This window comes from Gossypium hirsutum, chromosome A12 (genome assembly GCF_007990345.1).
Source record: "Gossypium hirsutum isolate 1008001.06 chromosome A12, Gossypium_hirsutum_v2.1, whole genome shotgun sequence".
Taxonomy (NCBI): domain Eukaryota; kingdom Viridiplantae; phylum Streptophyta; class Magnoliopsida; order Malvales; family Malvaceae; genus Gossypium; species Gossypium hirsutum.
In genome coordinates, this window is record NC_053435.1 from 82,000,949 (window position 1) to 82,073,037 (window position 72,089).

The 72,089-nt window shown below is 32.8% G+C and overlaps 3 protein-coding genes across 3 annotated transcripts; all 3 read right to left on the bottom strand.

Annotated features, from left to right (window-relative positions):
• Positions 1-22,114: 22,114 nt before the first annotated feature.
• Positions 22,115-23,417, bottom strand: LOC107948152 (cytochrome b5). Its single transcript, XM_016882620.2, has 4 exons — positions 23,269-23,417; positions 23,059-23,153; positions 22,648-22,714; positions 22,115-22,525 (listed from the first exon to the last, which is right to left on the bottom strand). Exons 2-4 carry the CDS (start codon positions 23,143-23,145, stop codon positions 22,263-22,265), a joined length of 417 nt encoding a protein of 138 aa, XP_016738109.1. The 5' UTR covers positions 23,146-23,153; positions 23,269-23,417; the 3' UTR covers positions 22,115-22,262.
• An 8,885-nt stretch (positions 23,418-32,302) lies between these two features.
• LOC107948150 (uncharacterized membrane protein At1g16860) lies at positions 32,303-34,699 on the bottom strand. The gene is made up of 4 exons (XM_016882619.2): positions 34,236-34,699; positions 33,897-34,052; positions 32,924-33,135; positions 32,303-32,842 (listed from the first exon to the last, which is right to left on the bottom strand). The coding sequence occupies exons 1-4, from the start codon at positions 34,554-34,556 to the stop codon at positions 32,674-32,676; spliced, it is 858 nt and encodes a 285-aa protein (XP_016738108.1). The 5' UTR covers positions 34,557-34,699; the 3' UTR covers positions 32,303-32,673.
• Positions 34,700-37,853: 3,154 nt separating this feature from the next.
• LOC107948149 (homeobox-leucine zipper protein ATHB-7) lies at positions 37,854-38,969 on the bottom strand. Its single transcript, XM_016882618.2, has 2 exons — positions 38,461-38,969; positions 37,854-38,380 (listed from the first exon to the last, which is right to left on the bottom strand). Exons 1-2 carry the CDS (start codon positions 38,788-38,790, stop codon positions 38,042-38,044), a joined length of 669 nt encoding a protein of 222 aa, XP_016738107.1. The 5' UTR covers positions 38,791-38,969; the 3' UTR covers positions 37,854-38,041.
• Positions 38,970-72,089: the final 33,120 nt, after the last annotated feature.

Consider the following 72,089-nt stretch of genomic DNA (forward strand, 5'->3'; position numbering starts at 1 on the left):
AACTCCACTAGCCACACTTGCTCCACCACCTACTCCATTAGCCACACTTGCTCCACCACCACTTGTACCTACAAATGAATACATAAACAATAAAAAATATTTGGTAAATGGCTATATAAGCCTTCTCACATTTTGTATTTAGGGGAGGAAGAAGTTTTGGGAGAGAAAGTTATTGTAAAGGATTTTTGAGAGGTTTTTTGAGAGTAATCAAGAAGAAGAGTTATTGTAAAGGCTAGTTTTTAGAGAGGCTAGTTTTTTTTTTGGAGATTAATCAAATATCAAAGCAAAAGAGGTTTCTTGGTCTATTCTCGTTTTAAGTTCTTTGTTTGCTTATTGTTTTCCTTTCAGTTTTATTTTCCTTTCAGTTTTATTTTGTTTCTTTTATACGAAAGTAAAAACAAAAGGAGGAAGTTTTCCCATTTTTACCGAAAAAGTTTTTTTTGAGATCCGGCTGCCGTGTACGGTGGCACCGACGGTAGCCGGCGGCGGTCCGGTGACCGGACGGTGGCCAGCCTTGTGGCCGGAAATCACCCACTCTCTCCCTCTCTTTTTTTTTGTTATTATTATATTTCTTAATATTATATTATATATATTCTTTTAATATTTTAGGTATATTCTAAATTTTATATTACGTATATATATTATACTATTTTATGTATATATCTTTAATACTTTATTATTTATATATATATATTTTTTTCTACATGTTATCTTATGTATATATTTTAATTATATTATGTATGTATTTTTTACACTATATTATGTACATATTTTTTTATATCTATTTTATACATATGTGTATATTATATATATCTTAACATTACTAGTTATATTTTCACTATTTTACGTATATACTTCAAACACTATATATAGTATATTTCTAACACTATTACTATTTATAAATATATATATATTTTACGTACATACTCTTAATATCTTTATTATGTATATATTCGTTGTTTTTATTTCACATTGGATACTATTATTACGTTTAATATATCGCATGCATTGTTATTGTTTTAATATTGTTGTCATATTTATTATTTGTTTCAATGTATTTCCAACTCGTTTATTTTTGTCTCCCGCCTATTTTATATCATTATGTTGTTCATTACCTTAAAGATTTTTATTCATGTTTTTACTAATTTCAATAAATAAGGCAATGTTTCGCATTTTGGAACATCGAAGAATTGTGCCCTAACTTACGGGGTTTCGGTTCTCTCGTTGGTTCTAAATAGCTAAATATCCTTTTGAGTTTTGAAATGCACGGATTTCCAATTTAAATTAAAAGACGACCTTGTGCTTGGGAATTCATGGTATTGTGTCCTAACTTACGAGATGTGATACTCCGATATCTCGAGATAAGGAAATCTTTAAACAAATCGATTTAAGCTAATTCAAGAATTTTAAAATCAGTATTAATAGAAAAGATCGTATTTCAAGTCCCTTCCCGATTTTTAATTTTCGATATTAAGACACTAACTAATCAATTTGGTACCAATTTTTTGGGCGTGTCGAGGGTGCTAATCCTTCCTCGTACGTAACCGACTCCCGAACTCATTCTCTCAAGTTTTGTAGACCAAAGGCCCTGTTTTAGTAAACTAAAATTGATTTATTAAAACAAAGGTGATCCGATCACACCTGATAAAAGATTGGTGGCGACTCCCGTTTTAATTTTCACTTTCAAACAAAGTCGATCCCTATTTTCAAAAGAATGGTTTCGATAGTTTGGCGACTCCACTGGGGAATTCGAGAGTCGAGCCTTAAATTGATTATTTTTTTGTCTTTTGTCAAAAATCGAAAATCGAAAATCGATTTTAAATTTACTGCATTGCATGTTGTCTGTTATTTTCGCGACTCTCTTCATAATATGCTTGCTTTAAGTGGTTTAATTCTTTGAGGTATCTTTGCATATCGCATCGCATTATTGGTCGATTTCACCCTCTTAAGTGGAAGTGAAAAACTACTCCTTCGTGAGGTTTTCACCTCCGTATAGGATAGTGGATCGCTTTCGGGATACATCCGTACCTGCGTCTTCGTGGGGTTTTCACCTCCGTATAGCCATAGGGAAATGTATTCCCCTGAATCGAACTCGGTCTATATGAACCTATAATGGGTGAGGATCGAGGAATCTGCTGGTTCAGGTACCTTTACTTTAGAACCAAACTACATGTAATGAGCCCTAGGAGCCTACCCTAGGTAGAACCACACCAAACCTTAGTGATTACCTGATTAGGTGCTTATTTACTCACTATTTGCTTTGAATTCTATTCTTTGTATATAATACTAACTTGTTGTATTTTGATCATTTTCGCATGACATTTCATCATAAAAGGCTGTTGATTTACGTTCGGTTACTAATTAGAAGAGTTTAGCATGGAAAAAGGATTTCTTGATAGAATGGAGGATAATGCGGCCGTCCGAGTGTGGTTTGAGAGAACGCAACAAGAGAAAGGAGATAGTTTGACCGAGGGATATGAATCGGAGTTGTGGGATTTCACTCGCATCAGTGTGACTCAGAACGACCTGCAAGAGTTAAGGGATATATGGAATAGTTGGAATGGCGAAGTCAAACAACTCTTTTACTGTAACTACGATGACCTACCCTATTTGCTCGATGTAAAGGTGGACAAGTACTTGTTCCGGGCCCTCGCTCAATTTTGGAACCCCGCTTACAGTTGCTTCACTTTCGAAGGAGTTGATTTAGTACCTACGGTGGAGGAATACATGGCGTTACTTAATTGCCCGAAGATTCAGGCCGATAGGGCCTATTCAAGACCTGTTAATGTCCTTCCCTTTTTGAAGAAATTGATGAATATCACGGGGATGAGCGAGCAATGGGTTGCGACCCGCATCAAGCAAAAAGGGGATAGTAAATGTATTCCTTAGATAAATTTGAGGGATTTTATTCTTGCGCACCCGGATTCGAAGAAAAGGGTTAATGTTTTTGCCTTAAGTCTCTACGGTTTGATCGTCTTTCCTAAAGCACTTGGACACATAGATGAAGCCGTCTCAAATTTATTCGATCGACTTGATAAAGGTACCACACCCGTCCCAGCAATCCTAGCAGAAACTTTCCGATCCTTGAATACATGCCGGAGAGCGGACGAGGGAAGATTTATTGGTTGCGCACAGCTTCTTTTGGCTTGGTTCTACAGTCATTTTTGGAAGGTGGAGAAGGTCTCCTATCAGATATTCTTTAAGGATTATTCCCTATTAAGAGAATTAGTGGCCACATCGAGGCGGGACGACATCCCCGAAGAGAGGTGGATAACTATTCTCCAAAATTTACAGACCGAAGACGTTGAATGGAGGGCTCCGTGGTTGATTCCTGATGAGATCTTATATAGGTGCGGTGATTTTGACTAGGTCCCTCTGGCTAGAATATGGGGAGCCATTGGATACGCTCCACTGATGGTGTTAAAGCAGTGTCGATCAAGGCAGTTTATACCGGTGACACAAGGGTTGGCACAATGTGAGTTCCCCTATAAAGACAACAATTATAAAAAGAGGGTTCGCGAGATATCAGATGCATGGAACCAAACTCGAAGAATGAAATGATTCACTGCAGGCCCGATGACGACCCCCGAGTATAAATGGTGGTGGGGTAGGAGAGTCAACGACAACATCCCTAGGCAGAATCAATGGAACACACAATCGATAGAGGAGCATTTACGGGTCATCCCATCCGAGTTAGAGATCATTAAGCAAGATTTTGAGAAAAGAAACTCGGAGTTGGGGAAGAAGATAGAATAGCTAGAAGAAGATAAAATGAAGTTGGGGTTAGACGTCGATATCCACAAGCTAGAGGCCGAGAAGTTAAGGAAAGGAAAGAACAAGGCCGATGAAGATTTAGATAGTTTGAAAACTGATTACAAGAAGCTTCGTATAACAATAAAAATTACCGGATTAGGTAAAATGTCGGAGCAATGGCGTCAAGAGATTAAAGAGGAAAAGACTAGAGCCGACCATTGGGAGAAAAGATTTCAAGATGCCCGAGTACGAGAGGACACTCTGAAGAAGAGTTTGTTAGAAACCTAAAATGAAAAGGAGAAGTTACGAGCTCGGGTGGTTGAATTGGAAAGATTACTTCAGCAACATCATAGCCATAATTCGATAATTAAGCTAAAGGCTAGTCTGAGCAGGATCAAAGAGTTGAAAGGGAAAATAGAAGAACTCGAGACCGCACTGCGAGATAGCAAAATTCGAGTGGAACTTCTTGAGACAAACAACGACCATTACAGAGAACAGCTTCACCACTCTCAAAACTAGATTAGAGATAGATACTATGTCATGGGCAAAGCTATAGCTCAGGTTCGGGAGATAGCTGATCACCATTACAGAGTCGGAATCAGAGCGAGGCCGAAGCTTAGCTTGGCTTTTTAGGAAAGTTAAGACTTTGGGCATTAGGGCGAAGTCGTATATGTAATCATCCGTTCTGTGTAAAGAAAATTTTCTTCTAGTGAAGTTCTTCTAATGAAATTAAATTGGAATCGACGCCTCTTTTTGTATCCATTCATCCATTCATTGCATATACATATCCCATAATCATTCGCTAAGGTTAGAATCATATAATTCACAGTTGCAACACTTCAAATCTGGAACCACGCCATTCGTATAAAACGCGTCGACAAGCTAGAGCAATGGAGGCTGAGTTTAATGAAAGAATCGAAAGGATGGAAAGAGTCCAAAAGGAATTACAAGAACAACTGGCTAAGTCACAGCAAGAAACAAGGGATTTGATAGTAAGATCTCGAGAGGAATCACTTGAACAAAAGGATCAAATGGCTAGAATGATGGAGATGATATCAGTTTTGGTCAAAGGAAAAGGACCCATGCAGAACGCCGACAGTATAGAACCTCAATCAAGAATTAATCATTACCAGGATCCACTCTATCCCCCAGGATTCACTCCACCACATGCCCACGTAGCACAAAGAGGGTATACTCAAGGGGAATCCACAGGCTTGGAACAACGACCTATGCCATTTGCTCATCTAGGGCAAGGAACATTTATGTCAAATCCCGGAGCAACCCCTGCCAATCCTGTAGTTCCAGATTTAGATGATCCAGTCGAAATAGCCAAGTTGAAAATAGATGATCACGAGGCTCAAGAGAAGTATAGAAATTTGAAAGAAAGACTCAAGGAAATAGAAGGCACTAAAGTCTTCTCGGTACTAGGTGCTAAAGAACTCAGTTTGGCACCTGACCTAATCCTGCCTCTGAAGTTCAAGGTGCCTGATTTCGAAAAGTAAGATGGGACAAGATGTCCAAAAGCACATCTTATCATGTTTTGCCAAAAAATGACCGGTTACGTGAACGAAGATAAGCTACTTGTACATTATTTTCAAGACAGTCTAGTAGGATCGGCTCTTCGGTGGTACAACCAGCTCAGTAAGGAAAGGATCCGATCTTGGAAAGACTTGGTGTCGGCATTCTGTGAGCAGTACAAGCATGTATCAAATATGGTGCCTGATCGGATGACTTTACAAATGATGGAGAAAAAGTCGTCAGAAACTTTTAGACAGTACGCGCAGAGATGGAGGGACGTCTCAGCCCAAGTGGAACCCCCACTAACGAAAACGAAGATAACTGTCCTTTTTATCAACACATTAAAGACGCCGTTTTATGACAAACTAGTGGGAAGCGCCACGAAGGACTTCGTGGATATTGTAATATCCAGTGAGCTTATAGAGAACGCCATCAAGAGCGGTAGAATGGAAGGTCAAGAAAGTTCAAGAAGGGTAGCACCCATGAAGAAGAAAGAACCAGAAGCTCACATGGTAGGAATGGGAAGTCGTTATGCCCCTAATCCATATCTAAACCAACCCCGACCTCGAAGTTATCCACCTCTAAATTTCTATTATCCCCCTCAAATCCCTTACTACCAAGCACCACCTCCTTCCTACCCCGTATACGCCACGAACAACCAAAGACCCGTCACCACATTCCTACAAAATACGGTACCCGCTCAAAGCCAGCCCAGAAACGAACCAAGACCAGCAAGGCCTAATCTAGAGACTGTAATTTACTCCTATCCCTGTGTTGTATGGGGAATTGTACCCAAAACTTCTGGAGAAACAGCTGATTTCTCCCCATTACATGGTACCCCTTAAGCCTCCATACCCAAAGTGGTACGATCCAAACGCTAGTTGTGCATACCACGCGGGGAACCAGGGGCATTCCACGGAGAATTGCCTAGCCTTTAAGAGGAGTGTTCAAGGACTCATTGACACGGGTATCCTACGGTTCGATAGTGCCAGTAACGCAACTGGGAACCCGTTCCCTAACCATGCTGAAGGGAATGTGAGCACAGTGGGGAAAGAGGACGAATGGAAAGTCAGAAGATGTGTTTCAGAAATAAGGACGCCTCTGCAGAAAATCTGGGAGGTACTGGTTAAGAAAGGATTACTTTGTCACCCCGATAGAATTCTCGGAGAAGAAGGTCAAAGTTTTTATAATTTTCATGGAATTGTATGACACAACATTCAGTCGTGTGAGGAATTTAAAAGGTTGCTTCAAGACCGGATGGATAATAAGGAGATTAAGGTCCTTAACAAGAGGAAAGAGACCAACGAAAGAGAAGTATGCACCTCTGACAACCAGTCATCAGGTCTCCCTTATAGCGCGGATCGACTGTTAATAATTTATTACGACGCGACGAAAGAGCCAGTAAAACCAAAAATGATAATCGAAGTACCGTCTCCTTTCCCGTACAAGGACGACAAAGCCGTACCATAGAAATATGACATCAATATCGTCACACCGGAAGATGAAAAGCTCAAAGCCATAACTAGAGATGTTGGAGAGGTAGGTCATTTTACCCGAAGTGAAAGATGTTATTCGAAAGAGGTCGAACCAGTGATGAAGAACAGTGACTGGAAGCAAAAAGGGAAAGCAGTGATGCATGAGGCCGAAGTCGAGCAAGAAATTCCACCCGTGCAAGAAACTAAAAAGCCTGTGGATGAGGAGGAAGCACAGGAGTTCTTGAAATTTATCAAACACAGTGAATACAATGTGATGGAACAATTGAATAAGCAACTAGCATGAATCTCGGTTTTATCTCTGCTGCTAAATTCGGAGCCACACCGGAACGCTTTGCTGAAGGTGTTGAATCAAGCTTACGTAGCAAACAATATATCCGTGGAGAAGCTGGACAGATGGGTGAACAACTTGAATGCGGATAATTTCATTGCTTTTAGTGATGATGAAATACCACCCAATGGTAGAGGCTCCGTGAAAGCACTACATGTTACGATGCGTTGCAAGGGCTACATAATACCGAATGTGCTTATCGATAATGGCTTGGCACTCAATGTCATGCCTTTGGCCACGCTTTCCAGAATTCTGATAGATCTGTCCTATTTAAGGCCCTGTCATTCCACAGTAAGGGCATTCGATGGGACAAGGCGTGAAGTTATGGGAAAGATTGATATCCCTTTAGAAGTGGGCCCTTACATTTACAATGTCGAGTTCCAAGTCATGGACATCACACCCTCGTATAACTGCCTTCTGGGAAGGCCCTGGATCCATTCTGTTGGAACAGTTTCATCCTCTCTCCATCAAAAAGTAAAATTCATCATGGATGGTTGTTTGGTCACTGTCAAGGGAAAAGAAGACATTATCGCATCTATCTCTGCTGATGCGTCATATCTTGAAGTAAGCAAAGACGTAGTGGAATGTTCCTTCTGATCCCTTGAATTTGTCAATGCCACTTTTGTCGCTGAGGGAAATAGAATTTCGGTGCCAAAACTGTCGAGAAATACCAGAATGGGTGTCAAGTTGACTATAGGAAGGGGAGCTCGAGCGAGAAGAGGTTTAGGGAGATATCTGCAAGGAATAGTCAGGGCTCTAAAGCCAGTACACCACAAGGCTCGATACGATTTAGGGTTCCATCCGGACATGCGTCAAAAAAGAAAGAAGTGGAAGAAAGATCAGGAAAGAAGGATCGCGAGAACATTAGGCCGAGAACCAGAATGGGAGCCCATGAAATTCCCTCATTTGTCAAGAACATTTACGTCTGCGGGAATGATATACCCAGGGCAGTATAGTGCACAAAGCACAATGTTAATGATCGAAGAGGGTTTTCAGAATATCAGTATAAATGTTATTAACAAAGGAGCTGACGCGAATAAAGACGTCTCAAAGATACGCCCTTGTCCCCCGGGTTTCATTAAACAATTGGACTGCCGAGGATCTTCTTGTAGTTTATAAGTCTTCAGAGTAATGCTCAAACGTTAACATTCTGTTATGTCCTTAGATATAATAGAATTCTTTTGTAAGAGCTTGCATTCACTCTTTATCATTTAAATGAATATTAATGAAGATGCATTTTGTCACGATTTTTCGCATTATCACTAATTCCATAATCATTTCATAGCCTATCTTTACATTTGCCTCATGCCATACCATAACATTCAGTTTGTTGGTTTCAATACTTCGATGCCCCTCTATAGTTTCCTTTTCTATTCAACTTTCAGGTGCTCATATATCAATTGCATGAACAAACCCGTTACGAGTCCTGAAATCGATTTTGAGAAGGCTATTTGTTTAGGAGAATTCAAAGCCGAAGAAAATGCTGAAGACTATGTCTCGTCTCCTGACTTGCTAAGAATAGTGGAACAAGAAGATAAACAGATTTTGCCTCATCAAGAATTTGTTGAAACAATAAACTTGGGAGCTGAAGAAAGGAAGCAATAAGTGAAGATTGGGACCTCTATTTCATGGGGCACTAGGCATAATTTGATTGCTTTGCTCCGTGAGTACAAAGATGTATTCGCATGGTCATATTAGGATATGCCAGGATTGGATGAAGATGTAGTGGTCCATAAGCTCCCATTGAAGCCAGAATGCAAACCCATTCAACAAAAGCTAAGACGGATGAGACCTGAGATGTTGTTGAAAATAAAAGAGGAAGTCAAGAAGCAATTTGATGCTGGCTTCCTACAAACCTCCAAATATCCAGAGTGGGTGGCCAACATAGTTTCGGTACCAAAGAAAGACGGAAAAGTACGAATGTGCGTGAATTATCGTGACCTGAATCGAGCAAGTCCCAAAGATAATTTTCCCTTACCACACATTGATACGTTGGTAGATAACACAGCAAAACATTCATTGTTCGCTTTCATGGATGGATTCTCGGGGTATAATCAGATCAAGATGGCCCTTGAGGATATGGAGAAAACTACCTTCGTAACAATGTGGGGAACATTTTGCTACAAGGTGATGCCATTTGGGTTAAAGAATGCTGGGGCAACATATCAGAGGGCTATGGTGACGTTATTCCATGACATGATGCATAATGAAATAGAGGTTTATGTCGACGATATGATTGCTAAATCCCGAGGGAAGAAGAGCATATAGTGAACCTGAAGAAGTTGTTCGACAGACTGAGAAAGTTCCAGCTAAAGCTCAATCCGGCCAAATGTACGTTTGGGGCTACCTCAGGAAAATTGCTTGGCTTCATTGTCAGCGAGAGAGGCATTAAAGTTGATCCAGATAAAATAAAAGCCATTCAAGAGTTACCACCTTCGCACACGCAAAAGAAGTCAGAGGATTTTTAGGGAGATTAAACTACATCGCCCGATTTATCGCTCAACTTACCAACCAATGCGACCCAATCTTTCGACTCCTTCGAAAACATAATCCTGGAGAATGGAATGAGGAGTGCCAAGTGGCTTTTAACAAGATAAAACAGTAATTGTCTAGTCCTCCAGTGCTAGTACCACCAATGCCGGAAAACCATTGATATTGTATTTGACTGTGTTCGAGAATTCAATGGGTTGCGTCCTAGGGCAACATGACTAGTCCGGAAAGAAAGAAAAGACGATCTACTACCTCAGCAAAAAGTTCACTGAATATGAGGCAAAGTATTTGTCCATAGAAAAATATGTTGCACTCTGGTTTGGGTAGCTCGAAGACTCAGGCAATATATGTTGTATCATACGACATGGCTAATTTCAAAGTTGGACCCAATAAAGTACATGATGGAATCACCTGCACTCTCAGGAAGAATGGCACAATGGCAGATCTTACTATTAGAATATGATATCGTCTATGTGAGCCAAAAGTCGATAAAAGGGAGCGCAATAGCTGACTTCTTAGCAACTCGAACAACGGAGGAATACGAGCCATTGAGATTTGATTTCCCAGATGAAGACTTGATGTGCATTACAAAAAAGAATATGAGTCATCAAAAGAAAAGTCATCGAAGATGAGCTTTGATGGTGCATCGAATGCATTGGGCATGGGATTGGAGCAGTCTTAGTATCACCAGAAGGAAACCATTACCCACTCACTGCCAGACTGAACTTTTGTACCAATAACATAGCAGAATATGAGGCTTGTATCATGGGACTTCGTGCAGCAATTGGACGAAACATCAAAACTTTGGAGGTATACGGAGACTTAGCCTTGGTGATATACCAAATCTGTGGAGATTGGAAGTGAGAGATTCGAAACTGGTCAAACACAGTGATCTAGTGGCAGAGCTGATTAAAGAATTCGAAGAAATAACTTTTAATTGCCTCCCACAGAAGAAAACCAATTGGCTGATGCCCTGGCCACTTTGGCTTCAATGTTCAAAGCAAACAGAGAAACAGAAATAATGCCTCTTCAAATGAGCATATATGAAGTCCCTGCACATTGTTTCAGCATTGAAAAAGAGCCAGATGAACGGCCATGGTTCCATGATATCTTAGAATATGTCAAGAACCAAAAGTATCCCGAACAAGCAAATGAGTATGACAAACAACAATCAGAAGAATTGCAGCGAGATTTGTTCTTGATGGGTACATCCTGTATAAAAGAGGAAAAGATCAAGTGCTCTTGAGATGCGTAGATGCTGTTGAAGCCAAAAAATACTTGAAGATGTCCACGAGGAATTTGTGGACACATGCCAATGGTTTCACTATGGCCAGGAAGATTATGAGACTCGGTTACTACTGGCTGACGATGGAAAGCGACTGTATTAGTTTTGCAAGAAAATGCCACAAATGTCAAATTTATGGCGATAAGATTCATGTAGCCCCTTGCCCCTTCATGTCATGATTCTCCGTGGCCCTTTTCTATGTGGGGCATGGATGTTATAGGCCAATTTCCCAAAAGCTTCTAATGACACCGGTTCATTTTTGTGGTTATTGATTACTTCACAAAATGGATAGAAGCTGCTTTGTTTGCCAATGTGACAAAGACTGCAGTTTGCAGATTTTTGAAAAAGGAAATCATTTGTCGATATGGTTTGCCTGAGAGAATCATTTCAGATAACGCCTTGAATCTAACAACAAAATGATAAGGAAGTGTGTGAGCAGTTTCAAATAAAGCATCATAACTCGTCACCCTATCGCCCGAAAATGAACGGAGCTGTTGAAGCAGCCAACAAGAATATTAAGAAGATTATTGGGAAAATGACTGAGACATATAAAGATTGGCACGAGAAGCTACCATTTGCTTTGTATGCATATGCACATCTGTACGGACATCTACGGGGGCAACTCCTTTCTCTCTGGTCTATGGAATAGAAGCTGTGCTACCTATCGAAGTTGAGATCCCCTCTTTACGAGTCTTAATGGATTCGAAACTAGAGAGGCAGAATGGGTTCGAGCCGATATGACCAGTTAAACCTCATCAAAGAAAAATGTTTAAAGGCAATTTGTCACGGACAGATGTACCAGAAGAGAATGATCGCAGCCCATGACAAGAAAATACGGCCAAGAGAATTCCACGAAGGAGAACTCGTGCTGAGAAAGATTCTTCAATATAGAAGGACTTACAGGAAAATGGGCACCAAATTGGGAAGACCATATGTCGTAAAGAAGGCATTCTCGGGCGGAGCTTTGATTCTCACTGAGATGGATGGGAAGAGTTACTGAATCCAGTGAATTCAATGCTGTGAGAAATATTATGTTAAAAAAGGAAAATCAAGATGAAAACCCGAAAAAGGGCATCTTAAAAAAAAAGAAAAAAGAAAAAGAGAGAGGGATCAAGGTGAAAACCGAAAAGGCGTCTTGATTAACACAAAAGATTAGGATGAAAACCCTAAAGGCGTTCTAATGAAGCAAGCACTGGCTTAAAAAGCAAGGCATTTTGAACGGTGGGTCAAACAGAGAGACTACATATTTGAAGCATTTTGAAAACTCGAAATCTCTTACGCAAGAAAGCATGCTCGAAAAGATTCTTGATTGAGGAACGTGGAAGAGTTCATACGTTGAATATCTAGAGCATTTGTATTTGTTGAAATGCGATCCCCTTTCTCTTTATGACACTTTTTTTACTATCATTGATTAACTTTCTTTGTTTGCTACATTTGAAATGAATAAATGTGAGTATCCTTTTGTCCCTACCTAACATTTTCATGCATCTCATTATGTGGTTCATTTACATGATAAATAGTGAAATGACATACTCTAAACAAAAGAAGTGCTAAGCATTACCCGGATAAGAATTTGATAAGTACAAGAGCCTCAAAGCAAGGACAAAGTTCAACCAGGGGCAAAAAGTGATATCTGAGAAACGCAGATTAGTCGTGAAGCTAGAGGATGGGTACAGGGCCTGAAGAGAAAGTCAAGAGTCAAAGCAATGAACGCAGATCATCAAAAATCATGACAGAAAGGACATAGACAAGCAAGCCCAAGGCACATAGCATGATCATGTAGGCATAAAGGCATTTAAGGCAAACATGTGCATTTCATGATAACATCATGCATGACATATACATGTATTTTAGCAGAACAAGAGATTTCGATGATAGCTGTACTGAATCAAAGGAAAGGACACCTGAGTTCCACCAGATGAAATCTTTTGGTATTTTGATGTTTTTATTTCTATCTTTCAAAAAAATCAACTCATATTGCGAGAGGTGAGTTGGGCCTCAAGTCACACGTTGAGGTATTTTCAATTTTCGTTTTTTCAATTTATGCTTTTCAAAAATCAACTCATATTGCGACAGGTGAGCTGAGCCTCGGGGCACGCCGAGGTATTTTTAATTTCTGTTTTTCAATTTCTGCTTTTAATTTCTGTTTTTCAAAAATCAACTCATATTGCGAGAGGTGAGTTGAGCCTCAGGGCACGCTGAGGTATTTTCAATTTCTGTTTTTCAATTTTTCCTTACAAATTCTGCTTTTCAAATCAACTCATATTGCGAGAGGTGAGTTGAGCCTCAGGACACGCTGAGGTATTTTGAATTTTCGTTTTTTTTAATTTATGTTTCTAAAAAAATCAACTCATATTGCGAGAAGTGAGTTGAGCCTCAGGACACGCTGAGGTAATTTCAATTTTTGTTTGTCAAAACTCAACTCATATTGCAAGAGGTGAGTTGAGACTCAAGGTATTTTCAATTTCTGTTTTCAAAAAAAATCAACTCATATTGCGATAGGTGAGTTGAGCCTCAGGACACGCTAGGTAATTTCAATTTTTGTTTGTCAAAAATCAACTCATATTGCGAGAGGTGAGTTAAGCCTCAAGACACGTTGAGGTATTTTCAATTTTTTTTTAAAAAAAAAAATCAGCTCATATTGCAAGAGGTGAGTTGAACCTCAAGACACGTTGAGGTATTTTCAATTTCTGTTTTTCAAAAAAAATCAACTCATATTGCGATAGGTGAGTTGAACCTCAAGACGCTGAGGTAATTTCAATTTTTGTTTGTCAAAAATCAACTCATATTGCGAGAGGTAAGTTGAACCTCAAGACACGTTGAGGTATTTTCAATTTCTGTCTTTCAAAAAAAATTAGCTCATATTGCGAGAGGTGAGTTGAACCTCAAGAAGCTGAGGTGTTTTCCATTTCTGTTCTTCAATTTCTGTGTTTCAAAAAATCAGCCCATATTGCGAGTGGTGAGTTGAGCCTTGACTCACACGCTGAGGTATTTTCAAATTCTGTTTTTCAAATTTTGTTTTTCCAAAAAATCAACTCATATAGCGAGAGGTGAGTTCAGCCTCAGGACACGCTGAGATATTTTCAATTTCTTTTTTTTTCAATTTATGTTTGTCAAAAAAATCAACTCATATTGCGAGAGGTGAGTTGAGCCTTAGGTCACACGCCGAGGTATTTTCAATTGATTTTTTTTTCAATTTATGCTTTGCAAAAATCAACTCATATTACGAGAGGTGAGTTGAGCCTCGGGTCACATACCAAGGTATTTTCAAAATCTGTTTTACAAATTTTGTTTTAAAAATCAACTCATATTGCGAGAAGTGAGCTGAGCCGTGGCTCACGTGCTGAGCTATTTTCAATTTCTGTTTTTAATGTCTAGTTTTAAAGAGTCAATTCATATTGCGAGAAATGAGTTAAGCTTAGGATCACATGCCGAGTAAAGAATAAAGATTGGAATTAATCGAAGACACAGATTTTATATCCCTGAAGTTACAGTGAAGCTAATTGAAGTTGCAGTGGAGCTGATCGATGATATTAAATCTTGCCTTTCTAAAAGTTGCAAAAGAGAAGACCACAAATTTTATCTGACTAAAGCGATGGAAGAGCATATTGAAGTTGTAGATCTTATCTTTTTGAAGTCACCTTGGAGTAAATCGAAGCTACAAGGCATATATCAGAAGATGCAGTGGATTTGATCAAGACAACAAGATACAGTGGTTTGGAAAGAGACTACCTAGATGAGAAGAGCACCAAAGAAGTCCATACTTAGTAAGACCGGGCAAAATTGGCCTTTCTTTGTGTCTTTGCTTTATTCCCGTTACACGATAATAAGCAAAGAGGGGCAGCTGTTGTAGGCCAATTTTAACCCATTTACATCAAAACCCAATTTAACCTTACCTAACCCACCAAAATTAAACCCAAAACCCAAAATCTTAACTACCCAAAGCCCAATTTATATTAAAACCCTAATGGCCCAAACCCTAAACCCAAATCAAAATAAAAAAACCCTAGCCCACAACCTAAACTTTTCTCAACTAAATCCTAGCCTTTGCCACCACCAACTCCACTAGCCACACTTGCTCCACCACCTACTCCACTAGCCACACTTGCTTCACCACCTACTCCATTAGCCACACTTGCTCCACCACCACTTTTACCTACAAATGAAGACATAAACAATAAAAAATATTTTGTAAATGGCTATACAAGCCTTCTCATATTTTGTATTTAAGGGAGGAAGAAGTTTTGGGGGAGAAAGTGATGGTAAAGGATTTTTGAGAGGTTTTTTTTAGAGTAATCAAGGAGAAGAGTTATTGTAAAGGCTAGTTTTTGGAGAGGCTAGTTTTTTTTTGGAGATTAATCAAATATCAAAGCAAAATAGGTTTCTTGGTCTATTCTCGTTTTAAGTTCTTTATTTGCTTATTGTTTTCCTTTCAGTTTTATTTTGTTTTATACGAAAGTAAAAATAAAAGGAGGAAGCTTTCCCATTTTTACCAAAAAAGTTTTTTTTAGGTCCGGCTGCCGTGTACGGTGGCACCGATGGTGGCCGGCGGCGGTCCGGTGACCAGACGGTGGCCGGCCTTGTGGCCGGAAATCACCCACTCTCTCCCTCTTTTTTTTTTGTTATTATTATATTTCTTAATATTATATTATATATATTCTTTTAATATATTAGGTATATTCTAAATTCTATATTACGTATATATATTATACTATTTTATGTATATATCTTTAATACTATATTATTTATATTTTTTTTCTACATGTTATCTTATGTATATATTTTAATTATATTATGTATGTATTTTTTACACTATATTATGTACATATTTTTTTATATCTATTTTATACATATGTATATATTATATATATCTTAACATTACTAGTTATATTTTCACTATTTTATGTATATACTTCAAACACTATATATAGTATATTTCTAACACTATTACTATTTATAAATATATATATTTTACGTACATACTCGTAATATCTTTATTATGTATATATTCGTTGTTTTTATTTCACATTGGATACTATTATTACATTTAATATATCGCATGCATTGTTATTGTTTTAATATTGTTGTCATATTTATTATTTGTTTCAATATATTTCCAACTCGTTTATTTTTGTCTCCCGCCTATTTTATATCATTCTGTTGTTCATTATTTTAAAGATTTTTATTCATGTTTTTACTAATTTCAATAAATAAGGCAATGTTTCGCATTTTGGAACATCGAAGAATTGTGCCCTAACTTACGGGGTTTCGATTCTCTTGTTGGTTCTAAATAGCTAAATATCCTTTTGAGTTTTGAAATGTACGGATTTCCAATTTAAATTAAAAGACGACCTTGTGCTCGGGAATTCATGGTATTGTATCCTAACTCACGGGATGTGATACTCCAATATCTCGAGATAAGGAAATCTTTAAACAAATCGATTTAAGCTAATTCAAGAATTTTAAAATCAGTATTAATAGAAAAGATCGTATTTCAAGTCCCTTCCCGATTTTTAATTTTCGACATTAAGACACTAACTAATCAATTCGGTACCAATTTTTTGGGCGTGTCGAGGGTGCTAATCCTTCTTCGCACATAACTGACTCTCGAACTCATTCTCTCAAGTTTCGTAGACCAAAGGCCCTGTTTTAGTAAACTAAAATTGATTTATTAAAACAAAGGTGATCCGATCACACCTGATAAAAGATTGGTGGCGACTCCCGTTTTAATTTTCACTTTCAAACAAAGTCGATCCCCATTTTTAAAAGAATGGCTTCAACATATATAAATAAATTTAATCATCAATTCTATGATTTTTACATTCAATGAAGCCTACTTCACATTTTAGGCAAAAGTACCATTTTGCCCCTAAACTTTTGATTAATTTCAATTTCGTCCTTAGGCTCGGAAATTGAAATTCATGCAATTTACTCCTTATTCCAAGCTTATTCAAAATTTCAATATAGCTTTTACAGCACATGTATTTCATAATTTTCAAAATTTTTCCAAGAATTTCACTGCTTTGTAATTTAGTCCCTACACTTGTTTTCACTAAAAATCACCTTGTAAAAGTGATTTATCTATCAATAATCTTTCATTTTCTATCAAAAACTTTCAATTTAAATCATATTCATCCATAGATAATTTTATAAACTTTGATTTTCTTTCAATTTAATCACCCAAATAAAGAAATTAAGCTTTCCCGATCTCAAAAATATAAAAAACACTAAAAACGGGACATAGAACTTACCAAATCAAGCTTGAGAAATTTCATTTCTCTCTCCTAGGGTTTCCATGTATTTTATGAAGAAGAAGATGATATAAAATGGATTTAATTCTATTTAGTCATTTATTATACTTTATTTAATTCAATTTTCAATTTAGTCCTTAACCTTTTTCAATTTTTCCATGGATGACTTATTAAAAATATCTACATGTTTTTCATCAATGGTCTAATTGTCATATAAGGACTTCTCATTTTTAATCCTATAGCTATCTAATCCTTATAACTACTAGAATTCAACCTTGACATTTTATTCAATTTAGTCCTTTTTGCAATTAGACACATAATTGATAAAATTTTTTGATAAAAATTTTCATGCAATATTCCTATCATAATACCTATCATTTTATGAAATTTAAATAATTTCATTTTTTGGACTCGGATTTGTGATCCCGAACTGAAATTGAGCAGTTACATTTTTTATTCACATCAAGAATGAAACTAAAGAAAAATTTATACTTTTTTATTGATTTATTTATTTTTAATTATTTTTTTGCTGTAGAGCTACCACTAGATTGAATATCAGTGTCACACCAACACAAGCTAACAATGTTAGTGGAGAGGTACCACCAACCAATGTAGTGTCACACCAACACAAACTAACAATGTTAGTAGAAAAGTACCACCGACCAATGTGACAGAATACAAATTTAGGTACCAACTAAGTATTTTTGTACAAGTTTAAAGGAAAAATTACATATTAACCCTGTAGAAGGCCCATTTCGCCCAGGCCTTTAGATCTATTTACAACAAAGGAATAAACTAAAAATAAAAACCAAAATATAAATTATAAACCAGAAATAAAAATTAAAATTGTTCACAGTCCATAAATACAAACCTAAATATAAATTGAAGCCCAAATTATAAAACCCACATCACAAATAAGACTAAGGCCTGATCCTAGCCCTAAATACAAATTCCTAACCCAATTGAAACCCGACCCAGTTACTGAGAACCTAAAACAGACCCAATTCCAGAGGCCCAAAGGCAGATTGGCCCAGGTAGCCTGGGCAGGTGATGTTTCTGGAAACTCAGGGTTCCCTCGTGCTGCAGTGCCCACGCCTGGCTTCCTCCGTACGACCATCTCCGCGATAGAACCTGCGAGAAGAAACAGCTAAGCAATACCAATAACAAAATACAAAATAGCCAGCAAATGTATAGCAAAATCGAATGCTTTTTTATATTTTTCTTCTATTATTTATTCTATAAATCGGCTATAAAAAGGGGCCGAATGTAATTTATAAAAGTCTCTAGACTTTTTCGAATACAAAGCAAACAAAGAAATTACTCAAAGTTAAAAGGTGATTTTCGATTGATTTTATTTTTGAAGTTCTTTTATTTTATTTTGGTGTGTAAAAGTAATAAGAAAGGGAAGAAATCGCTCGCCTGAATCCTCTCAATCGCGTCGTCGGAGGGCCTTCTCCGTCGCTGCAATCGGATTTGACAAAAGGACGGAGAGCCTTCTTCCTCTGTTTCTTTAGTTGCCGAAGGTCTAGCCTTCAAAAGGGCTTCAAAAGGAGGGCTGAAAAGCTCATTTTCCACAACAGCGGCCACTGGCCACGACGGCAGTTGAGGGTATGGATGGTGGCCCTTTCGGCTGGAAGAAAAGGGGAGGAGATGGGAGAGTTTTAAAGTTTTAGTTTTTTTTTTTTTTAGAAACAAGGGTTAAAATGATTTTAAAACAAAAATTTCGATTTAAGTAGTAAAGGGAAAAAGGCGCCGTTTAGAAGGGTATTCTCAGAGGCCAAAACGACACCGTTTTGAGCCTCTAACCCGTGACCCAACCCGATCGCCCTCAGGATCCGCTTGTTTTTGCAGTGAAGGGATATTTGCGCGCTTAGCCCCTCCGTTTCGCGCTGTCATTTGATTAAACCGTATTTATATTTTCTTTTTTTAATGTTTCTCCAAGATTTGTGCACTGTTTTAATTTAGTACGTATTTAAACGCTGCGTTCAAGAACTTGGTATAATTCGCTTTTAATCCCCTTTCATTGGCGCGCATTGTGTTTTAATCCCTAATTCTGTTTTAATGATTTATTTATAGATTACCCTTTTTATTTTATTTTTATTTCAATTGAGTTTTTTTTTTGAGATTATGTTTTTACTCTTTGTAATTATTTTATATTTTTTAAAATTTTATTATTCGTTTTTTAAATTATCTTAACATGGTTTTTTTTAAAGTATTTTATTGATTCTATATTGCTAATTTGTTATTTCTTTCATTTGTATATTTTTTAAAAAATTTGTTCTATTATATGATTTTTTTATGTTATTTTAAAATTTTCTTTTATAGATATATCTTTGTTTTAAAATTTTATTTGATATCTATTTTAAATAATTTTATACATTATTATATTATACATTATTTTTTTTGTGTGTATATATTGTTGTTTTTGTATTATTTTATGTAAATATTTTCTTTTAAATCTATTTATATTTATATATGTTTTCTTTTAAATTTATATATAATTTATCTTTTTAAAGTATATTTGTTTATTGCAAACATTTTTATATATTATTATTTCTATATATATATAAATATATTTATAATAAGTTTTTTCATTTCATGTGTATTATTTATGTAGATAGATTTGTATTATTTTATATAGTATGATTTTCTTCTTATCTAATATTTATCTCAAAAGTCTTCATGTATTACTATTTAATATATTATTTATTTTTATTTCTATTTCTTATTTTTTTATCTATTTTAAAATTTCGCACATATTACTTGCTTTTAAAAATTTTACATGTGGATTGTTGTTTGTTAATGATTTCAAATTTCCCTTCTTTCGTATTATTCATGTTTTATTTATTTTAAAACTTGTTCCATGTTATTGTTCCATGTTATTTATGTTAATTTGCTTGGTATTTCTTCTAAAATTGTCTTTTAATTCATTGACCTTCGAGTATTAATGTTAGTATTTGTATAGTGTATGATGTGCTGCCATTGTATGTACTTTAATTTGGCTCTTTTCGTATTTTTCATATGATTATTATTCATTTGCATAGTATTATTGCCATGTATTATTATTCCATGTTCGCAATTATGCTTTTATTTCTTGTCACCGCATCGTGATTACAATTTCAACTTTTGCCCAATATCGATTGTCTTTTATTTTTAAGTAAACCAAACAAATATATTTTGAGTTGGTCTTATAATCGCTTATTTGAAAAGCCTCTTGAAACAAGGCAATATTTCGTATTTAAAAATTCGAGAAATCGTGCCCTAACGTACTGGGTTTCAATTTTTCGTTGCCCAAATAACCAAATATCCTTTTAAAATTTCAATGCATGAATTTTGGAAATCATGAGATGGTCTTGGTATCGAGGGTTTGAAATATTATATCCTAACATGCTAAATATGATATTTTATTCCTTCGGAACAAGTGAATCTTAATATCCAATTTGGATTATCCAAACATGTTTTAATGGAGTTGTATTTTAAATCTTTTCAAATTTTTAACATTAGGACATTAATTAATCAATAAGGTACCAATTTTAGGCGCTACGGGGTGCTAATCCTTCCTCGTGAGTAACTAACTCCCGAATCCGTTTTCTTAAATTTCGTAAGCTAAAATCAATATTTTAATAAAATAAAAATATTTTATAGGTGCCGATCACACTTAAACAAAAAAGATTGGTGGCGACTCCATTTTCGTTTTTAAAGCCGATTCCCATTTTTTTCAAAATATAAAAAATAATTTCAACAAACCCTTTCAAAATTACTATCAAAATACACTTTATTAACTTACTGGTGCTTAGGGAGAAAATACTTTTAAGTTTGATAACATAAACTTTATTAAGGTTAGACCCGAGGGCAATGCTATGGGCCTAGGAGGACTCGACTCCCCCTAAAATAAAAAAAAAATTAATCTTTTAAAATTTTATAAAAATTTGTAAGCTAATATATGATAAAATTATACTTTTAACTCACAAAATTAATAAAATTTTGATTTAATTCTTTAAAATATTAAAAAGATATAAGCTATTAAAATGATAAATTTACATTTTAGCTTTTATAAAAACATACAAATTAACTTCAGTCCTCCAAAACAATTTCCTAACTTCATCCAATACCCAAAGAGTCTATTCTTGTATCTTGAGTACCAAATCCGAGATGATCCATCGGGCCAATATTGCAGATTTTAAGCAAACAGAAGCTCATAAAAGTGTGGCAAAATTGTAGCCCATGTCAAAGGTCATATATCATTGACTGCAAGATGAGCAGCCAAGCCAAGTTCAGCTTGAGTTAGTGAGCACGGTTCACCATGTTGAAACCCCCTAATCCGAGGCTTATACATCCAAAGCCTCATATGTCAATCCGAGTTTAAGATATTTGGGATGTAATGAAGAATACTATCCTCCAAGGTATACGGAGTTTCAGGAGCAGTAGATCAATATAGCAAGGCATTTTCAGTAACCCAAGAAGAGGTGCTATGTCAGGATGCCGGAGGCCTCCCGGGATACATAGTCTCATCAAATAACTACAGATACAAAAATGGGCAAGAGAAACTTAGCAGGAGGGTTACAGGCACAACATTCATCATTACCCTATCCTGCTAAACAAAAACCGAGATTCGCCCAACAATTTCAATCACCATTTTGCAAAGGCACAAGGAAAATGGGAGAGAAAACGATGATCTTACAGGTACTTCCGTAGACTCAACAAATATGCTTTAAGGGATGCCTAGATATTTGATAATCATAAGGCTGTGAAGCTATATAGACCTAAAAAGTTTAGACTCGATATGATTAAACAACAAACACCAACCCGATACAAATAAACAAACATGCAAAAATGTATATAATACGAATTATTAACGCGACTATGACACATGAAAATACACAAATACGATACAAACAAATGAATTGCCGAGTCTAAGGCTATGCAAATTGCAATGCAAGTATCTCAAACAATAGAAAATAGATCGAAAACGACATACTCAAACAATAGAAAATAGATCGAAAACGACATTCTAAGACATTATTAATAGCAATCAGTTATAGACTGTCACGAACATTACAACAACAACAACAACAACAACAGCAGCAGCAGCTTTAACGAGCATACATACGAACAAGCAGGTTCCATGATGGGAAAGTTATCTAAGTTTCGGTTTTTTCCTTCTTCCCCAAGAACTGTAAACCGAATGCGAAGCCTAAGATCAAGAGGGGTACCAGGAACTGTATAATCTTAAACAGAAAGCCAGGCTCGTCTTGTTGAGTTGCCGCGGTTGACGTCTGTGCTTTGTATGTCCTTCGTGCGGGAATGGTGGTGGCATCGACCTCACCAATATAGTACTTCTGCATCTGCTCTCTTGCATCATCACTGTGACCTACGTCTTCGAAATCATCGGTCGCATCTTTTCCTATATAATTAGGTATTGATATGTTACAACATATATATATATATATACAGATACGAATCCGGCTAGCTATATGAACATTAAGCTCGTAATTGTCGGACAAGAGCATTGAACAAACATCTTACCACTAGCAGCAAGCAAAACTTCATCTCCACCAGGATGGTCCTCCAAGAATTGGGTTACATTATACACCTTAAAGAACATGCAAGGGTAAGCTAATCATTAAATTAAATTGCTTCCATTATTATACTAATTACTTTAAAATCTCCAACCAGAGATTTTTGGGGGGGGGGGAGATCAATAATTTTCCCATAATTTCATCAAGATGCACCTCTTCTGCAGAAAAAAAAGATCTAATTTTGCTTACTTTTTATACCTATGAATTTCCATTTCTTCACAGTTCAATCCAAAAACAAATTAAAAAAACCTAGCTTTGCATATTCCACATAGTTCCAACTACTTAAATAAGTAAAAAAAACTACAAAAAGGGGGAAAACCCAAATCAGATTCATCCAAAAATGAAATGAAAACCAAACCTTTCCAGAGATCAAAAGCCAACAATCATTTCTGTCTTTGTGCTTCACCAGATCTTCATAAACAAATACCTTTTCTCCTGAACCCATTTCTTGAACTACAAAATGAAAAGAAAAAAAAAAGAGATAAATTCAACAGAAAAAGCACAGTGAAGTGCAGAAATTGACAAGTTTTATAAGAAAAGAGTAAAATAGAGAAGGATTTGTTCTAACATGATGAAAGGAAGTCAAAGGAATGGAAATCGAGGGGAAATGGTGAAGAACTGATGTCTAAGTTTGAATGGGGCAGTTAATATTATCTTTGCCTTAAAAATGTTGCCAATTTCTGACCAGTCAAGTGGACACGTGCTTCATACTCCGGTGTGATATACGTATTCTTCATATTCGACTTAGGAAGATTAATTCTTTTGAAGTTTGTAATTATTTTTTCGATGAGATGATATAATTTTTGTTTTTAATTTTGATAATTAAGTTTATTTTAATATTTTATTATATTAGCATTTGAATTTGACAATTAAATTTGTTTAGATTTTTAAATTTGGATTCTGTTAAAATATGATGTTATAATCGGTATTTTTAAAATATGGCTAGATTGATTGGACCAAAAACCAAACGATATACTAATCAGAGCAAAGGGTTGAACCGATTGAATCAGAAATTACTCGAAATTGGTAAAAACTGAAAACTGTAAAAAAAATCAATAGTTGAACGGTTTAATAGTTTTATGAACTTTTAATTATTTATATAATTATTGTTGATTTAGCAATTAAACTAATCAAATTGATTGAATTGAAATTTAATAATCTAATCGGTTCGACCATTGGTTCAATTATTAAAATATTGTATATGACACTCTAATATCGTACCATATCATCACTTGAAATTTTTTATATTTTTTAAGTTTATGGACCAAAATAGACCTAGCTACCAAATTCAATGGCTAAAAATAGTATTATCCCTTTTCAATAATATTATTTTTAAAATTTAAAACAATAAAATATAATTTTTCATTATATTCAACACTTATTGGTAAGTAACTCACACTTCTTTTTATGTTGTCTCCACACAAAAAAATGTTAAAGTATATTTTTTCCAATAAAAGTGAAAGGTGCAAAGATTGTAGAATAATTATATTTGATTTTAATGTTAATAGAAGATTTGCGCGTTTAAACATTAAAGTAATTGTGAAAAAGTATAATTATTAGGATAGTTATTATAATCTCTTGTAATTCTAATCTATTAAGCATGTTTGATTGATAGTGTACTAATATCTAAATTACGCCATGTTCAAGTCTTATTACATGTGCATTTTTATACATGATGGGTTTAAATTCAAATTTTATTATACGTGGATTTTCATTTAATTAATGTAAAAATGAAAAAAAAACGTAAATATTCTCATAATAAAATAATTTCTTTTATAAAAATTATGATTTTTAGTATTTTAGGATTAAATTAAAATTTAATTGATGATAATATCAATTCATTTAAAAATAATCAACTAATTGGTTTAGATGGAAAAAAGCATTTTTAATAAAGTGAATAGCTAAAAAACCTTTTATTACGTTAGTTTGGCTCACCCATTGTTTTTTTAGTAAAAAAAATAGATATAAAAATAAATTTAACCCTTAATTTTTATTTATTTTGTTACTTTGGCCCTTATGTTTTGGGATTATTTTGACCCTCAACCTTTAAAATTCAGTTAGGTTGTTTCTTTTTAAATGAAAAAACTGACTGAACTGTTAAAATTTTAATGACATTGATATGGCCACTAACGTGGTAGTCCATGTATAAATCATAAAAATTAAAAAAAATATTTAAAAAATCAACAAATTTTAAAAAAAGTTCATAAAAACTTTTAGAATATTTATTCATATTAGTGGTGAAGTATATGCAAAATGCCACTTGACCTACTGTGTCAATGTCATTAAAATTTTAATAGTTTAGTCAATTTTTTTCATAAAAAAGCAAGCAATTTAACTAAATTCTAAAGGTTATGCCAAAATGATCCCTGAAAAACAATAAGGATCAAAATAATAAAATGAGTAAACATTAGGGGTTAAATTAATTTTTATGAAAAAAGAAAAACATTAAGGGAATGCTTGTTTCATGTAAAATATTATTTGATTTGTTTATAGAAAATCAATTTGGTCAAAGTAAAATATTCATGCAGAAAAAGGTAAAGAGAAGGAAATGAAAAAGTAATAATATAGAGTAATTATAAGAAAGTGTAATTATTAAATAATTATATTATTTTTTATTATCAATTATTTTCTAAATATATTTTCAATTATTTAAACTCAAAAATAAAAATTGAAATATGTCATAAGTTTTTATACCTTTAACAAATTTAAAATTTAGATCCTAAATTTTTAACCTTAGGATTTTAGTCCTTTTATTTTCAGATTTTAAAATTCAAGTCCAGTTATTAATACTATTAAAATTATTTTTTAAAATTCATGTTAATTACAACATTATTTTTAAATTACATCAAAAAATTAATAAAAATATTAACAGTATTAATAATTGAATCTTAATTTTAAATCTAAAAAATATAAAAACTAAATTATATAATTAAATTCCAAATTTGTAAACACATAAAATATATTTTAACCCAAAAACAAATTGTGAAAGTAGAAGGTTTGGTCTGAGTTTCTCATCCACAATTTTTAATAGTCTAGAATGGAGGCTTTGGTCTAGAGGGGATGGCAGTGGTGGGTCATAAAATGTAAAATTTCACGTTTGGCCCTTTAAATTTTATAAAATTTAAATTTAATAGAAAATTAAATTTCATTTGAGCCTTATAAAAATAATAAAAAATTTATTTTAATCTTTTAAAAATCATAAAGATACCTTCTAGTAAAATTATAAAATTACATTTTAACTCTCATAAAATTTTACAACTTAAATCCGACCTCCAAAATAAAAAATTCTGAATTTGCTCCTGCTTTTATCCAAGCAAAAGGGTCAATTAAATGCTAATAAATAATAAAAAGGGCCAGCAATTTTCCCTGACAAGAAAATGATATCCAACCAGCTTTGCTTGCTGTTTGGACTTTGATACTAATAAATTACTATTATTTGAATTTTTAATGGAGTTAGTATTAAATATAATATTTTTTACAAAGAAAAATTATTATTTTTAGAGATTATTATTTTTATTTTTATATAAAATCTATAAATTCAGACAATTTAAAGTTAAAAGCATCATAATTTATACATCTTTAATTTTACCATTTTTGCCAAATTCTTATTTGACTAAACTATAATAATAGTCACTTTCGTTTGTCTATGTTATATTTTACTTACTTATATTTGAAATGTTATATTTTAGTCACTCACGTTAACGTGTTGTAACATCATTAAAATATTATTTCAAACAAAAATTTCAGGTTAAATTTTATAATTCGTCCCCATATTTTTCGTCTTGAGCAATTTAATTTTTTTCTTTTATGTTCTTTTAACTTTCTTTTTTTTTCCATTCTCTTCTGCTTCTCCCTTTGTTTTTCTCCATTCTTCATCTTTGTTTTCCACACAATTAATTCAAAGAAATGAGATTTCAAACATGAGGCATCTGCAAAGTTGTTTCGCTTCAATGATCTAATAATTAATTCAAAGAATTGAAATTTCAAACATGAGGCATTTGTATATTATGTCAAACAGTCAACTAAAGATTACTTGTTAATGTGTAGCATTTAACCATATGATGGATTTAAGGGCCTAGTTGCACGAAAATCATTTGAGGCAGCTCTTGAAACCGCCATTAGAATATGGAGAAGAGAGAAGGTGACGTAAAAGAAAAAAAAAGGAAAGTTAAAAAAATAAAAGAAAAAGATTAAATTGCTCAAAACAAAAAAAAATATAGAGACTAATTGTATAATTTAACCTAAAATTTTTGTTTGAATTGATTTAACGTGCCACGTCAGCTTACAGTTACATCATTAACAACAATTAATGGCTCAATGACTAAAATATTACAACACAACACGATAATATAAATGACTAAAATATAACCTGAGATAAACAGAAATAACTATTTTAATAGTTTACTCTAATAATAATTCTATTTATTTATTTTTAAATAAGTTATCACTTGCCATTTTACCTATTAGACCAAATAAATGCAAGTTAGGTAATATCTATATTTGGATTCTGAGTATTTTTTTTATATGATGTCTATTTTTATACATAATTTTCATATCTGTAAATAAGAAAAAAAAAAAGCATGTTCAAACTTTTTTTTTGTTACAATAACAATGGTGTTAATTGAATTAAATTGCAATTAGCTCGATTCTGAATATTTAGATTAAAAAAATTAACATTTTGTATGATAAAAATTAATTACTTTTCATATAATTCATATTCACAACTTAAGATTTCTTTTTAGTTTTGTTTTTTTTTTAAGATACTACGCTACTTTTTTATAAACATGCCAATTTTATTTTCATGATAAATGTGAAAAAGTTATTTTTCCAAGTTGATAAAAAATTTTCAAAAATTATTAAGACAAAATTAACTTCATTTAAAATTTATGTTGTGATTTTTTATAGGGTAAATTTAAAAAATTATCAAGACAAAATTAACTTCATTTAAAATTAACTTCATTCCTATTCTGGTTGTCCAAATTTTTTTGTTAATTTGGTTTCCCAAAATAGAAATTGATTAAATTGATCATCCTATTGTTAAATAGTGATAGAATACTGACACATGACACAGCATCTCAACATTAGCCACTGTAAAATTAGGGTAAACTACCCATCAATCACTCTAAATAGGAGTCATTCTTATTTTTGTCACCCCAAAACTTTTTTATACAAATACACCGTTAGACTTCCATTACCATCTAACAATCGAGCGATAAATTTGATCAATTTCTTTTTTGAGTGACCAAATTAACAAAAAAAAAATTTAAGATGACCAAAATAGAAATAACCCCTATTTAAAAAATATAGTTTACCCTTTTTTTAATAACTAAGAAATGATATATTATTTTGTAGTGTAATGTGTGTTTGGGTGGGGAATTTAGAGGAGAAATTTCACTTCTATCAAAGTTTTTAAAACTCGCAAAAATATATTTATTTAATTTTATAAAAATACAAAATTTCAAAATTTATAAAGAATTTCAAAAGAAGTTTTGAGTAACTGAAATTCTCTATTCAAATTCACCTATAAAATTCCGTTTACTATATATGGTTGGTTCCAGTATAAAGTAATGGCATGATGACTTATTTGACCCTCCAAATTTACAAAAATAAAAATAAAAAAATCATTTTAGTCGTTTATTTAATTTGCCGTCTCTTTTAGCGCTTAAACTTACGTTACTTGTCAAATCACCCTAAAATGAATAGAAAATTTAACATTTGTTAAATTTGCTAATGTGGCATACATGTGAATTTCCATGTAAATGTCATGTAAGCAATTAATTAATTATTTTAAAATTTCAAAATATCAAAAATTATAAAAAATTATTTTTTAAAATTAAAAATTATAAAAAAAATATTTTTTATTTTTTAAAAAATAATTAATTACTAATGTGGCATACACGTGGATGCCACGCCATGTCAACAAAGTTAACTAACATTAACTTTTCCATCCATTTTGAAGTGAATTGACAAACAATATAAGTTTAAGAGTTAAAAGGGAGAAAATTAAATGGAGGGCTAAAATTACTCTCTTTTTTTTTTGTAAAGTTAGAGGGCCATTTAAGTCGATATGCCTAAAATAAATAGCATAATGGCTTAATTATAATTTTAGCCTTTAAAATTTGCATCTTTTGTCAATTTGGCCATTATTATTTTTAGCTAAATTTAACAATCAATTTTTTTTAAAAAAAGTAATTTAATCATCAACCTTTCAAAAAGAGTCAAATTATTGTTTGTTTAACAAAAATACTGATTGAAACATTATTTTTTTAACATGACAGCTTGCATGGCAATCCAAGTGTATTTTATGCTAATTTTTTGAATTTTTATAAACTTTTTATAATAATTATTTTTTGAATTTTTTATAAATATTAAAATATAAAACAAATAATGTCATGCTAGCATGAAGCACACGTGAATTACTACGCAGGTCGCCACACTAACATCGTTAAAAAATTAATATTTTAGTTGACATTTTCATTAAATAAAGCGATTTTATTCTTTTTGAAAAGATAATAGTCACACTTAGCTAAAAAATGAACAAATTTGATAAAATATATAAACATTGAGGGCAACCTAACATAAACTTCAAATGTATATTTTAATTATAATATATATTTAAAAATATTTACATATTTTTACAAATTTATAGATTTAACCTGGGGCAAAACTAGAAAATTTTTTTAGGGGGGCAGAAATGAAATTTTAATTTTTAATAGTCTATATTTTTATAATTTTTAAATAATTAAATTAAATTTTTATAATTCTAGGGGACTAAAGTACAATTTTTCTTTACTAATTTAAAATTTTAAAATTTTCTAAATGACTAAAATAATAATTTTCCATTTTAAGGAAGCCAAGCCCTTGCCAGCCCCTAGATTCGCCTTTGGATTTAACAAATTAATGCGTTTTTATACTTTCTAAATATATATTACATCGAAACCTAACTGATTTATTTATCATGTCTACACAAATCCAAAAATTTGATAACAGCTAGGTTAGAGGAAGGTTCTAGACCAACCCCGTTTACCAAACTGGATCCAGGCTTGTTCTTCTTTTATTATTGGGCCGTTTGTATTTTTATTTCGGATTTCCTTAAATTTTATTATGTTTGTCTTTTGGGCCTGTTTTTTTATCTAATAAAGGATACAGAAATTTGATCTAAAAAAATATTGAGATCTAAGTTACTAAATACAAAATTAAGAAATTAAATCATTATATTATTAGTAAATTTATGATTTGGTCATTTAATTAAGGGTCTGTTTGATTGCCAGTAAAATATTTTCCGTAAAATGATTTCGGGAAAATATTTTACTTTTCTGTAAAATGATTTACTGGAAAATATTTTCTGGTGTTTGATTGAATCTGTGTAAAATATTTTCGGCTGTTTGGCAGATTTCCTGGAAATATTTTTTGAAAAAATTATTTTTACATATATTGATATATATTAATAAATTTTTATATTTTAAATTATTTTTACATATATTGCAATGATTTATTTATAATAATACTCAATTATTAAGCTACAATATTAATCGTTATAAATTGAAAAAAATTAATATCAAATAAATTATTTGTAATTGTGTTAAAAAACAAGTATTGAATAATTAAAAAAACAAGTTACTGAAAAATCGATAAACAGAAGCAATTTTCTACCGGAAATGAAGGAAGGAATGAATGAGGCGATAGAGAGGAGAGCACGGAAAATGTCTTACGGAAATTGAAAGGGTAAGACATTTTTCCTAAAATGTAACCCATTTTCCCTTGTTTTGGAGTTCATTTTCCAAATGGAAAATGTTTTCCGCCAATCAAACGCCTGGAAAAGTTGGAAATGATTTTCCGGAAAATCAATTCCTTCAATCAAACAGACCCTAAGGGTAAGCGTTTGGTTGAATTAAATCGAGTGAAAAAATTTCGAGTTAATCGAATTGGCGAGTCCTATTTTATCATCCTAACTCAAATTGAATTTTTTTCAAATGAGTCAAATGAAATGAAAATCTATTCAAGTCAAATCAAGTGAATTTATTTGAGTTAAATTATAAAAATTAAACATGTCAAATTAAAATATTGTTATAGTATAACTAATTCCATAATAGAGCACATAAATTTGAAACCATATATATTGGAAAACTTTTTCAAAGCAAAATAAAATAAAAAGATACTTTAATATGATAAGCTTGAATCATTAATTAACTTATTTAGGCCCATAAAATTATTATTTTAGAAATTTTTTAAAATTTTAACTCTTTATATATTCTTTAGATTTTTTTTTAAAAAAATCTTATCATTTTTTAAATTTTAGTACCATTGACGAGTAGATGAACATATTTTAGATCAAAGTTGATTTGAAAGTTAGTGTCGGATATTGGTGGAAGAAAGCTATTTGGATTTGGTTCGTAGATTTGTGACATTTAAACTTGTTTCTTGGAAAAAAAAAACTAAACTGTAAAAAAGAAAGAGAATGTAAGTTGTGCAAACAAAGAAGACCATATAGCAGCGATTTTAACATTCCAATAACATAAATGAAAACTTTTGAATAGTTTAATGACTATTTTGTAATTTATTAAATTTGAGTGGTTAAAATGTAAATTTGCTAAGAGTTTAAGACATCGAGTGTAATTTACCCAAGAAATTATGCAAATATAGCAGTTTTAGATTGACACCGGAATACACGTGATGCATAAGAACCGTTCGTAACCTGCAATTTAAATTAAACACATGATTGAGAACCAAACATTTCAATTTAATCCTCTTTCAATATTAGAAAATTAGAAGGAAAAAAAAAAAAACACAGCAACGATAATCATTACTCAATAGCCAATAGGAGGCAAACTTTTGTCAGCCTCTACTTTATATATTGACTGTTTTTTGTCTTCCTTTCGAATGTGGGACCTTTCTGTATAAAATCCCAATCAACCCCTCCATTTTAACGACAAAAAGAAGGCATCCCACAATTAAAAAAAATCAGGTTAAAGAAACATGGCTAACAAGCAACAATCATCGTTCACATTGGCCTTTGTTGCAGCAGCCTTGATTCTCCTTGCCGGTCAAGTCACGGCCAGACGTGAAATCATAGAAGTCAAAGGTCGCGGAGTAACGGACCCTATCCTCGAAGCCAAACTAATAGACATGCTTGAAGAAACAGAGCGTACAAAGGATAAGGTACCGGTACTTGGTAATAGCGAGATGGTTAAGTATTGTGATAATGCCTATGGAATGTCCATAGGAAACTTGAAAAAGGCATTGGGTATGCTTCAACGTGGTATTAAATCACCCCAAGGTTTCAAGGAACTCGAAGCCATCGTGTTGGTAGTGATGAAGGCTTATGAGGAATGTGATCATGTTTTTGCAGAGAATGCTAAGCCTTCACCTTTTGGTATTAGTAATACTAAATTGAAATCACTGGGCACTAAGTGTAAGCAATATGCTGAAGAGGATGCTAAACAGAACTAAGTATTATGTATGTGCATCTGTATGTGTATGAAGGTTGATGTTTCTTGGATGCTTGGATTGGGATGTAATATTTTTAACAACAAAAATTATATTTAGAGAGATTCAAGATCATTGAGCATGCTTGGGAATGTACTTTTGAGAACAATTGCTAATTTTTTAATAGGTAAATAATACTTTTTAATTTCATGATGGAAGAAAATAAATTGAAAATAACATAAACTCTCATTCAATCTAAACTCTAAACCCTAAACCAAATCAGGAAGTTTTTGATCTATCCAAAGGGTAATAATATTTAAGAACTTTTCACCATAACATAGTTTTACTTTTTATCTTACAATTGAAGGGGGTGAAAAGAACCAAAATTTTACTATAAAAAGGTAACATTCCTTGAATAAAATTTGCCGTTTTACCAGTTACCATCCAAATTCTTCTTCACTTAGATATATTTCTGTTAATATGTCAGACATTACTGTCTTGGGTGTCAAACGGAGTTCATTGAGGTCAATGGTAGGGTTATTATGTATTAAGAACACCCCGGGGCCAATATCAGACCATCAACATCGATAGGAAGAAGTAACTTTTGCCATAAGCATCCTGTAGAGAAGAGCTCAGGTGGTTGAACGATTGTTACAACATCATCATTTTTATGTAACATTCCGGTTACAGTTACGGTGTTGCCTTCCTGTATGTACCTGCAAGTTGTTAGTGTTTGAGTAAGCATAGGCAAAAGGCAGCCAGGAATTTGAGATTCATGTTTGTATATGCACGGTTACCCTTCTTCCAGACGTAGTAGACGGGCATCTGCACAAAGGTTTCTTTCTCGTAACCAATTGGTGAGGTGAGGAGATAGGACTCTACATTGTTTCGTAGTAGTGACGAGTTTGCTGTCGGTGATCAAGGGGATAACTTTACAACCCGAACCGGCTTTTACCATGGCTCTGATACCAGATTTGCGATCGGTTATATAGAAATCTGTAGAAAACCTCTGTCAAGCAAAACAAAGAAGCTCTACATAAACATTTCTATTTCTTACAGACGCCACATTTAAGAGAACACGGATATGTTTGAAAGAACAATCGAGACGATAAACATATTGAATGTGAAGAAGCAACCTGCTTTATACTAAGTATCGGATCAAGAACAGTAGAACAACATTCAGGAACAACAGATTATGTTCATCCAGTTTTCCCACCTAGTTATTCTTCGAGATATTTAGAGACAAGCTTGATAGAGAAACCATTACGGTCCAAATTATTAACCATCTGGCCTTTGATCCTTTAGACTACAGACTCCCTCTCATAGATAATTGCTATAGATTTGGACAACATACTTAAGGACCACATACAACATACTAGTTGATCTTAAAGCATGCCATAAGTCATTAAGTTGCAAAGTTCACGATTCAGACTGTAAACAGAAGAAATCAGCATGATATCAGGACAATCGGAGCAAGAAATCAGACTGTAGCATGGAACTCAAGTGCATTGCAATAAATTATTTCTCTTGGCTATGAAAAAACAAAACGAGAACAATGAAGTGTCATTAATGGGAATCAAAACTAAATGGATATAGTTACACAAGTAATCTAACAGAAGATATCATTGCCATTATAATCTAATGCCAAAATGGAACAATGGAGGTTGGCAAGAATTGTGTTAAGAGCATTGTCATTATAATCTATCACAATCTATCAATGCAACCAAATGGCATCAATTTAATTCAATAAGAACATACACATACACATACCTCACAATAAGCTAGGTTCCATTGAAAGCAAGATCTTTTAACATTAACAGGTTTGAGACCAAATTGTCCATACTCATAGAGAAGAGTAGATGCATATATGCATCTGCCAACCCTTTCATATGAAGTTTCTAAAGATAGATTTCCACATGATGCTACCTACAAAATGAGCAACAAAAAAGCAGATTAAATTTACCAAATAATGTCAACTTTACAACACGCAAACAAGAAATTTTCAGAAACCAAATGAAATCCCCAAGAAAAATCACAAAAACCCCACAAAATATACGAAATGCAGTTTAAAAAAAAAAAAGAGGAAGGAACTTTGAAGTGGAGATGTACCCCAGTGACCTTCACAAGCTGTCCTTCACGTGCAAGTCGAAGATCAGAATCAGGGAAAGAGTTAAGAAAGAACATGAAAGCAGATCTGTTATGGTGTCTCCAATTAATAGCATTCCAAGCTAAAAAAGAAGCAACTAAAGCAGAGAGTAAAAGGAAAGAGAGGAAGAAAGCAGCATTATGGACCACAACAAGGATGAAAATGGAGACAAAGAGACCAATGAAGAAAAGGGGTAAAAGAGTGTAAAAGGCTAAACTTGGTATAGGTTTGCAACTGAAACTAGTTTGGTGCTCTGTTAGGGATGCATTGGACAGGTCGTTCATCACTGAAAAAACAAAGAGAAGTGAGTGAACAGAGAAAAAAGAAGTTTGAAACTTTAAAATGGGAACTTGTTTTGTGAGAGAAAGGTTTTGCCTTTTGGATAATGAGAGATCCGGCCAAAAAAACTGTAGATCTTTTTCTTCATTGAGTCAAAGTTGGGCTATTGGTCTTTAGGACTCTTAAGAAAGATTAAGGTACACAGCCCATATGTAACAATGGAGTCCACCAATTTGGGAATAAGTACCATTGGAACCCTTTGTACTTTTTTCCTCTCCACTCAAATATGGGCAAATCAATCCCTATACATTAGATCAAAGAGTAAATTGATTATTTATTTAAAAATTCTATCCATTTTATTGTTAAAAGTTGGACCATGCATGTTAGAATGAGGTACATATGGCACGCTACGTGAAATTATTTAGTTATTTTATCAGTAATGCCAATTTTTAATAGTAGAATTTGATGAATTTTTTTACTAGAAAGGATCAATTTTCTCTTTAATCTAACATATAAGGATCAATTTTCTTTGTCAATGCTTATCACTTCATAAGATTAAAACAATAAAAGTACCATCGAGGTTATTGTACTAGTAGTTAGATTGTATTTTGCCCCATTTACTCTAAAAAAGAGCAAATTATTTTTTATTAGATCAAAGAGAAATTGATACTTTTTGATACAAAATTTTATTTATTTCTATTATTAAAAAATGGCGTGGCTAACATAATAGTTAGACAATTACAATGGTGTGCCACATGTATCTCATTCTAACATACAAAGAACAATTTTTAATAGTTAAAATGGATTGAATTTTTAACAAAATGACCAATTTGCTATTTGATCTAATGTACAAGGACTAATTTACCCAATTAAGTAAAGTGGGTAAGATGCAATTTGACTCCTAATACAATGACCTCTATGGTAATTTTACCGTTTAAAACTCAAAACTTTAGGTATCAATCTTCTTATGGTAAAAGTACAACAAAAACATTGTACTATATCTCGGATTACATTTTAGCCCCTCGACTGAAAAAAGGACAAATTAGTCATTGCACGTAAGATGAGTGAGCAAAACAACCCCTCTATTAAAATTTAGCCATCAACCTTACATATTTATTCAATTTTTGAAACTAATAAGGTTAAAGGGTCAAAAGGGCCTTATTAACAAATTTAAAAAAAATCAATTAAGCCCTTTTAAAATTTGAAAATTATTTTTAAAAAATCATATATTTTATTAAAAAATAACAATACTGACCTATTAAATTTAATGGTTATAAGATTTTTTTTAAAAATTAACCTCTATTCTTTTATTTGGTTGATATTATTAATTTTTTAATAAAAATTTTATAACTTATTTTTAATAAATTATGTTTACAATTTTTTTGATTTTTTAATAATTTTAAAAGGGCTTAATTAATTTTTTTTCTAATTTGTTACTAAAGCCTTCTTGACCCTTTATTCTTATTAGTTTTAAAATTTTCTAATTTATTTTCAATAAAAGAGTAGGGGTCAAATTGAATAAATGTGTAAATATCGAGAGTTAAATTTGTTATTATACCTCATATATAAATACTAAAACAAACATTTAATAGTGAAATTTTAATGGAGAGGCTATTTTGCTTGCTCATCTAACTTACAAAGACTAATTTACTATTTTTTTAGTAGAGGACTAAAATGCAATCTAGAGTATAGTGAAAGGAGTTTTATGATAGCTTCATCATCTTCTTATCACTCAATACAGGAATTATTAATGCCATAATTTTGTGAAGTTGTTTGCTTGTATTTAAGGTGTTAGGCTTACATTTAGGTAACATTAGGTATCCCACGGTGGTTTGGTTTCAATTTGATCCCTTTGTCTGGAATGTTGAAAGCTGAATGTTCTTTAGAATACTGGTTGGTTGTTTGTTAATGTAGTATAAGCCCTACATTTGTCTGGATAATTCCTAGAGAATCCTTGTAGGGATAAAATCTATAACCAAAATTACAAAATACTCTGACACAGTATCATGGGAGAAAAATAATATCTTGATTTTCATGTAATGAGACTTTTTCCCCTTTTGTTTTTGTCAATTCAACTTCATCCTTACCAAGCTCTTGCTTTCACATTAATTGTCGCATTTTGGCTGTGATATTATTGAAATAGGTAATCACGAATCTAAGATTAGTTTTTATAAACAGTGAAAACATACATGAAAGATTCTTGGGTAAACTCGCTTGTAGTCATCCAACTATTGGTAGTTTTTTTTTTTGTCACTCAGTTATGAAAAGTTATAAAATGGTCATTCAACTATTCAATTTTTTTTTCTTTTTTGGTCACTGACTGTTAAATGGTTGATGGAAAGATGATTTGATAGCTTTTAAAATTGACATAATAGCAACTTTAACCCTCAGTACATTGTGTAAATTTAGTTTTGGTTCTAAAAAAATAACCCTCAAAGCTTACACATTGTGTAATTTAATCCTTTTTTTTAATTTTGCTTTTCTTTGTGACCCTTTCACATAAATAAAAGAAAATACCCAAAAGTCGGAAATATACCAAAAATGAAAATACCCAAAAATCTAAGATATTCATTTTTATCTTTTCTCATTCTTTTAAAATTAACCCTCAATTTCATAAATAAAAGTAAAACCGAAAAAAAAGAGACCAAGTTACATCATGTGTAAATGTTTAAGGTTAATTTTTTAGAATCAAGACTAAGTTGATAAGATGTATAAACGTTAAAGTTAAAGTTGCTATTATGCCAATTTTAAAAGCTACCAAGTTATCTTTTTTATTAGTAATTTAATAGTTGATGATAAAAAAAAGAAGAAGAAAAATTCGAATAATTGAATTGCTAAAAAAGAAAAATTAAAAATAACTAAAGTTACCATTTTATAAGTTTATATAGTTAGACCACCGAAACAAAAATTTATTGGTAATTGGGTGAGTATTGTTTGCCCAAATTTTTCTTAAATTTTATCCCTTTATTTCTAAAATCCAATATTAATATAATTGTATTTATATTGCTGTTTATATAAGTTATATGTTTATGCCAACAAAATCTTTAATTTAGCATTGATATTATTGATAGTACAAGAAAATATAAATTTAAGTGTGTCATCCTCTTATTTAAATGTTGGAAGGAATTATGAGTAGTTTTAAGCATTGTATTAATATATATGTTTATGCCCTGGAATAGTTTCCTAAAGAAACAGGGGAAGCTTTATCTGCTATAAAGAACTGCATTTGAGGATTAACATAAAGCTAAGCTACATTGTCATAGCTGCCATTAATTTCAGTGTAAAAGAAAGTTCAACAGCAATGACCAAAGTGATAATGAATTCATATATCTATAGTTTTCATCTAAAATTCAAGTGATAACATAATCAAATTGTACCCCTCTCTCCTATCTCCCCTACAAGCTACTTTGCCCTCATCACCCTATTGGGCTGCTTACACAAAAGAAAAAATTATTTACATCCATTTTTCCTCCATACTTTATGATTTGTTTCACGACCAAAAATCCCACCACTGATACCCATTACTAGACTGATCAAAAAGACCATCAGTCTCAAAACTATGCCAATCTTCACCACCTGGTCCTAGTTCCACCATGGTTATAAAACTAGTAGGCTCTTGTTCTAGTTCAAAATAGCTTGTCATTATAGTACTATCATCATCTGATAATACCCCAAGTCCATGCTCTGATCTTTCCATTGAAAAACTGTGCTGCTCCTCTGAATCGGACTTGATAGCTTCTCCCTCCATTGTTATAACTTGTTGGTCTCCACAACATTGACCATTATTTTCCTCTTTTGGCTTCTTTACCAAATCCTTCAGCTTCTGCAACTGTTAATAAAGGGTATTCATGTTAGTGCATATAAAAAGGTTTAATATTTGATGTACTGATTGTGTATAAAAAGTAGTACCTGAAAGGCTAAAGCTTGTTTTTCTTTCTTTAAGCTCTCGTACTTGGAAGCTAAATTATCATAATTGGATTGTAACATGGTGTAGTCACGTTCGAGTTGCTTCGATTTCCGTCTTGCTCGTTTGTTCTGGAACCATATAGCTACTTGCCTTGGTTGTAACCCCAAGTCTTTAGCTACCTGCAACTTCTTCCTTGGCTCGAGCCTCGACTCTGATTCGAACATCGATTCTAAAGACCGGATTTGTTCGTCGCTGAACCTTCTCTTGTTCTTGTTGTTCTTCTTCTTCTTGGTCGTAGTAATTTCAGGCATGCCGGAAAATGGATCTTCCATGATCCTTTGTGTATATTCTCCTACAAGGATTTGATCTTCTTTATGTGGTTGAATATGATATCATCGCATTTTTAGAACCCCATAAACCAAAGCATTTCTATATCTTGGTCTTGGGGTTTGAGATTGGATTTCTTGTCCTTGCTAGCTACCCTTGTTTATATATGTGTATGTATGTATGTATGTATGTATATGCATATATGGGATTTTAAGTGATGAGGTATAGTGCTTTTCCTTTTTTGCCTTTTCTTACAAATTATTACCAATATTCCTTTTGTTTTTTTCTTTGCTTAATCTATGGGTAAGTGAAAGTCTTGAGGTGTGTGAACATTTAAGTTGGAAAATAAGGCTCAAAAAATACTTTATAATTTCTTTGTTTATTCTCTTAAATAATTTTACATTTTTTTATAAACCAATAATGTTTTTTCCACTCCACAAATGAGTTAAAAGAAACTACCATAAGTCTCATTTTTTAATTTTTAATTACTATTTAAGGACAAATGATGGTTTTTAATTATTATTTATGTACGACATTAGCACAGATAATGTTTGTCTAAACCCTTTTTTGTATGAAATATGAGGTTTGAATTTTATTTAAATTCGTTCATATTTACAAAAATCTAATCTAAACTTATTTTAAGGTTGTCTATATTATTATTTTTATCATTTTTAATTTAATATTTAATAATTTATTACTCATGTCCTATTTGGAGTTAATTTTTTTAATTTTAATTTTTATTAATTAATTAAATTATATAATAAGTATATTAAAATTAATAAGTTCGAAGTTTTTAAAATATATATTTTAAAATTTATCAATAATAAATTTAAAATAATAACAAGTCAAAGTAAAAAAAATTGACCACTAAATATTAAAATGGGACAAGTTTATTGAGACTAAGGGAATATGTTTTTACTTTTAGTAAAATGTTGAGTTGAACATAAATAATTTAATATATATTTTTAATGTTTACAATATTGTATTATATATTATTATATATTTAATTTTTATGTGATATAAATGATAATATATAGAAAATAAATTAAATAATTAGAAATTAGGCTAAATCGAATTAAGTTACTGTTTTGAATGTTGTAGGTTAAATTTGACCCATATTTTAAATATATTTAATTTTTTTGTTCAATTCCACTTTTATAAATTTAATATTTTTATTCAAATCTTATTAAATTTTAAACAGAATTTTAAACTTATACGAATAACAAATTTATAATAAAAAAATAAATTCATAAAAATGTATTGTATAATAGAATTTGATAAAAAATAAAGTTAAATAAATATTTAACTTTATCATTTTTTATATAAATTTTTGATAAATATATTTATTATTTTTATATTAAAGTTTACATAATTTATACTAAATTAATCACTATTTTCTTAAACAAATAAAATATAATTAATGAAAATTCGATTCGTAATATTCTTTAGCAATAAAACCAGTTGCCTTGGGACAAATATCTTCCACACATGGGTCATAGACCAATAGTGACTTAACACGCGGAAGTCCATCAGTCAAAAAACTTGGGTATCACCTTACGTGGTGTTTAAGGTTGAGGTGACGTGTCTAAAATCTTGTGGTTCAAAAAGATTGGCTTATAATAAATCGGACACGTGTCCAACTTTTGGTCCAATATCGTATCTTATTGAAAGTCTGCTTGTGGGGACAATGTACAGGTGTCTGTCTCACTTGGCTTTTTCCTATGTCACTGTCTGCAGGCCACGTGGTGTGCAAAAACAATTTTTTTTTTCAAATTTTAACATTATTTGGGTCTTAATCTTATGATTTGTAATGTCAAGATTCAATAAGAAATGGATGTACCAACAACAAGGTGGAAGAATATAGGGTTTTTATTTATTTATTTATTTAAAAAATCAATGTTGAATTTGAATAAATTTTTAGTTGACATCATTAATTGAGAATCTATGACACATTGATATTGAAAGTTATCCATAAACGTAAGATAGAGATCATATATGTTCTATGTTTATGTAATTTTAGTGTATGATTTGAGTTCTTGAAAAGGAAAAAAAAATGCCTTTAAAGGTGTTAAAAGAAAACCTCATAGAAAGATTAGGTTAAGGGTAGAACTGTATATGGGTTAAGTTATCTCGTCTGATCTAAAGATTTATCGAAAAGTAAGAGGGTTTATGTAAAAATATTGACTCAAAAAAACGGATTTTGACAAAAAATAAGGCTCATTTAGAAAATAGGCCAGGCTAAAGATAAGGTTTCTTTGACCTGGGCCTTGCCCGAATATGCAAAAAAAAAACCTATTCTTTTTTTTTACTATTTTCTTGTTATTTTCTCACTATTTTACTACCATTTCACTATTATGTTACTACTATTTTTGTTGTTGTTGTTTGAATATTGTATAACTCTTGTTTTATTGTTAATTTTGATACTATTTTAGAGACATTTACTTGTTAAGTTGCACTTATCTTAGTTTTATTTAAGTATATATATATCTAATTTATTTTTAATATGTTGGTAAACATTTATTTTAATATTTTTAGTATTTTAAAAAAATTATATAAAAATTTAATATGGACCAAGCTTGGACAAAATTTTAGGCCTATTTTTTGGGCCAACCCCGACCTAGCAAATGGGCATAAAATTTTGGTTGGGCTTGGCTCGAACTTAGCCAGGCCCAAGGACACCTCTAGTTAAGGGTGGTTACGGGGAATTTAGAAATTTTTTTAGAGGCTAGAATTTAATTATAATTTTTTTATAGATTAAAATATAAGTTTATCATATATTAATTTATAATTTCATCATTTTTGAAAGGACTAAACATAATTTTTTTCTTTTTTAGGGGATTAAAGTGTAATTTTATTATATATTAATTTATAATTTTTTATTATAAGAGAATTGAATTGAAAAATTTTTATTTGGGGCAAAGTATAATTTTATTATATATTAATTTATAAGTTTTTTTATTTATAAAAAATGACTGGATTAAAAAAAAAATTGGGAGGGCCTCGGCCCTTGTCTACCCCCTCGTATTCGCTTCTGAGGGTGAAAAAAAAAATTAGAATGTGTCGGATTTTGATCGGTCTCGATTAGGGATTGTTTTTGTAAAGAAAGGGTTTGAGGGTCAGTTATTATTATTATCTAGTAGAAGTTGAGTGCAGGAAAAAATCTGCTTTCCCTATTCTTGATATGTTATTAAAATGACTCTAATTTTCTAACTATCTTTATATATATTTTTTTCAATATGATTTTTATTTTATTTTATAAGAATTTATAACATATATTTTAGTTTATATTTTTTATATACTTGGTTTACTTTTTAAAAATTAATACACTATAAAATATTATTTATAATTTTAAGTAAATCAAGTATCGTTGAAAAAAATTATTTTCAGAGATTGGACTCAAGAGCAAAAACACTAAATAGATTCAGAGTTTATATAAATAAAAATCAAATCAAGATCGGTACAAGTAGAAAACCATCACTCTCTATTATCATCCCTAGATTAGGTAAAAATGTAATATTGAATAGTTTTAAAACGAATTATTTATGTTAGAATGTACACAACCTACTAATGTATGTTATGTATCACCTTTTGTTTGAAACTTGGTGATATAATTAGTCAAATGTTTGGGCAACTTCGTTCTAATGACATAATTATATTTTCCCATCTATAGTTTTTTATATGTTAACACAAGTTGACCTTTGAAATTGAAAGATATGTCTTAAGTATGCTTCTAAAATTTAGTGTCTTTGCTAGGGTTTGTAGGTTGTGTTGTGGTCTTGGATTGTTTGTGGGGTTGGTGTGATCAACAAGCCCTCTAAATCCATTGGATTTAGGTATATGATTAAGGGGAAGTTACAACTTTGTTTTTATATTTATTTTGCTTGAAACTTAGTCTAAAACTCTCTTTAGATTATTTTTCTAAAAGAGATAGAATAGAATAGAATTATAAGTAATTAAAATGTAAAATTTTATTGGTTTACTTTGATAAATTTAAGTGGGTTAAGATTATAGTGTGGGTGCCACTAAAAGATTAGAATTAAAACTAAAGTAGAAGAAAGTTGAAGGTTTTAATATACAAATTATCGTATTTAGAAGTTAAAAGTATGTCTTATTCATATAAAATACATGATCTTAATTGATATCTTAATCTTATGGGATTTTGAGCTTGTGGGTATTCTAGCTAGCAAGATGATTTTTCTTGATAAAAAAATGGCTTATAAAATTACAAGCGAGTAAAATAAATTCGTCTAAGTATAGGTATAACAGTTTTAAAACTCTCTCTCAAGTTGTTGAATCAATGGACAATTGCATGGCTGGGATTGGGTGTTTGAGGCCCTGCATTCCTCGTTCATTGTTATATGCTTTGCGTAGGTCATCACGCTTAACATTCTTTATTGAAAGCATAAACCCTTTGATCACCTTATATTAATAAAGTATTGTACGACTAGATAATATAAATTAAGATGCTAAAAAGAGAATGGGTGATATAGTGATGAAACAGTACTTATTGATAGTGACCTCAAGTTTTATTTGTATTAGGCGAGACCATCATTGCATGAACAGTATAGCATTTTGTTCCGTTTGGGCAAGAATAAGGCAATGAACCAATGTGTGGCCTTAGAGTGGCCAACTTAAGCTTTATATCAACATAGAAGAGGATGTTAAACGTGTTCATATCTTCTAGAGATTTAGCCGACTAAGTTTTCAAGTTTGACATGTTTTAGTTGCGACAGTATGTAACGATGAAAAAAAAAATGCTTTGTACCTAAGTAATAAATTACTTTTAACTCAAGCTACATAAATATTATTGTTAATATAAAAAGACATGAATTCAAATGTGTTGATATACATTATCTTTTTATTTATGAATTGGGAGAGGTTATGGGTAATTCTAGATATTATGTCAAAAAGATCAAATACAATTAAAACCCATAATGAAATTGTTCACAAAATTCTTTTAAGAAAATTGCTAAAAAAATATTTTATTTGTTGTTGTCTATGTTAAATGTGATTTTGTAAAAAAAAAAAAGGTAAAAGAGTAACATAAGATCAAAGATTGTTTACTTAGTTTAGATTAATAATCTTATTGTTTACTTAGTTTAGATTAATAATCTTACCTTTGGGAGAAAATGAATTCACTAAACAATCTTATTTTTATAGAGTCTTGTTCAAAGAATGGATCAACTAAACAATTTTCCAATGTAACCACATATTGAAGTCTTATTTAAGTCCTATCCAATAGTGTTAAACAAATACATCACTAAAAACTTGGTGATAGAGAATTTCAACATTTAAACAATAGGTATTATTCCTGTATTAGTTTGTGTTTTCTTTTTGGTACTTTTTGTAACAATCCAATTCTCGAAGAATGATTGAAGTGTTACACAGATAGAAAACAGACGTATGCATAATTCGGTTGCAGTTCAACTATGATACATATTTATTTAACCAGGCGGAGCCTCAGAAAACTTATTCAAAACACAAATTTATTTAACAATATACACCATATAATAAAAGTAAGTAGAGTTAAAATCTTTTAATTGGAACTCTTCTTTAAATTACAATACTAGCAGTAACGATTACTTATAAACAGTTTGGCATATACGAGTACGAATCATTTCACAAATCAGAACTTAACAAACTTTAACAAATCTCTCAAAGGGTAACACTCTTAATAAGCAGTAACTGAATAATAAAACTATTTATTATAGATTCATTTTTAGATTAGAGTTACACGCCATCCCTAAAACATTTGTACATTACAAAAAAAAATAGACGAAGCTTACAGTAGAGAATGCTTCTTCTGGCTTAGTCCCTTCAACAAGCTTATAACGAAGACTAATTGGAAGGAAAGAAAGAAAACACGTAAGTTCAAAAGAACTTAGTGAGTTCCAGGATGGAAAACTCAGTACTTAAATAAGATCAAATACATTGCAAGTTCATAACACAGACTAATACATTAGACTTCATACGCCGAGACATACGGGCGTACACTCTTATCTCGATTACAAACACTTAACCTTGGCATATAACCTTCTAAGCGTACTCACATATTTGGCTCATACCATCTTTCATAACAGTGGGTGTACACTTATATCCTTTCCTCTACATAGCACTGTAACTTCAATAGATCTGATGCTTATTCATTAACACAGTCTTTTCTCATAAGTACTTTTTGTATCACAACCTCTCTTCATGCGAACTCAAACTTGCTTTCAAGACTTACTAGGGCGGATTCGGTAGACCAAATATCATCTTTTGATGAATTGACTACGATCTTGATGCATCAACATGAATTATAACATACTTTCTTAATCATTAATCTTTCCTTTCATCTGAATCGATATATGTATTACACAAACATACACAATATTATATTAGTTTATTCCCTTCAATACATAACATATCATATTTCACATTCAAAGACATTTTAACTTACTCTTTCAAAACTTTCCTTGGGTTGAACCTTGGATTTTACATATCAGAACAAATTTTTTATATCATATCATTTCGAAAACCTTCGTGTTCCTGTGAGTAAAGGGCTCTTTGTCATAGTTAACAATTAGCATATCCTACCGTAGTCAACACCCATAACGTTAGGTTGGTTAGCAACTAGCATGCCTTACCAAACTTAACACTCACACCAACTAGCTAGTAACTAACATACCTTACGAGTAGCCACCAAACTGGTTATCAACCAACATGTCCTACCAATAGCCTATCATATAACCTCATCTGGTTTGCATCTAGCATGCTTTAACAATGGTCACACAAATCAGCCATTTTGGTTTGCAATTAACATGCCCTGTATCACCCCTAACCCTAATCCGTCGTTGGAATAGGGTTACAGAGCATTACCAAAATTTATAGATTAAATAACAGATATTTGACATCATACAGTATTCATATCAGAAATCAAACATAAAGTCCCTTATATGAATCCTCGAGGTCCAAAACATGCATTTGAAACAAGTCAGGACTAAATCGGGTACTCAGAGAATTTTTCAAGAAATCTCAAAAATTTTCCTAGGTGTAGAGGTCACACACTCCTATGGTCAGGCCGTGTGAAGGGACACGCCCATGTCTTAGGTTGTGTAACTCTCTGACTTGGGTTACACGGCCAAGCCACACGCCCATATGCTAGGTCATGTATAGGTGCAAGGGTCACATGGCCAAGTCACACGCCCGTGTGCTAGGCCGTGTAATCAATTTTGGGCATTCTGTTTTGACATTTTAAAGATGCAGGGACACATGGCCAGGCCACACGCCTATGTGCTAGGCCGTGTGTCACACACGGCTAAGACACACGCCCGTGTGGACAAAAATAGGCTATTTTCCAAGCCACATTTCTCACCTATCTTGTCTTTCACCTACACCAATACTTAAAGATATTCACAAACCATATCAAAGCATTCAAAAAAAGTCCAAATCATGTCTTAAACATGACATAATATCACATAAAACCAATGTACCTTTAGGTACCTCAGATGACAATTTATTATCATGTTAATCTATCATTGATACTTATCTAGTTACCAAATGCATATATGCATGATCACGTTCATTCTTCAAACATGATAGGTCCACTTATAAACATATCAAAATGTGTTAAACACAAGCTATTCCAATGGCTAGTTTCATTCAAAACATTTGCATGCCATTATTGGCTAAATAACCTATACATGCCATTATAACCATAATTAATTTTCCATATATATATACCGAAATAGGCTGATGGATAGTGTGAGTGATCTCCTCAAGCTTCCAATCTAACAAGCCTCTAAATTACTATAGAATAGAGGAAAATAAAATAGAGAAAGCAAGAAATGCTTAGTAAGTTCATGTAACATGGTAATTAACTTACCACTTATTTAAATTCAATATAAACATACAAGGCACATTCAATCAACTTGATCACGAGCCCTAACACATATTCTCATCACCCTTGTTAGTCATATATTTCATATAAATATCAAGAAACATGTATGGGCTTAACAATAATTAGATTTCCATGTACATATACTTTCCACATCATGTATTCATATAACATGTACAAATCATACCCTTGTATTTCAAGTACATTTTCATAATAATTCATCTCGAGTTTAGATTATTTCATGTAGGAACTTTGCCCATTAAATCATTTGAAATGTTAGTGTCACATGGGTAATACACTCAAGGTGTACAAATCTATAATCATGGATGAACATATTCATCAAACAAATTCCATGTTCATTTATTATCATCTCGTATTTCCATATAACATGTATCATCATTTTCATGTATTTCAGGCAGATACATGTATTAAATCATTTCATGTTCATATTATCTCATGTCAGGATTTTGCCCGTTGAATTATTGAAAATATCGAGGGATACACAGGTAGTACACTCGAAGTGTACAAATCAAAAATCTGTCAATTCATATTTAAGAGTGCTCTTTAAAGCACATAATTGGGAAATCCTCTCTCAAGCCATATAATAGAAAGTTCAAGCGAGCCATATCAGGAAGCTCACAAAGAGCTGCGTTTGTGTCTGCAATATATGCAGGATCACAACCGATCATATAACAGGACGCTCATAAAGAGTTGCAGTAGTCCGCAACACATGCAAGATCACTACCGATTAGGGTGCTTGCAAGAATCATGTAATAGGAATCTCAAGAGGGCTTATAATGGGACACTCATAAGAGGTATGGTGTGTTCACAACATATGCAAAACTACAACCAATTTGGGAACCCTGTATCTATCGAATTTCATCTATTTAAACGGGACTTAACATTTATCGGACATTGTCGGATATGTGACTGATTTTCATACATGTCAATTACACAATTCATATACACAACATTCAATTCAAACATATAAATATACAATTTAGTTACACGAACTTACCTTGACAAATGTTCGTGTACGTAAAATCTATTAATCCGATACTTTATCTTTTCCTCGTTCTAACTTCGAATTTGGTCTATCCAAATCTATATAAGTGAATTTAACATTAATTCATGTTCATTTCAATTCAAGTCACATCTTAGGCAAAATTACCATTTTCCCCTAAACTTTTAATTAATGACGATTTCGCCCCTAGGCTCGAAAAATGAAATTCATGCAATTTAATCCTTATTCCAAGCCTAGCCAATTTTTACATATAAAATTCACAGCCCATGTTTTCATAAAATTCATAATTTTTCCATGAATTTTACATCTTTTCAATTTAGTCCCTAAATCATAATTTCAAAAATTCCCTTTACAAAAGTTGTTTATCTATCAACAACCTTTCATTTTCTATCATAAAACTTCATAATTCATCTATGTTCATCCATGGAAAAACCCTTGTACCTTGATAAATTTTCAAATTAATCCCCAAAATAGCTAGATTAAGCTATTACGATATCAGAAATATAAAAATCATTAAAAACGAGCAAGAATACTTACCTAATCAAGCAGAATAAGTTGGCTTGAGCTTAGGTTTCCATGGCTAGGGTTTCCATGCTTTTAATTTGGGAAAGATGATATAAATGATGATATTTTTATTTTTTTTATCATTTATCATCTTTTATTATTTTCACTTTCCAATTTCATCCTTTATTTTATTTTATTTTCTATGGATGAATCATCATCCTTAACCACTAAGCATTTTTAATGGTCTATTTGTCATATAAGGACCTCAAATTTTAAATTCCATAGCTATTTAATCCATTTTAGCTATTAGAACTAAACTTTTTGCACTTTGTGCAATTTGGTCCCTTATCAAATTAATCATGTAACCGGTAAAATTTCTTTACAAAATTTTTATACGACATTATTATCGTACTGTAGATCATAAAATAATATTAAAATAAATTTTCCTTCCGGAATTGAATTTGTGGTCCCGAAACCACTGTTCTGATTTTACCCAAAAAGGGTTGTTACATGCCCTATAAGTGATTCATCTTATCTGGATACCGAGTTCATATTCCCAAGGAAGTCATTCTATTTCATGCCATGATCATGCATACATAAGAACACACAAACAATTATACATAACAAATTTCCAAAGCTTGAAGTTCATGTTTTCACTTGTACTCTATCTACGACATCCATACTTTAATGTTATACACAAAAATAACACAACACATAGAAGAATCACAAGGGCTGGATACTCACTCATGACATCAAATCGATCAATTTTTGCTTTTTCTCCAACAACGAACTTTTAACAAGATTCAAAGTACAACAAAGGAAAGGAAAAGTGAAGGAAAAACCCCCGCTACAAAGGTTTTCACCGATATTAATATCTCACAACTTCCTCAGTCATACTTAACACATGGCTAACTTGCAAAGCTAACTCAATTCTATCTTGACCAACATAATCATTAAAGGTTATAATACATAAAAAATAATCATAACATTTTAGTATATTTCTAACTAGACCTCAGTTAAAACAAAATTAAACCTAAACAGAATTCACACGTGCACAAATGAATAACATTCAGATCCAAAATCCTATAATCCTTGACGATGTACATAAACAAAATGTCTTAACGTACAGAATTTAAAATTTTTATTATTAGATTACTAAGTTTTATGTTAAACTATAAATATGCATTATGCAATCAACTATACAAAATGATATAGAAATTACAAAGAAACGAGTATGCTAGTATGAATGATAAATGGTTGAATTTGAGCTTGTTTGGTTGATTAAATTTGTGCATATTGAGATATCTAAGGAATGACTTAAGGCATCGTTTGGAACACATCCAGAGCCAAAAAGTTGACTTGTATTTATTCACCCTTAGTACCTATTTTGAGCCTGCAAATACTTCTTGATGAATATTATTGCAAAACTTGAACCTAAAATATTAATTTGTATTTACCGTCTTTCTTTGGTCCTGCATTGCACGACTATAGGTGTCTAGCAATACGTATTGAGGGGTAAGTAGATTCATCATGAAAAATTTTTAAAAATAGAGTGAAATAAGAAATATTAGTGTGATATGGGAACTATAGGTTAGCCTAAAGTGCAGAACAAAATAAAATTTCAAAAATAAAATCAATACGGATAGAAAAGTACTTAAAAAGCAAAAACATTTGTGAGTGAGCTGTACTGAAAAAGAATGTGAGAAAGGCATGAGAATAATGAAGGTGAGTTGTAGTTACTATGTTATGCTATGATTTCCTATGTGGAGAAATAATGAATGTGAGAAAATGAGAAATAAGGCGGTGAGTGGGTAAGGGTTACTAAGGAGGAAGAATAGTGATCAATATGATGTGCCAAACTATTTTCGTGTTTGTAACGATTTTGATACTTACTGTTTTTAAATTCCATACTATCCTAAGCCTCAGAACATTGCAAGCCGAAATGTCCTATGTGTTGGAACACCGGTGCCTCCAAAGCGCAGCGAAAAATTAAAAAAAAATTCCGGCGATCCAAACCAAGGATCCATATGTAAGGAACGAATCGGGGTGATAAAAAGGTTTCAAAATTACCGAAACTTCAATCTGAGTAGACAGCAACGCCTAGGCAACAGGAATGCTGAAGCACTATCGAACCAAGCCGCAACCTTTTCCGATGTCGGCCTCTACGTGGTCCACCCGATTGACAATGAACGGTAGAAATCCCAGAAAACTATTTTCAGAGAGTATTTTGCTAAACGGCTGCTAGACCATTTTGTATATTTTCGGGCTAGTTTTTATATATCCTTTTTAGGGTTTTTACCCTTGCTATATATAACTCCCTCTTAATTGGTATATATTTATAACGAATTTTAATTCATTAAAATTAATCCGAACATAATAATTATCATTCAAATAAATATAATAATGTTTAACCGAAAAAATTATAATTACATTAATTATAATAAAGATTTCGGTAAACTATATTTATTTAAACTTATATACAAACTAAATTCATATATCAATAAAATTATGTTCTGATTATGTGTACAACATCCTTGTACATATAGTATGTTCAACAATTTGATTGCCCAATTAAATTAATTCTATAATTAATTTAATTCATGTGACAACCAAGCAATATACCAACTATGTTTTACCTCGTTCATTTCAACCATAGGGTGTGACCCTATAGGTTCTTGTAACGTTAGTAGTAATATTAGAACAATTCTAATGTTACAAACAATGAGTGGCATCTAGCAATGCATCAATGCTACCTAAGTTACAAAAAGTCATGATTCGACATAACCTTTTGTGATTAACCTTTCATGCATTAATCCTTAAGTCCTATATCTTTAGAATGGACACAAGTCATGGAATAGTCACACTTGCATAGTCCATCCCATGTTTCTTGATACCTTGAGTAGACTATGATACACAAATAAGTATGACATCTCATATCAACTTATTTGAGCATGGCCATGCATTTCTAGCCTCACTCAATCAAGTGGCCTGAGATATTACTCCCATTTTGTAGGAGGGACTTATCCTATATTGATCAACTATATCCCTCAACATAGATTGTGGTATATCCAACATTAGTCTTTATAGAACAACCAGTTACGGTGTTTGTTTGACTGTATCAAAATATACAACTCACGATGTTAGGATAAAGATGATCTCAAGTATGAGGATCATATACATATTAATCACTATGAGTAATGTTGTGACAATTATGTAATAATCCAAGAAACATACTCATAGCGGGTCAGTCCAATATGTTGTTCTCTAACACACATATTCATGCATTGATTCTGACACTCCATATCAATGATAACTCTTTATCATCAATCAACTACATGTTAGTCTTAATGCATTATTATTGTCCTAGCCAACAATAATACTTGACTAAGGATCTTTTAAGAATAATCATATTATTCTCAGGACATTATTATAAAAAAGTTTATTTATGCATATAGAAAAGAAACTGAAATAATAATGGCAACGCCTTATATTAATAAAAATGATAAACCAAGTATGTTATTACAACCATCTCGTGATTGATCTTTGGGCATACCTTACACTATGTGACCTAGGTATTTTTATGCATAAATGGACATTATACTAAACAATCGCATAAGCTACTATTTGTATTCTATTAGGATAATCAAACTATTTGTATGATTTGTTGATGGATTCCTACATGTGAGACCCTTAATGCTTGTATATTTTGTAATGCACTGACCTTAGATGTCTAAGGTCAAAAGTGGTAAATCAATTATTGATTATGTCAAAATTATTCGTAAAGATGAAATGCATAGTCATGTGCTCCAAAGTCAATTCTTGTATCCTATTTGTTCAAGGGTCATCTTTTCTATTTCTTATTTTTGTTTGTATTGCTTGAGGAAAAATAATGACTTAAGTGTGGGGGAGTTTGATCTGTCAAATTTTGGTGTAGCAGATTAAACTAATGTTCGCACTTTAGAGCTTGAAAACAAGCATTATAATTGGGTTTTAGTAAGTTTAATTAAATTCAATAAAATGTGCAAATTGAGTATTTTATTGACCTTAGGGACCGAATGAGGCCTAAGAGTGAGCTAATGAAGTTTGCAAGTGTGCAGAAGACTATTAGAAAGCATGTTAAATCGATACTGGTCACTATGTTGCAACACAGAGGGCTCGGTGTCATAACATAGGGAGCAGAAGGGAGAAATTCTGAGACTGCCTTCGATGTTGCGACATACCTTTGAAGACATCCCTAGAAGAGTATACTGACTTCTATGTCGCGACATAGGTCCTGATGCGTCATGAGATAGACTCTAGATGGGAATTAATATGAGTCATGGGGCATTTTGGTTTGCGCAATCGAACTTAAAGCTCGAGAATGTCAGACTTAGGGTTAAGGACGACGACCACATTAAATCTATAAATAGGCTAATTTGTCACATATTAGAGATCAAGTACTTAACTTAAAATCTCTCTTTTAATTCCAATTTAGCTTTTCTCTTTCCTTAGGTTTTAGATTTATTTTCAATTTGTTCTTTGTTCTATTTCAGGAGAACTGATGTGAAGATACAATCAACTCTTGTGGATTCGCTTTTATTTATGATACACATCGGACTTTTTTCTTAAAATCTATACTTTCGATTCATTTACCATGTTTACACTTTATATTGATTCTATACTGTTTATGAAAACCATGAGGAACTAATCATTTTATGTGGGATTAACGAGTGAAGGTATGATCCATTGACTATTTTGCAAGGTTATTCAACGGATCAACTAATTAGGAAAGGAAGAACCTAAACCCTAGGCTTGACAATCCTAGGAACTCATCAAGGTAGGTATTAACCCAAAATTGGTATGCCCTATCCGTGAACACCTTCACTCTAAGTCGGTCTGGACTGCGAGGTTCAAAGATAAGTAGTCATTGTTGACTCGTTATTCTAGTAGACGTATCAGAAGATCTTGCTAGGATATCGGCTAGTTGATTGATGAGGAACTTGAAGCGACAATTAATAAGGACTGCCGAAGCGAGCTAATCACCCATAACCATATTTGATCAATTTTACTTCTCAATTTCTCAATATTTATTTACTTATCATATTATTTGTCTTATTATAAAAACCCCAAAAATTCCTTTTAGTTATATGTTCGTAATATAACTTATTTTGAGTACTAATTAAATCTTGTGGTGTTTAGGTTATAATTGACCTAATGCTAGCCTCTTTTGGGCTCTATCCTTGGAGTACTCATCTACTTCTTTGTAACTATTGTAATAGGCCTAAATTGCCTGGGCCCAAAACCAATAAAACCAAATAAAAATACCAAAATTAAACAGTCCATGTCCAATTACATTAAAACCCAAAATAAAAAAAACCCTAAGCCCAATTTACAAGCCCACAACATTAAGTTTTTTCCAGAAAGAAAACCCAACCCTAGCCATTGTGCCGCGCCTCCCATATGCGCCGTTGCCTCCACGTGCCAAGTCCGCGCATTCGCCGCTCGAGGTGACGTCTCATGCACCAAAATGGTAGGTTTCCTCTCCGTTGACCTCCCCCAATTCCTGCAAGCGCAACAAAAAAGAGGACAAAATAGAGCAGAGACAGTAGAAAGAACAAAAAGCAAACAGTAGCAAAACTCTTGTAATCGGCTATAAAGCCACGAAAAAAATAGATTGTATTATGGATATCAGAGTAATCAAAAAGAGAAAACCTAAAAGGTGATTTGCTTTATATTTTTCTACATCTATTTTTTTAAAAAAATAATAAAAACAAAAACATAATATAGAATAAGAGTTAGTTTTTACCTTTTTGCTGCACCTCCACTGCGCGTGGTCGCCGCTGATTCGAAATATCACCGAATCCTTTGGGATTCAATAGAGCTACGCCGAAAAAGGAGAAAAAAGGTTTCGTTTCTTTATTCCTCCACCGGGCTTGGCCGAGCTTTCAGTGGTTTTGGTCCCAAATTAATGTTCAAAGGGCGACGGGCTTCAAAAAGCGGGCTTTTGGTATTTTCTGGCCACCGAGGACAGCGGAGTCCGTTGCCGGCGACCGGTGGCCACTGTGGAATCCACCCCCTTGGCCGGAATCTGGAGAATGAGAGAGAGTTGAGAGATTTCTTTTGCTTTTTTTTTAGAAGGATGTTAAAATGAAAAAAAAATCTGAAAAAATTTAATTTAAATAGTGGTACAAAACAGTGCCAGTTTGGCTTAGTGCCCACTGACACTAAACGATATTGTTTTGGTGTGAAACGGACCGACCTGACCCGCTCCAGTTAAGGTCAGCGTGTTTTTGACCAGATGGTCTATTTGCTTTATGGGTCATTCCATATTTTTTAATTTTTTTAATCCCTTTTTTTTCTTATTTTAAATTTATACCCTAGAATTTTATTTTAGTTTTCATCCGGTCCTCTTGGAACGGTGCGTTTCGGAGGGCGGGGAATATTTCCCCATTTGGTCCCTCCATGTTATTCGCGGTTTTCAACGTGTTCCCCTGATTTATTTTATTCTGATCTGTGCCCGTAAATTCCATTTAAGTTTCAATCTAGTCCCTTTTATGTTTATTCATCTATTTTATTATAATTTAGACTCTAAATTTTATTTCAATTTCAATTTTATCCTTTATTCGCTTAATTTCAAGTTTTTATTTTTTTTATATGCATATTGTTCTGTTTTATTTTATTTATTTATTTTTGCATTCATTCATTTATCTAGTTTTTTACTATTCTTGTATTTAGAATTTATATGATTATTTATTCCTTTATTTACACATTTTATTATTATTACTATTAGTGCTATTATTATTATATTTATTGTTATATTTTTATCTCGTCTTTGCTATTTTATTTTTCACGTAAAAAAATCTAAACTTAACATTATGTATATCTATTTTTTTACTTATTTATTATTTTATACGCTTTGTATACATATTAAAGTTTGTAAGGTTAATATTTTCTTTATAAATGTTTGTCGATTTGTATATTTTCTTACTACTAATATTTACTTATTTATCCTCTTGTTTATCATGTGTTTCCTCTTCTTATATATATGGTTTCATTGTTGCATTCATTTTTAAACATATTTATGTTATGTTTGTTTGTTTTTATATCATGCATTTTCGTTTTATTACTTTACTTATTTATTGAGACTTGTTTACTAATATTGTATTCATCTTTGTAATTATATCATTGTCGTTATAATATTTTATCACATATTGTATATCATTTTAAATATACATTAATTTTCAACCAAATTCATAAAAAAAAGAAAAATTTTCAAAAAATAGGCAATATTCCATATTTGGAAGATTCGAAAAAATCGTACCCTAACTTACGAGGTTTCAGTTTTCTCGTTGAACTCGAATAACTGAATATTCTTTTAAAATTAAAACACATAAGATGTCAGGTAAAAATAAAGGCTAGCTTATTCTCAAAGGATCAAGATGTTGTGTCCTAACTCACAGGATGTGACACTTTGTTATTTTGAGACGAGAGGGTATTTAACGTTTGTTTCATTCAAGCTAATTTTAATTAAAATTAATACAAAGAGGGATCATATATTAAACTCTTTTCAAGTTTTCAACTTTCGGCACTAAGACATTAATTAATCAACCAGGTACCAATTTTGGGCGTTATGAGGGTGCTAATCCTTCCTCGTGCGTAACCGACTCTCGAACCTGTTTCTCGAATTTTGTAGACCAAAAACCTTCGTTTAATAAATCAAACCATTTATTAAAAGAATCAATTTATGAGGTGACCCAGTACACCTCATAAAAAAAAAGGACTGGTGGCGACTCCCATTTTCTTTTTTAAATAAAAAGTTGATTTTTAAAAAAATGATTTTGACAGCTTGGTGACCCCACTAAGGACTAAAATAAGGGAGTCAAGCCACGAGTTGATTATTTGTTGTCTTTTTGTCAAAAATTGATGATTTGGTTTAAATTTACGATCCTTTCATTGCATTTCTTTTTTATGGCTAAATCATTTTATTATATTTGCTTTATTGGTCCGAGTCTTAGGATGTTTTTAGATATTGCATTGCATAACCGGTCGGTTATACCCTTTTAAGTGGGAGTGAGAAACTATTCCTTCGTGAGGTCTTCACCTCTGTATAGGATAGTGGATCGCTTTTGGGATACATCTGTACCTATGTCTTCGTGAGATTTTCATCTCAGTATAACATAGGGAAATGTATTCCTTTGAACTGAACTCAGTCTGTATGAGCCTCTAATGGGTGAGGACCAAGGAATCTGCCGGTTCGGTACCCTTACTTTAGAGTCGAACCTCATATAGTGAGCCATAAGAGCCTACCCTAGGTAGAACTGCACCAAACCCCTAGTGGTCACCCGAATAGGTGCTTTATTTATTATTTCTTACTTATTTTAGCTTTGTATGAAGTATACTGACCTGTTTCATTTTGTTTTGACTGTGATTGCATTGCATATTCTTCATAAAAAATGGTGTTGATTCATATTCAGTTACTAGATAGAGAGCTTGCCATGGAGAATGGATTTCTTGATAAAGTGGGAAAAAATACGGCTGTCCGAATATGGTCCAAGAAGACGCAGCTAGAGAAAGGTGATAGTCTGACGGAAGGGTACGTATCAAAATTGTGGGGATAAAACGGTAAGTATCAGAATTGTGGGACTTCACTCGTATCAGCGTGACCCAGAACAATCTCTAAGAATTGAGCAAGATATAGGTGGTGGGGTAAAAGAGTCAATAATAACAGCCCTGGGCTAAGTCAAGAAGGCACTCGGCCATTGGAAGAACACCTGCAAGTGATTCCATCTGAGCTAGAGACCATCAAGCAAGATTTTGAAAAAGAAAAGAAGATAGAACAAGTGGAGGAGGAAAAGATGCAACTAGGATTAGATGTTGATGTCTAAAAGATTAGAAGTTGAGAAATTGATAAAAGGAAAGAATAAGGCTAAGGAAGACTTGAATAGTCTAAAGATGGATTATAAGAAGTTGTACTTGTCGATAAGGACTGTCGGGCTAGGAAAAACATCATAACAATAGTGGCAAGAGATTAAAGAAGAAAAGAGTAGAGCCGACCAATGAGAAAATAAATTTCAAGATGCTCGAGTTTGAAAAAAGGCTCTAGAAAAAGACCTTTGGAAAGCCAAAGTGAAAAGGTTAGATTAAAAGCTAGGGTAGCAAAACTAGAAAAGTCACTTCATCAGTATCGTAGTCGTAACTCCACAATTGAGCTAAAAGCGAGCCTAAACAAGATTGAAGAGATGAAAAGAAAAATAGAAAAGCTCGAGACCGCTCCATAAAATTGCGAGCTCCGAGTTAAACTCCTTAAAGCAAAAAATAAGCATTGGAAAGAGCAACTCCACTATTTTCAATGTCAGGTCAGGGATAGGGACCATATCATGGGTGAAGCTGTGGCTCAAATACGAGAGGTGGCTAATCATTTGCAAACCCTAGCAGTTCAAGCTGACGTAAGTGAATCGGAATTGGATCAGGGTCAAGAGTTAGCTTGGCTTCTTAGAAAGGTTAAGGATTTGAGCATTAGGGTAAAGCCGTATATGTAATCTGTTTTATGTAAAGAAATTTGTTTTCTAGTAAAGTTGTTCTAACAGAATTGAATCAGAGTCAATGCCCTTTTTTTTTACATTCATGCATCTGCATTACATTGCATCATATGTATTAAATTTCACAAAAGACCCTAATTAAATGAAATTATTTCAGTTAATCTGAAAACCAACAAGAGCTAATCAACTAAACATCGTTACAGTACTCGCACCAAAACCAAAGTAATGGACCAAAGATTGGAAAGGCTAGAACAGATTCAAAAAGAGATGAAGACCAATTGTAAGCGCAACTACTAGAACAGTTAGCGAAAGTACAACAGGAGATGAGGGATCAGATACTGAAATCCCAAAGAAACATGATAAGCCAATTGGAGCAGTTGCTAGCTGGAGAATATGAAAATGGGAAGAGCACTGTGGTCAACTCAGGAGATGATAATGAGGAACTTATTACCCCTAGGGTTTTACCACGATAAATGCTCAGGCACAACCAGAGGTGTACCAACGATGGGTACTCGTTACAATCAGATCCTAATAGTATCAAACTGGTACCTCGACGTCGATGAACTACCAAACAGGCTTAGGTTCTAATCCGGGGGATAACCCAACCAATCCCGTTGTTCCTAATCTAGATGATATGCAGAAATAGAAAAAACAATGGTAGAACTGCCAAAGCAACTTGAGAATCGATGCAGATGGCTAGAAGAAAAATTCAGAGCAATGGAAACCACTGATTATCATTACGGAATTGATGTCAAGGTCCTAAGTTTGGTCCCAGATTTAGTGCTCCCTTCCAAGTTCAAAACTCCAGAGTTTGAAAAGTACAACGAGACTAGTTATCCTAAAGCTCACATCACTATGTTCTATCTAAGGATGATAGGATACATTAATAATGACCAACTGCTAATCCACTGCTTTCAAGAAAGTCTGAACGGGTCAGCAGTTAAATGGTATAACCAGCTGAGTCGTGCCAAAATTAATTTATGGAAGGTCTTAGCATAAGCCTTTATGAAGTAATATAGTTATGTGACGGACATGACACCCGACAGAATCACGTTATAGAACATGGAGAAGAAGTGAAATTAGAGCTTAAGGAAATATGCCTAAAGGTGGAGAGAGGTGGCAGTGCAAGTCCAGCCACCCTTTCTGGAGAAAGAAACCATAATGCTATTCGTCAACACTTTAAAAGCCCTGTTCATCAACCATATGTTGGGAAGCACTACTAAGAGCTTCTCGGATATAGTAATGTCTGGTGAAATGATCGAAAACGCAGTGAGAAGTGGTAAGATAAATGCGAGGGAAATCTCTAAAAGATTAGCCCCGAGGAAGAAGGAAAATAAGGTGAATAATATAAGCATATAGAATAAGGGCTATTCAAAACCAATCACGGTAGGCCCATCAAGGACAGCAACTGCTAGCCATCAGGGCCCCCAAGGCAAGAATCCAACCCAAGGTCAAATACAGAAAGGCTCCAGTTCACTCCTATCCTGATGACATATAGGGAGCTGTATTAGAATTTGTTTGATGCACATGTGGTATCCCTTTTCTACCTGAAACCTATGTCACCATTATTCCCCAAATGGTACGACGCAAATGCTCAATGCGAGTACTAGGCGGGAATCAAAGGACACTCAATTAAAAACTGCACCGCATTTAAAAAGTTGATTGAAAGGTTAATTAAGATGAGAATTGTAAAGTTCGATGACCTATTAGAGCCTAATGTGGCAGGAAATTTATTACCCAGTCGTTCTAATAAAGGGGTAAATGCGATAATTGAGAGTGGAGGTAAAAGAATCAAAATTGATGTGGTAGATGTTAAAACCCCACTGAGATGGGTCTGGAAAAAGTTGGTAGAAGGAGGATTAATTAAACAAGATTCAGAGGAGAGATCCAAAGGGATGAGGAACTACTGTAAGTTCCATGCCAAGGAGTGTCATGAAATCCAAAGGTGCATTAAGTTCAGGACCCTAGTACAAAATCTGATGGATAATAAGGAGCTAGAATTCTTTGAATATGCGAAGGGCTCAGAAGAAGGAGATATATGCGCCTCAGAAGAAGGGTCAACAGGGAAGGTCTATAAAGTCAACCACCCAGTGGTTATCATCTAACGACCAAAAGAAGTGTTGGGAAATCTAAACATCAACGCTTTATCCAAAGAAGGAATTGGGGGAGAAAATTTATCAGGCATCTACCTCTATGTACCTAGAAGTGTTCTGAACAATTGAACTGCGAAAGAGATTCTTTTAGTTTTTAGAGCTAATTCAGAGTAATGTTCAAAACATGCTTATTGCTCTAAGCCTAAGAGAAATAAGAATTCTTTTGTGAAATAGGCTTATGTCCAACATTTTTATTTCAATAAAAATGCATCTTTGCGTATCATCTTGAGCAAATTTCCATTTCATTCATAATCATACCATACAGATAATCATTCTTAGATTCTTTTTTTCTTTATATCTTCCTTCATCCCTATAACAGGTCTCCAGATATCAATGATATGAGCGGCGTTGCTACTGACACAGATTCTTCTTTTGAGCAAGATATATGTATGAAGGATAATCAAGATTTTAAATATGATCGAGACTATAACCTATCTCCTGATTTGTTGTGGATAGTAGAACAAGATGAGAAACAAATCCTACCTTAGAAAGAGTTAGTAGAAATTGTGAGCTTAAGAGGGGAAAAAGAGGTGAAGATCGGGGCTTGTATTGTCGCTGAGACAAAGCGAGACCTCATTAAGTTGCTCCAAGAATTTAAGGATGTCTTCGCATGGTCATATCAAGACATGCCCGGGTTAAGTACTGATATCGTGATACACCAGCTCCCATAAAGGAATATTGCAAGCCAGTTCAGTAGAAGCTCTGAAGGATGAGGCCTGACGTCTTACTGAAATAAAAGAAGAGGTCAAGAAGTAATTCGATGTTGGTTTCTTACAAGTTGTTAAATATTTAGAATAGGTAGCTAATATCATCCCCGTCCCCAAAAAAGATGGAAAAGTACGATTGTATGTAGACTACAAGGATTTGAACAAAGCTAGCCCGAAATATAATTTTTCATTGCCTCATATCAACACTTTAGTGGACAACAAGACAGGTTACTCGCTGCTCTCTTTTATGGATAGTTTTTCGGGATACAACCAAATAAAGATGCATCTTGAAGACGTGGAAAAGACCACATTTATAACCATGTGGGGAAGATTTTGCTATAAGGTAATGCCATTTGGACTAAAACATGTGGGAGCAACGTATCAAAGAGCTATTGGACTTTGTTTCATGATATGATGCATAAAGAAATCGAAGTTTATGTTGATGATATGATCGCAAAGTCCTGAACAAAGATGTACAAGTCTTGAGGAAATTGTTCTTGAGATTGAGAAAATTCCAACTGAAGTTCAATCCAGCAAATTGTACTTTCGGGGCTAGGTCGGGAAAATTTCTAGGATTTGTAGTTAGTGAAAAAGGGATCGAGATTGACCCAGGCAAAGTAAAGGCTATACAAGAGTTGTCTCTACCACACACTTAAAAAGAAGTTTTAGGTTTCCTAGGAAGACTAAATTACATCGCTCGATTTATTTCACAACTAACTGAGAAATACAACCCTATATTTCGTCTCCTTAAGAAACACAATCCAAGCGTTTCGGATGAGGAGTGCCAGAAGACTTTCGATAAAACATTGCCTGTCCAATGCCCCAGTGCTGATGCCTCCCAACCCAGATAGGCCACTGGTACTATATTTGGCAGTATTCGGGAATTCCATGGGATGCGTGCTTGGTCAACATGATGAGCCAGGAAGAAAAGAGTGAGCGATATACTATCTTAGTAAAAAATTCATTGAATGTGAGACAAGATATTCGCCAATTGAGAAGTTATGTTGTATATTGATTTGGACAACCCAAAGACTGAGACAGTACATTTTGTACCACACAACTTGGCTTATCTCAAAACTAGATCCTCTAAAGTACATGATGGAATCGACTGCTTGAAATGAAAGAATAGCCCTATGGAAAAGTCTACTTTCTAAATTTGGTATAGTCTATGTGAATCAGAAGGTAATAAAAGGGAGTGTAATAGTAGACTTTCTAGCTAGTAGAGCTCTAGAAGGTTACAAGCTTTGAACTTGGATTTCCAGAATCAAGATCTAATATACGTTGCAACCACTAAAGAAGATTCTCAAGAAAGTCATCATTAGAAGCTAAACTTCGACGGAGCCTCAAACGCTGTGGGTAACAAAATTGGGGCAATCCTGATATCCCCAAAAAGAGATCATTATCCATTCACTAGTAAATTGGATTTTGACTGCACGAATAATATGACAGAATACGAAGCATGCATCATGGTTATCCGTGCTGCCATAGAACATAAGATCAAAGTGCTAGAGGTATATGGGGATTCCGCACTAGTGATCTATCAATTTAAGGGAGAATGAGAGACTAGAGATCCCAAGTTGATAAATTATCGAAGGCTGGTTCTTAAGTTAATTGAGGAGTTTGATGACATCAACTTCTATTACCTCCTACGAGGTGAAAATCAGATGGCTGATACCTTGGCTACTTTGGCTTCTATGATCAAAATGAATAAACAAGAGGATGTAAAACATATCCAGATAAGTATTTATAAGGTTCCGACTCATTATTACAATATCGAAGAAGAAGAAGAAAAGGATAATCACCCTTGGTACCACGATCTGCTACGATACGTGAAGAATCGTGAATACCCTGACCAAGTAACTGAGAATGATAAAAGGATGTTAAGAAGACTGACCAGTGACTATATCTTAGATGGGGAGATTTTATATAAAAGAAGAAAGTATCATGTGCTACTAAGATGTGTAGACACTGTCGAGGCCAAAAAAATCTTGGAAGAAGTCCATAAGGGTGTCTGCGGAAAACATGCCAGTGGTTTCACAATGGCCAAGCAAATTATGAGATTCGGGTATTCTTGGTCCACCATGGAAGGAGATTGCATCAGTTATGCCAAGAAATGCCATAAGTGTCAAATTTATGGGGATAAAATTCATGTACCTCCCTCACCTCTTCATGTTATGAATTCTCCATGGCCATTCTCTATGTGGGGCATAGAAGTCATTGGGCCAATATCACCAAAAGCTTCTAATGGGCATCAATTAATTTTTGTGACGATTGATTACTTTACTAAGTGGGTAGAGGCCACTACTTACGCTAATATCACGAAATTGACAGTTAGCAAATTCTTCAAGAAAGAAATCATATGTCGGTATGGGATGCCAGAAAGTATCATATCAGACAATGCATTGAACTTGAACAACAGTACGATAGTGGATGTCTATAGTCAGTTAAAGTTCAAATACCAGAACTCATCACCATATCACCTAAAAATGAATGGTGCAGTGGAGGCAGCCAATAAGAACATTAAGAAGATCGTGGGGAAAATGATTGAGACTTATAAAGATTACATGAGAAGTTACCATTTGCCCTCTATGCTCAGGACCTCAACCTGGGCAATGACTTTCTCTCTAGTTTATGGAATGGAGGTGATTTTACCCATTGAAGTCGAGATTCTTTCTTTTCGAGTTTTGGCAGAATTGAAATTGGATGATGTAGAATAGATTCAATCCCAATATGATCAGCTAAACTTGATTGAAGAGAAAAGGTTGAAAGCCATCTGTCATGGTTAGATATACCAAAAGCGAATGATGCGAGCTTACAACAAAAAGGTTCGTCCCAGATAATTCCATAAGGGGGACCTAGTATTGAAAAAGATCCTGCCCATACAAAAGGATTTCAGAGGAAAGTGGATGTCAAACTGGGAAGGACCTTACGTGGTAAAGAAGGCTTTTTTTGAAGGAGTGCTGATTTTGACTAAGATGAATGGTAAGAACTTGCCTAATCCTGTGAATTCAGACTCATATAAGAAGTACTTCACCTGAAAAAAAAAAAGAAAGGCCAAGGTGAAAACCCGCAAAGGGCGCCTTGAGACAAAAGAGGTTTTAAGTTGAAAACCTAGAAAAAGGGCATATCAAATTTTGATTGAAGATAGAACATATGATGGTCGAGTTTCCTTAGAAGGAAGAGCATTACATCTTGGGGAATCAACAAAGTATTTTGGATCTCCGAAACACATATAAAGTTCAAAAGAGCCCTCGAGAAGTTAGTGCGAAGAAGCTCATGCTATGATATCTGGGGCACCTATTTTCATCCTTTTCATCTTGTATTGCAGCAATGTTTGCTATCTTTGATTAATTTACCCATTTCAAGCTTTGCTCTCAATAAATTTCATTTTGTCCATTGTGATAATCTTTTTCAAGCATTTTTCATTGAAATAACGATTAATAGACTAATAATATTCAAGTAAAAGGAGTTCTGAATATTGCTCTGAAGGGTTTTCTAAATAGTACAAGGATCTAAAAATATGACCACTATTCAGAACTAATAAACTTACGGGTTGGAAATATTTGAGAAAAAATAGTCTAAATTGTGACTATTTCTTTGGATTCTATTAAAGATACCAGTTGAACAAGAAGGCATGGTAACACATCGTGATAGAACCTTGATAAACAGTAAGTAATGACAACCTAAGTATTAAAAAGGGGATCATTTTCAAAAAATAACATTTTATATTCATACAAATATCATCCATACACATCTAGTTAAGAGCATTTGATTCATCCTGATCATGACATCCTAATCACTAGGCATAAATAGGACCAGAAAATGGATTCTACAAGTCATGTTCCCCAGAGAACGGTGTAAAAGATCAGTGAAACCATAAATCCTATACCCCTAAAGTTGTAGTGGGATGGATTATAGCCATCTTGGCGAATCTTATCTCCCTGAAGTTGTAGTGAAGCAGATCAAAGACACAAATCTTATCTCCATAAAGTTGTAGTGGAGCAGATTGAAGATAGCGAATCTTATTTTCCTGAAGTTGCAGTGGAATAGATTAAAGCTACAAATTACATATCTTATCTCCCTGAAGTTGCAGTGGAGTAGATTTAAAATAAAAAATCTTGTCTCTCTGAAGTTGCAGTAGAGCAGATTAAAGTTATGAACCTTATCTCCCTAGTGTTGTAGTGGAGCAGGTTGAAGTTACAAGTTTTATCTCCCTGAAGTTGCAGTGGAGCAAACTGAAGATAGCAAATCTTATCTCTCTAAAGTTGCAGTGGAACAGATTAAAGCTACAAATTACATATCTTATCTCCCCAAAGTTACAGCGGAGTAGATTTAAAATAGCAAATCTTGTCTCTCTGAAGATGCAGTAGAGCAGATTTGTAACGACCCGAATTATACTGTTACCAGAAAAGTGTATTTTCGGATCTCCGTTTCTGGAAAAAAATGGATTCGTAAATATTTATAAGTTATTTGAGTGGTTAATTAGATTTTAATTAAGTGAATTAGCTTAAATTAAGGATAATTGGATAAAAAGATTAAATTGAATATAGTGTGAAAGTTTAATTATAGAATAAAGAAAATTGAAGTGACTGAATAAGTAAATAAGCCAAAGTGAGTGCCAAGTGTGTGGCAAAAATAAAATACATGTGTACTAAATATTATACATACATTTGTAATATATGTATGTATTTGCTTATTATTTAAGTAAATATTAATGTATTTATTGATATTATTTGATAAATAAATACAAGTAAGACAAATGTATGGTGTATATGGTGACATGTGTGATACTAATATACATACATTTGTAAAATACATGTATATTTACTTATTATATAAGTATATTATTAAATTATATATTAATATTAAGTAAAAGATATTTATATAATAAATAAATTAGAGAAAGAAAAGTGTGATATTATAAATGGATACAAAGGTTAAAAGAATATTTGTTATTAAATAGATTTTTATAATAGATATTTATTAAGTTATTATATTATATATATAATGGTTTAATGAAATAAAGAAAGTAAAGAATAGAAATATAAACAAAATAGGCAAAACGAAAAGTAGGGAAAGAAAGAAAGAAAGGGAAAATTGAAGCTTCGAAGTTTGAGGTTTAAATATGTATGTCAATTTAGCCCTTTTCATTTAACTTTAATGTTTTAGAAGCTTTGTAATAAGGTTTTGATGAAATTAAGTTGATCTTTTGAAAGTTATTAGATTTTTAGATATTGTTGAATAAATTGAAGAATTAAGGGTTAAATTGATAGAAATTCAAGTTAGGAGTGAAATAAGGATTGAATTGTAAAATAATTCATAAGTTTTAAATAGTAGGGACTAAATTGAAAGAATTTCAAAATTATGATTTTATGCTGAAATTAGAGTATTGAAATTAGTCTAAAGTGGAAATTGAATGAAAATATTGAGTTAAATGTGAAGAATAAAAGTTAGTTTCAGTTTACGGACTAAATTGGAATTTAGGTAAAAGATGGATAGAAATTGAAATATTCAATATGAAAATTGAATGGTAATATATTGATAATATTTAATTGATTTCCATAGCTAGTGTTGTGCTGGAAAATCTCGACTAGGCCAGGAAAAGACAAAGTCAATTAGGGATAGCTCGGAAATTATGGTTTGTATTTCTATAATCTGAAACTTATTTATTAGTTGTTGTATTTATTACTTCATGTGTAAGGTATGTGAAATGAGATGAGTATGTAATATGAAAATGTTGAATTGAATATGTGATTATTGGAAATGAATTGAAATATATATTGTATATAATTGAATTGATTTATAAATGAATTAAAAGTAACATTGAATTAAGAAGGTGAACCGAAAACCCTATTAATTGTAACGGACTAGTTGGATATAGTTGGCATGCCATAGGATTAGAAGTGTTCAGGGATATTCCGACTGTGTGTCGATGAGACACTTTATGTGTCGACTACTGTGACTGTTCCGGATTCGTTCCGAAGAGGTACTCCGTACTTGACTATTATTGTTACTGTTCCGAATTTGTTCCGAGGAGGTACTATGTGTACCGCTACTGTTACTGTTATTGTTACCCTTACGGTGTAGTCCGGCTTCGGCCGATGAAACACTGTATAGTATCCACGGTGTGTGGGTTGGATCCGTGTATCCATCCAGGTCCGAGTCATGTTAATAAGGGCAAATAAAGGTACTGAAGAATTGACTGCTACCGAATACTTGACTGTTACTGAATAAATGATTGACTGATACTGAATAAAAATGATTAAATGATTGTTATTGAAAAATACTGATTGTTATCGAAAATGGATTGCTACTGAACGAATAATCGTTACTGGATAACTAATTGTTATCGAATGACTAAATGTTACTAAAAGAAACTGATAAATTAATCGATACTGAATTATGTTTACTGATATTGAATAGCAAACAGAAATATATGTATGATATATGAATGGAGAATATTATTGTTGTGAATTAAATGGAAAAGCAAATTAAGTTATTAGATGATGAAGGTTGAATGAGTTGTAAAGAAATTATCTATGAAATGAATAAATGAATATTTATGATTATTATAGGACAATAAGTGTATGTTATGTTTGAAATGTTCGGATAATAGAAATACCACTGAGTTCATACTCAGCATACGGTTTGTTTCCGTACGCAGGTTAAGTTAAAGCTAGAATGTTGAATCAGCATCCCAGACCGATCCCAAACTCAATAAGGTAACACATGTTAATTGTTGATAATGGAATGTACCTAGGTCATTAAGTTAATGTTTGTAAATGGTAATAAAAGATATAAAGATGTTGAATTGTGTATGAAACATGTAAGTTTTGGTGACTAAACCTAAGAAAATTAATTAGGTTAGTATAATAATGTTAAATTGATATAAATTGTGGTACCACTGTGGGTACATTGGTTGTATGTTTTATTGCTAAAATTGGACGGGTATTAAGTATGTTTAATCGTGTTAAATGTCGATAAAATCATTAGCTTGAAGTTCAAGTTTTGCAGGGATGGTAAACTTGTAACAAAAGGCTCATTTTGAGTCCACACGGCCAGGTCACACGGGCATGTTGTTAGGCCGTGTGTTACTTGCACCTAAAATTGTGAGTCAGTGTCAAACATGAGCTAGACACACGAGCGTGTGATATGTCCATGTTAAAAAGTCATACGGGTTAAGGGCACGGGCGTGTCCTAAGCCACACTGGCGTGTGGTAATATTCAAAGGAAGAAACTTTAAAATTTCACGAAAAATTTTCTAAGCTTCCGATCGAGCCCCAGTTTGTTTAATTGTTCTTATTAAGTACTATGGACCCACTAAAGCTACATAAAGAAATGTATAATATTGCATTTATTCTTGTTTTACGTATAAATGTACTCTATTGACCGGTAATACTTCGTAATCCTGTTCTGGTGACGGGACGGGGTTAGAGGTGTTACAAGATTAAAGCTATGAACCTTATCTCCCTAGAGTTGCAGTGGAGCAGGTTGAAGTTACAAGTCTTATCTCCCTGAAGTTGCAGTGGAGCAGACTGAAGATGGAAAATCTTATCTATCTAAAGTTGCAGTAGAGCAGATTAAACCTATAAACCTTATCTCCCTGAATTTGCAGCGGAGCAAGTTAAAAATAAACAAATCTTGTCTTCCGGAAGTTGCAGTGAAGCAGGTTGAAATTACAAGTTTTATCTTCCTAAAGTTACAGTGGAGCAAACTGAAGATAGCGAATCTTATTTCCCTAAAGTTGCAGTGGAACTGATTAAAGCTACAAATTATGGCAAATATTATCTCCCTGAAATTGCAGTGGAGCAGATTGAAGCCACTAACCTTATCTCCCTGAAGTTACAGTGGAGTAGGTTAAAGTTACAAGTCTTATCTCCCTAAAGTTGCAGTGGAGGAGATCGAAGATAGCAAATCTTATCTCCCTGAAGTTGCAGTGGAGCAGATTAAAGCTAGAAGTCTAATCTCCCTAAAGTTACAGTGGAACAGATTGAAGATAGTGAATTTTATCTCCCCGAAGTTGTAGTGGAGCAGATTGAAGCTACTAATCTTATCTTTCTGAAGTTGTAGTGGAGTAGATGGAAACAACAAATTCTATACCTCTGAAGTTGCAGTGGGTTAAAAAGAGGTTACTTGAAGAAAATGAGCTCCAAGAGGTCAAGATTCGATGAGGCCAAGTAAAGTTGGTAATTCTTAAAAGTCTTTGCTCCATTCTTGTTACACGACAAAGAGCAAAGATGCGCAGCTGTAATAGGCCCAATTTGCTACGGCCCAAAACAAATAGAACCAAATAAAAATATCAAAATTAAACAGTCCATGTCCAATTAAATTAAAACCCTAAAAAAACAAAAACCCTAACCCTAGCCCTTGCGCTGCGCCTCCCATGTGCGTTGTTGCCTCTATGTACCGAGTCAGCGCACTCACCGCTTGAGGTGACCTCTCTTGCACCAAAATGGTAGGTTTCCTCTCCGTTGACCTCCCCCAATACCTGCAAGAGAAATAAAAAAGATGACAAAATAGAGCAGAAACAATAGAAAGAACAAAAAGCAAATAGTAGCAAAACTCTTGTAATCGACTATAAAGCCATGAAAAAAAAGATTGTATTAAAGAAATCAGAGTGATTAAAAAGAAAAACCTAAGAGGTGATTTGCTTTATATTTTTCTGCATCTATTTTTAAAAAAATAAAAAATAACAGAATATAGAATAAGAGTTAGTTTTTACCTTTTTGCTGCACCTCCGCTGTGCACGGTCGCTGCTGATTCAAAAAATCACTGAATCCTTAGGGATTCGGTAGAGCCTACGCTGAAAAAAGGAGAAGAAACGAAACGTTTCTTTATTCCTCCGCCAGGTTTGGTTGGATTTTCGGTGGTTTTGGTCCCAAATCAGTGTTCAATGGGCGACGAGCTTCAAAAATGGGGGCTTTTGGTGTTTTTCGGCAACTAGGGATGGCGGAGTCCGTTGCCGGCGACTGGTGGATGCTGTGGAATCCACCCCCCTTAGCCAAATTCTGGAGAACGGGAGAGTGTTGAGAGACTTCTTTAGCTTTTTTTTTTTAGAATGATGTTAAAATGAAAAAAAAATCTAAAAAATTAATTTAAATAGTGGTACAAAATGGTGTTGTTTTGGCTTAGTGCCCACTGACACTAAACGGCATCGTTTTGGTGTGAAAAGGACCGACCCAACTCGCTCCAATTAAGGTCCGCGTGTTTTTGGCCAGATGGTCTATTTGCTTTATGGGTCCTTCTGCATTTTTTAATTTTTTAATCCAATTTTTTTTTCTTATTTTTAATTTATACCCTAGAATTTTATTTTAGTTTTGATCTGGTCATCTTGGAACGGTGCGTTTCGAAGGGCGGGGAATATTTCCCCATTTGGTCCTTCCATGTTATTCGTGCTTTTCAACGTGGTCCCCAATTTTATTTTATTCTGATTTGTGCCCTTAAATTCCATTTAAGTTTCAATCTAGTCCCTTTTATGTTTATTCATCTATTTTATTATATTTTAGACTCTAAATTTTATTTCAATTTCAATTTAATCCTTTATTCGCTTAATTTCAAGTTTTTATTTTTTTTATATGCATATTGTTCTGTTTTATTTTATGTATTTATTTTTGCATTCATTTATTTATCTAGTTGTTTACTCTTCTTATATTTAGAATTTATATTATTATTTATTCCTTTATTTACACATTTTATTATTATTACTATTATTACTATTATTATTGTATTTATTGTTATATTTTTATCTCGTCTTTGCTATTTTATTATTTTTCACGTAAAAAAAATCTAAACTTAACATTATATATATCTATTTTATTTACTTATTTATTATTTTATACGCTTTTTATACATATTAAAGTTTGTAAGGTTAATATTTTCTTTATAAATGTTTGTCGATTCGTATATTTTCTTACTACTAATATTTACTTATTTATCCTCTTGTGTACCACGACTTCTTCTCCTTCACTGATCTCAGTTTTGCTAGACCAAAAAAAAATGACTTGCTACTAGTGTCTATTTTAGTTTCAGAAAATAATGGGTTTCAATTGACTTTAGTCTTCTTTCTCAATCTTTTTTTCTTCCTTTCAGTCTCTGAATCGTACACAAGTTCACTTGTACAGCAAGATCAAGGCATAAAAAGAAATAAAAAATAGATTAAAATAAAACTAAAACGAGCATTAAAGAAAACTAAATAAGAAATAACGCACACAAAATTTGTTAGGCTATCGAGACATACAAAAATAAAACTTACTCAAATAAATGAAACTTTACAGTTAATAGTGAGCAGAGTTGGATACATAGAGATCGGTAGTAATTTTATTCCTTCAACTAAAACAAATAAAATAAATAAATAAATGGATGGTTTTGTTTCTAAATAAAAACTTAAAAATTTAAATTTAAATTTAAAGAAAAGCAAAGAAAACAATAATTAAAATTGAGAAAATCGATGAGATGAAACTCTTGTCAAAGTAAATTCTTCATTTGATTAAGGGTTTGATTTTTTATGCAAAGATGATTTTCAATGTTCTTTAATAAATTAGTTATAGTTACTGATGATCACTTAGCAACCTAATCTCTTATTACCTTCTTGATATTCAAGACAATCACCATTAGTTACTCCCCTTGTTGACAAACAACCCTATAACGATTACTTGGGATTTAATCTGTCAATAGCATTAAGAACGAAATAGACCCAGTTCTAAAAAAAAATGCAATTAGGGTTTATTTAAGTTAGATCCCATGCCCGCACTACTTAAACAATGATGTAGTTCGTCACAAATATTAGAAATCATTCTAAGCTATCAAATACTAGCCACATATTTAACAAACCTGAAAATTTGTAATTAAACTAGAAGACATGTAAATACCAAATAAAAAAGAAAAGATTAAGAACCATTCAATCTCACAAACTTTATAGAATCAAGCTTTGAATATTACTTTGATTAGAAAAGAAAAGTTTAGCAAATCATAAAGAAAAGAAAACACAAAATTAAAAAAAAACTAAGAACGACTATGTCTTCATATCCCAACCTAATAACGTTTATTTCAAGGGATATAAAAGTTCCTTCGAATACATAAAGTAGAAATTTTCTAGGTTTTTTGGCAATTTTCTTGTCAAACTTTAGCTAGATCTTTCAATTTTCATCGGAGCACTACATTATGGCTTCAAAAGGGAGATATGTAGCTCAAGTTATAGCCAAAATACTAAAATTGCACTGTTTTTATAGTCCAAACCACAAAAACTTGCCAAAAAATAAACTTTAAGCTCCTTTTGTCCAATTATTCCCTAAATCAATAATAAATAAAATATAAGTATAAATAATATAATTAAGAACATAAATAGAATAAGTCAAGCGAAGAAATATAACAAATAATTTAGAGTGAGTTATACTGTTCATATGCAACTTAATTTGCATATGGCTTGTTGTGTAATGTCGTACATGTGTTGGCTTATTTTATTGAAAACTAGTGTGATCAGAAATCAAAAAAGATAAAGACCATTCCATAATAAAATTTTCACT

What these genes read in the sequence shown, in the direction of transcription:
- LOC107948150 (XM_016882619.2), bottom strand. Translation starts at nt 34,556, where the DNA reads ATGAACGACCTGTCCAATGCATCCCTAACAGAGCACCAAACTAGTTTC. An exon ending in AGCTTGTGAAGGTCACTGGG is followed by an intron (nt 34,053 to 34,235) that starts GTACATCTCCAC and finishes CTCATTTTGTAG; the next exon opens with GTAGCATCATGTGGAAATCT. An exon ending in CTACTACGTCTGGAAGAAGG is followed by an intron (nt 32,843 to 32,923) that starts GTAACCGTGCAT and finishes AACAACTTGCAG; the next exon opens with GTACATACAGGAAGGCAACA.
- LOC107948152 (XM_016882620.2), bottom strand. Translation starts at nt 23,145, where the DNA reads ATGGGTTCAGGAGAAAAGGTATTTGTTTATGAAGATCTGGTGAAGCAC. An exon ending in GGCTTTTGATCTCTGGAAAG is followed by an intron (nt 22,715 to 23,058) that starts GTTTGGTTTTCA and finishes ATGTTCTTTAAG; the next exon opens with GTGTATAATGTAACCCAATT. An exon ending in AGTTTTGCTTGCTGCTAGTG is followed by an intron (nt 22,526 to 22,647) that starts GTAAGATGTTTG and finishes CTAATTATATAG; the next exon opens with GAAAAGATGCGACCGATGAT.
- LOC107948149 (XM_016882618.2), bottom strand. Translation starts at nt 38,790, where the DNA reads ATGGAAGATCCATTTTCCGGCATGCCTGAAATTACTACGACCAAGAAG. An exon ending in AACAAGCTTTAGCCTTTCAG is followed by an intron (nt 38,381 to 38,460) that starts GTACTACTTTTT and finishes CTTTATTAACAG; the next exon opens with TTGCAGAAGCTGAAGGATTT.